The sequence below is a fragment of the Panthera uncia genome, chromosome E1 (genome assembly GCF_023721935.1).
Source record: "Panthera uncia isolate 11264 chromosome E1, Puncia_PCG_1.0, whole genome shotgun sequence".
NCBI classification, from domain to species: Eukaryota; Metazoa; Chordata; class Mammalia; order Carnivora; family Felidae; genus Panthera; species Panthera uncia.
In genome coordinates this window covers 45,568,633-45,640,721 of record NC_064814.1, presented here as the reverse complement: position 1 = coordinate 45,640,721, position 72,089 = coordinate 45,568,633, and the positions used below count along the sequence as shown (strand labels likewise).

Sequence of the window (72,089 nt, the reverse complement as noted above, 5' to 3'; positions counted from 1 at the left end):
GAGTCTCTGCTGAGACTAGGACCTAGGGGTTGGGAGACAAACCAGAGCCCCTGTGATGGAATGTCAGAGGCCTGGCTTAGGGCTTATGTTGCAGAGCACAGGGCAATGGCAGGACCCCCTGGTGATGGCAGGTCAAACTTTCTGCTTAGGAGCCAGAATGTGGTCACACAGCAGTGCAGCTTGGCTTGGTGATCGTGGGTCAAAGCTGTGACTTGGGACCTCGTGTGTGGGGTACTGAGCAGTGGCAGCTCCTATTTTGTAAATGGCAAGGCACTGTGGTCTTCAGAGAACTGGACACAACTGTGATGGAGCTCCTGGAGATGAGCATGCGACCTCCTATCCTGCCTGCCACCTGGCTAATCTCACAGCTTCCTGAAAATTGTTTCTTTATGACCTTTGCTTCTTTTTCTACTGAATTGTCAATTTTTTAATTGATCTGTGGGAACTCTTTACGTATTTGCGTATCTTTGGCCATATATTTTACGGATAATTCTACACAGTATTCCAATTTACCATTTTTCTTTCATTTTTGTTTCTGATGTCTTCCAACAATTGGAAGTTCAATAGTTTTGTGTTTTCAAATATATTTTTTATAAATAAACTCATAGGCAATATCCTTTAAGTATTACTCCTTTCCCATGATCTCTGAACAACTTCTAGAGCTCCAGTTCAATATAGTTTTCATTTATCTTTAGAAAAATGTTACTGAATGATGAAAAGCCTTAACATTCGTATGTTCGATCATTAAGACAACAACGCAAGCCTAACTCTGGAAGGTCAGCTCCTCATAAGACTACTGAGTTAAGGTCATAATTCTTTGCAATGAGAATAAGTAGCAGATATAATTGGAGAGCAAGAGGGCTGTACTGGAGGCAGCAGCTGAAGTCGATCCCAGTTCTGTGCACCAGGCTATTGGGTGGTGCAGAGGCCACTATCACTGAGAGTAGGATGCCTTAGGCTCATCCTGGGGCATAATTCATGGTGAATTAGAAGCTATATTGGTCACAAACAACAGGATAAACAAGTATATCATTTGGAGGAAAGGGGTTAATTGGACAGGGGTGGAGGAGTCAATCACATAGCATAATTGTTGAGATCATGTGCTTTGGAATTAGACAAATTCAAGTTTGAGCCCCAACCCCTCAAAGCCCTGAGTGTGTGGCCTTCGGCAAATTACTGAGTCACCCTGAACCTCAATTATTTGTCTCTAAAATGGGAATAGTAACGATTTCTACCTCATGAAATCGTTGTAAGGGTTGATTGCGATTTAGTGCATATAAATGTTATGGTGTGGGGTCATGTACATATTATCAATTATTATTATGTTAATAGCAACACTGGCAGTCTCCTACTAGGAACTCTATACATGTTATTTCATTTAGTCTTCCCAACAACCTTTTGAGAGGATATTACTCTCATTCTTCAAAAAAGGAAACTGGAGTCCATAGGGTCTCAGTAGTTGCTAATACCTGGAAGAGCAGGTCTATCTGTCTACAAAGTGCGGCAGGATTCCCAGAGAGAGTATGCTATCCCATGGACTTGGGTGAGTTATTGAGGAGGAAGACACAAGAGTCCAAGGGTTACACTATACAACCTCTCCAATTTCCTCTCTCATCATCTCTATCACTAAATTCTCATCTTCTAAAGGCCTAACCCAGGTAATGATGGTGGAAGCACCCTTCCCAGGGGTCCCCTGGTCCCTTCCAGCACAGCACAGCACACTGCTTCAACTACCTCTCTCAGGATCATTTTGGGACTCCCATGACACAGTGTCTGTGGCCCTCGCTAACAAGGCCCCAGGGGCCTTTGCAGGGGCGAGGGGGGGATGTACTTTGTTCCTGAGGACTCATTAAGAATTTGAAGTGGGAAAGGGCACCTCCAGTTTTTGCCTTCTCTCTTGGGCTTCCTCCTCATCTCAGGTTAGGAGTCAGCTTGTATCTGCCCCCAAGTCCTGTTTGGACCAGAAAAGTGGAAGAGGGAAACCCTTGGGCTGGGGACCCAGATTCGGTGCTGGCTCCGTGTCTAGTTCCCTGGATGACCTTGAGAAAGCAAAGACTTCCCCTATGTCCCCTTCGGTTAAATGGAGTTCTTAGGATAACCATCCCATCTACCCCCATAGATCAATATGGGGGATGGAGATGTCTGGAGAGATTCTAAATCACCACAAATGCATGAGGCACCACTGTTTTACCGCTGTCCTATTTATTAAGACTTGTATTTACTTAGTTCGCCCCACCTGCTCCTCCCCACTCTTGGGCAATTTTAAGGACACAAGAGGATTACCCTGTGGTGGAGAAGTCCCATGACAGAGATGGCCTCTACCTCTTTTAATCTCATTTCCATATATATTCCCCCAGAGTTGCTGACTGAGTTTGTGCAGATTCTCACTCCCTTTACATCCCTTCCCTTGCAACCTCACTGGTCTCTGTGCGGTAACAGGTGAGTTTTCCCATGATCCTCCCTCCACTCTTATGTAAAATGGAAGGAAATTTATTTGTTACTCAGTAAGTCAAACCTCCTGGTTTTACAGGCACAGCAACCAAAGTCTCAAAAGCACAACTAAGAGAGACATGCTCAGGATGACAATCAGGTGAGTGAAAGAGCCGGGACTATGAACCAGAGATTGAGGTTCCTCTTCTAGGCATCTTTACCAATTCCCTCTTTCCTAGATGAAGCTTTTTGTTTTTTCCTGACTGTTAAGGATGAGTGGGATGAGATTCAGTGTTCAACTTCCCTGCCTGGAACCAATCCTTGCTGGACAGCCTCACCTAGATTACTGAGACCACCACTAGTACATGGAGGCCCTACTGGGACCTCAGAGCAGGGAGTTCTCACAGCATGACGGAAGTCTAGGACTCATATGAAACCCCAAGAATGGCGATCCGGAAGGGCTTCCTCATCGGTTGTCACTCTTGTGATTTCATTAGCCACAGACACCCCAGATCAATAATCTGGTGAACAACCCAGAATTTAGGAAATCTTGTGTAAGTTTCATCCCTCATCGATTGAGGGCTAGACAGAAGCTACTAGGGGAACATATTATTCTGGCTCATGACTTACTTGTTTTTGAGGAATATTTCTTCCGATTGTGGAAACTTTGTGGGAAGTTTATATAAAAAGCTGTATGCCAGTATGTAGATTGCTACGTGCACTGCATGCCCCATCTCGATGAGTGGAGGAGTCATCCCTACAACAGTCCCTTGTGCCTTTCACTTGACTCTACCTCAACCAAATCAAACCAATCCTTCAAAGTCTAGGAAAATTCCCACTTTTCCAGAAACCCTTTCATCACTACTATAGCCCACAAAGATGCCCTCTTTGTCAGAAAGCCTATTTGTCAATGGATGCAGTTATTCATTCATTTATAAAATGGTGCATACCTAAAATAAGTTTATGCATATAGTTCCTAAATTCAGATATGAATCTCATGCTTAAATTGGACTGAGGGAGCTGCACTAAATCACTAAATGATTATGCTAGAAGGCACAGTGGTAAGTGCCATGTGGAATATAATTAAAGTGTGGTGGGAATGTTGAAGATGTAAATATCACTTTAAAATGGGCACAGATCAGGAAGGTATTTCTGGAAGAGGTAGTATTTGAGCTGAGTCTTGAAGACTTTGAGCACGTGACAATGGAAGAAGGATAGTCTATAGAGAGAAAGTAGCAACAGCAAAGGTGGGGATATAGGAAGTTACAGAATTTGCAATCTGGTGACATGGATTGAAATAAAAAGGGAAATTGGGGGCAACTTCTGACTGTGGCCATGATCCAACCAAGACACTTGTTTGAACCTGAGCTACTTCAGCCTGCAAGTCAAGACTTTGGGATCTGCAAGGGCACAAACCACAGCAAACATGAGAGTGGGTTTTTGAGTCATGAGAATGGATCAGATATAGATTCAGAGAGAATTTCAGGAGAAAGACATGCCTTCATGATCCTTCAGATGCCTTGGGTTACCTTGCTTGAGCGGTGGTATGTGTAAAGGTATGTGTAAAGAGCAGGGGCTCTGGAGTCAGATTACCAGAGTTAAAATCCTGCCTCTGCTATTTGCTTTACGTGACTCATGTTCTTTCTGTAAAATCGGGATTACAAGTGGGATCCATCTCATAGTAGGGGGTGTGAGGAATAAAGGAGTTAATACATTTAAAGCACTTAGAATGGTGCACAGTGCCTCGCTCGGGGTAATTCTCCTAACAGCTTTTAGCTGCAATTGTTTTCAGGGAATCCCCGAAGGAAATTCTGTCCGTATCAAATATGTTGGGACCACCTACATATCATAGGGGAAGGGATTGCTGGTTTCTCTTTTGTGCACTTACTTTATTGTGATATGGGGTTTAGTAGGTATTCCATGATCATGCCCATGAGGTGGTACTTCATCAAATACTATAAAAATAATCTGCAGGGCACCTGGGTGGCTCAGTTAAACATCCGACTCTTGATTTCGGTTCAGGTCATGATCTCCTCTGGGATGGAGTCCCGTGTCAGGCTCTGCACTGACAATGTGGAGCCTGCTTGGGATTCTCTCTCTCCCTCTCTCTGTCCCTCCCCAGCTTGTGCGTGCACTCTCAAAATAAATAAATGAACTTAAAACAAATAATCTGCATTCATTGTAGACAAATCATAAAGTAGAGAAGAGGAGAAGAAAGATAATAAAACCCATTCATATTATTACTCAACCACTGACAAAGTTTGGTATTTCTTCCCAGTCTTGTTTCTGTGTGTGAGTGTGAAAGTGTGTGTTTTTTATCTTTGTTAATATTGAAATAACACCGTGTTGTACAGGTTTGCATCCTGCTTTAGTCTTAACATTATATCATAAGCATTTCATTTTTTAATTTGTTTTTTTTTTTTGCAGTATGTTTTCCACCAGTGTACATTGATGGTATATAAGGAATGTATGGATTTCTGTATATTTGATTTTTATCTCGATACTTTTTTCTAATAATTCCTGATTACCTTTTATGGACAATCAACACACTTGCTTTCTCTTCCTTTCCAATATATAAACTTGATTTTTCTATTTCTTGACATTAATTTTATAATGATTCCAGGACAATAATAAAAATAGATGTAATGGTGGGGATCCCTCTCTTGCTCCTACTTTCATGGGATAATTTGTTACTTTCCATTAGCAATAATCCTGCAGTATCCCTCTATTCTTAGATGACTACAGCTGGGTGTTTTCCTTTTAAATCAACAATGGATTGTAACCTGTAAAAAGTACTTTTTAGGCAACTGATCTAATATATACATACATTTACATATATTAGATCAGCCTCAATTTTTTATAAGAGCTCTCTTAATCATGATAGACTACTTCTTTTAATATTCTGATATTTAAAACTCTCTATAGTTATATTTAGCATTTTGTTTCTATAGTCATAACTAAAGTTGCTCTCTAGTGATATTTCATCTATTTCTTCCTAAAATTTTATATTTGTAGTGTCAGGTGCATGCTAACTTCATAAAAAGCATTGGGATGCTGGACGTAGAGGGCATGATGACATAAGTGAAATAAGTCCGACAAAGAGCAAATACCATATGATTTCACTTATATGTAGAATCTAAAAATCAAAATAAAACAAAGAAGAAACAGGCCCATGAATACAGGGAACAAACTGGTGGCTGCCAGAGGGAAAGGAAGGTAGGGGATGGGCAAAATGGGTGAAGGGGAGTGGGAGGTATGGGCTTTCAGTTGAGGAACAAATAGGGAGATGAACGGCATGGCACAGGGAATAGAGTCAATGGTGTTGTAACAGCGTTGTATGTGACAGATGGCAAGCGTTGTATGCGACACTTGTGGGCACAGCATAACATATAGACTTGTCCAATCACTATGTTGTAAATCTGAAACTAATGTAACATTGTGTGTCAACTGCAAGTTTTTTAAAGATATTAGAAAAGTTAATTCTTTTTCTGGAGTTGCAGGAAAGTTTATATAGAATGAGAATATTCTATTCATCAAAATTAAACCAAACTTCTCTCAACAGTTTTATGAGGCTAGAGATCACTACTGGGGCAATTATTTCTTTGACAATTTTTTTTTAACTTTCTTCCCTGTTTCTGGTTTACTTGTGTATTGAGACTGCCCTTGAATATATTTTAGTTTATATTTTCCTAGAATTGTGCCTATTTTATTGAAATTTTCCACTTAAATAATATAGTTATAGGGTATTCTCTTAAAATTTAATTTTTCCTTTGTATTTCTGGCTGTAGCCCTTTCTAATTCCTAATTGTTTATATTCCACCATTTTTTTCTTATTTATTCCAGATGGAATGTCCCAGATGGCAGTCCATCTGATTATTTAAATAGATGTATGGTTTTTTAAAGTTATTATTAACTTGAGTATAGTTGATACACAATGTTACATTAGTTTCAGGTACAACTTAGCGATTTGACAAGTTTATACATTATGCTACGTTTACCATATGTCCCCTTACATCGTTACTGCAATATCATTGACTGTATTCCTTATACTGTGTCTTTTATTCCCATGACTTATTCATCCCATAACTAGAAGATTTATATCACATACATGTGTGTGTGAGTGGGAGTGTTCCCTTCTTTTTAAAGCGAACCAAAAAATGCTGTATTTATTCTACCAGTTGTGCTTTATATTTAGTAATATGGCTTTGATAGCTTTCAGATCAGCACAGACAGAACTGTTTCTTACGGCTGCACAGTACTCTTTTGTAAGGATATATACCATATTAATTTACTAAGCCCTCTTGCGATGAACACAGGTTGTTTTCAACTATTTGCTCTTACAAACCATGCTGCAACAAAGAGTATCACACAAATGCCATTTCTTACATGTGATCATATATCTGTTGGATAAATTCCCAGAAGTGGAATTTCCAGGTAAAAAGAAAACACGTATGTAATTTTGTCTCACAACTATTCTACAAATTCCCCTTGCAGCCAACCTTAGCCTGCAACCATACAGAGAATGAGATTTAGGGAAATGTGGCTCCAGCTTAGCTAAATGGCTAGAATTTTCAACTTTTAATAGAATCATCCATTTGCATTATGTAAAAAAATTTTTTTTCTATATTTTGAGTCATCTTTACATGATGAAAATTCTTTGATTTTTCCCCAAAACTTCCTGCTTTAATTTTTATACTTAAATCTTTGATCTATTTAGAATTTATTTCTGTAAAATATATGAGGTACGCATACAACTTCAGTTTTTCCCAGCTAGCTGTGCTATTGCCTCTCCAGCATTTATCGAATAGTACATTTTCCCACTCACTTAAGATGCCACTTATATCATGTATGAAATTCTTGTATTACGTCAGCAATGGATATTTCATTTCTCTTTTTCTAAAGCTTGTAAAGTGTTGCTTTACTTTATATTTTCCAGCTTTATTGAGGTGTAACTGACAAATAAAATTATAAAATATTTAAAGTGTTCAACACGATGGTTTGATACGTTTCCGTTGTGAAAGGATTCTCACAATCAAGTTAACTAACACATCCGTCACCTCACATATTTACCTTTTCCTTTGTGTCTGAGATTATGTAAGTCCTACTCTCTTAGAAAATTTCAAGGTCTGAACCCCTTTACCAACCAGCCTCTCCCCATTTCTTAAAGTTCTTTTCCTAATTTCTTGATCCGATTGCTTCACCACCCTCTTTACATTCTGTTTTTCATCTATTCATTTAGGGCTATGGATTTGTTTATGAACACTGGTTTGGTGATAATACACATGTTCTCATGTGTGTTGGTTTCACTCTCCCCTTTTTCAGTCTCCGTGATGTTCTTCAGTTTAAGTTTTGATTCCCTCTGGTCCAACAGTTTCTTACAGATTATTCAAAACACGGGGGGTTGTTTTTAAAATTCATTTTTCCTTAAGTTGGTTTGTGATGAAATATTATTGCGTGTATTCTTTATTCTTTTGGAATTTTCTGGATTTCAGGTTTGTACATTTAATTCTATTAATGTTATACATTTAATTCTATTAAAAGTTTACACATTTATACATGTTCTTTGGTGGGGGGGTGTGAAAGTTTCAGGGGCATTTGGGAAAGGCATACATACCAATTAGTTCTCTTCCATAATTATACTGAGAGCTTTTACAGCTTTGCTTTCTTCTGTCAAATTAATCCTACTACAGAATGAAAGTCACTAAAATGCTCCCTGGCTACCACACTTATCTCATGTTATACTGTTGGTATCTATGGTGATAGCTGCCTTCCTGGAGCAAGTCTTCTATCTAAACTCTTTTAGGCATATGAGGGGAGAGCAAAGGTTTCTCCTGAGAGTTCTGCTTTTTGAAAGTAATCAGCCTAAAATAGTCCACGTGCCAAAGACACACATTTTGGGGTGGCAAATTTTACCGCCCTACAGTCTATTTGTTCTTTTAGAATAAATGTATTGAGAAGAAAGATTATATCCTTGGATGTTTCCTTGCAGGAAAAATGAAGTCAAAATGTGAGTACAATAGAACAGCCATTACTGAGTTCATCCTGCTGGGCTTGGTGGAGACACCAGACCTGCGGCCAGTTGTCTTTGTAGTCTTCCTCCTTTCCTACCTGCTCACAGTTGGGGGCAACCTCAGCATCCTGGCCGCCATCTTGGTGGAGACCAAACTCCACACCCCCATGTACTTCTTCCTGGGGAACCTATCGGTGCTGGACGTTGGGTGCACCACAGTCACTATTCCCTCAATGTTGGCTCGTCTCCTGTCCCACAAGCGTACTGTTCCCTATGGAGCCTGCCTCACACAGCTTTTCTTCTTTCACCTTCTCGTTGGGGTGGACTGCTTCCTTTTGACAGCCATGGCCTATGACCGATTCCTGGCCATCTGCCAGCCCCTCACCTACAGCACCCGAATGAGCCAGACAGTCCAGAGGATATTGGTGGCTGTGTCCTGGGCTTTAGCCTTCACTAATGCACTGACCCACACAGTAGCCATATCCACCCTGAACTTCTGTGGTCCCAATGTGATCAATCACTTCTACTGTGACCTCCCACAGCTCTTCCAGCTCTCCTGCTCCAGCACCCAACTCAATGAGTTGCTGCTCTTTGCTGTGGGTTTCATAATGGCAGGTACTCCCCTGGCTCTCATCGTCACCTCTTACGCCCATGTGACAGCTGCAGTCCTACGAATCCGTTCTGCTGAGGGCAGGAAGAAAGCCTTCTCCACATGTGGCTCTCATCTCACTGTGGTTGCCATATTCTACGGTTCAGGTATATTTAATTACATGCGACTGGGTTCAGCCAAGCTTTCAGACAAGGATAAAGCTTTTGGAATTTTTAACACCGTCATCAACCCCATGCTGAATCCAATCATCTACAGCCTCAGGAACCCTGATGTGCAGGGTGCCCTCTGGAGAGTGCTCATGGGGAGGCGACCACTGGCTTGACAAGGTCCTGAGGTCTGGAGTGTCACTCCCTCCTTTTCCCTTTCTGGACTAAAGAAGAAATCCTCTAGAGCCAGTAACTAAGACTAACGGTCCAGAGTTGCTTCTGTCTCCCTGCACAGGAGGTTTTGTTTGTTTGTTTGTGTGGTTGGTTGGTTGGTTTTTTTGTTTGTTTGTTTTAATTAGGGATAAGAGTTATTGTTTCCCAAAGAAACCATGTGCAATTTATAGTCAGTATGAGTGTGGGCCCTGTCAAGGCCAACCCTTTTGACAAATTACAACTTCAGACACTGTGTGCTCCTTTCTCTGAGTAGAAGCAAAATCTCAGAACCTCGACTAGTACGGGTTCATGTCTCACAGGGAATGACTCTTTGGTTGGTTATAGCCTGGCTTCCCCAAAATATCCAAAGCCTTCCCCACTGGGGCGCCTGAGTGGCTCAGTTGGTTGGGTGTCCAACTTGGCTCAGGTCATGATCTCTCAGTTTGTGGGTTCAAGCCCCACATCGGGCTCTGTGCTGACAACTCAGAGCCTGGAGCCTGCTTCGGATTCTGTGTCTCATTCTCTCTCTGCCCCTCCCCCACTTGGGCTCTGTCTCTCAAAAATAAATACATGTAAAAAAAATTTTTTTTAAAAAGAAGCCTTCCCACCACGCCTTGCATCCATTAGTAGGTCATGTGATCCCCGCAAGTTCAGCTATGGATGGTCTGGTTTTAAAACATGGACCTAGAGATTAGATTCATTTTATTTCACCTATCAGATTTCTACAAACCAAAACAGGAACTTTCTTTTCCTATCACATGAAGATATCATGGGATATAGAGGGGACAGAGAGGAAGCTGTATGGGTATATGTTCTCTAGTACCTCTGGAGAGCATGATTCATGTGTGCAAATTTTTAAAACTCCACTAATAAATATGGTAAACCTTATAATACAAATTTAATGTTCCTCATCTGTTTTTCCTGATATATTTCAAATCATTTGAAAAGATAATCTTTTGTAATGAAAATATTATTTACGCATGAAAAACCCCAAAATACTCCATATGAACTTCCTCTCTAAATCCTCTCAGTCCCAAAATCTTCCAGCTGAGATCATCCATATCTGTAAATAAAGCCATATAGTGATGCTCCCCTAAACGTCCCTTCTCGGTAGGAGAACAGTCTCTAACCTAGAATGTTCTCTCATCTTGCATGCTACATCCTAAGCTTTCATCCAATCAGTATTTGGCTTTATTTTCCTTCTAGCCTCCCTTTGAGATGAATCACCTATTGTGGGCATCTCTACTCTGTCACTGATGTTTCCTGATTCCTTGCCCCAAAACATCCCTTTGACCTGAACTGTGTCCTAGCTTCTCTGTGAGTTTTCAGGGAAGTGAAAGGATTGAAAGGACTGGGTAAGACAGAGATGAAGAGAAAGGACATGAGGGAGGGAAACAAAACAAGACTGGAGGTGAAGCGTTTGCAGGAAAATGAAGAAGAAAGAGGGACACGGGGAGAAATAGGACAGAACTGCAAACAAATGGGCTGAGAGTGAAGGCTCGGGGCACTGGAGCGGACTGAATGGGGTACACAAAGAGTGGAGACAAGAAAGATAGAGAAATAGGATAAGATACCTTGAGATGGCTAAAAGGTCAGAGAAAAGAAGGGGGGAAACAAAATTAGTGGGTCAGAGACGAAAGAGTTGGGCTTCTGTACAGGGCTGCTTCTGTTCTATACTGTCCAGCAATAACCAGTTTATGCGACCCTCACACCATCATTGTGGTGTATCTTTTCTACCGTGAATAAAGCAATGTTCAAATTTCACTGAAAGTGCTAAAAAGTGTCCAAGGGACACATTTTCAGTTTCTCTTACAAGAAAGTGTTCTGAGAATGTTAGGGAGGTTTATCAGATGACAAAAGAGATGAGAAGAAGTTCTGGGTATTTTGTCCACCTCAAATATCACCAGAGTCTATGACTAACCAACCACCTTATCAACTTACTCTCTGCCTTTTGGGTCACGCTAGCCAAGACCGTCAAAAGACACGGGGGGGGGGGGGGGGGGGGTTGGGGGGGGGGGGGGGGAGGAAGGGGAGGGGAGGAAGATAGCTCTTTCCTGATCCTTTCTTAGCCATCAGATAAACTTCAAGAATGCAAATGGAGCTTCCTCCAAGGGTCGAGGAAACTGTCCAGGAAGACCTACAACATGGTCTTCACTTCATCACTTCCTCTCATCCGCAATGTTCTCGACCTTGAATAAGTTCTCAACCTTGTCTGGGCCTGTACTTGACAGGCACAAGGTAACCATCAAGGTTCTTCCACTTGTAATCCCTTCTGATTCTACTAGTTTTGATGAACAAATAGACTGTGTCACTCTGTTTACCCTGAAGAGTTACCACATCTTCCTACTACCATTTTTCCTACCCACCAGCATGTAACCCTGCTGCACGATGGAGCTTATTCACTTCCAAAACTCCTTGTGCCTCTAGCCTTTCTTATATATGAACACTCATCTCAAGGCTCACGGGATGATTTCATGTGTAATCACTGGAGTAAAATGGATCAACTTGTTCAGCATTTGATAATAAGTGATGACTCAGGCACTGATTCCGGGCATGCTGTCTACTCTCCAGAATCATAGGGTTTTATTACCGATTTGGGAGATTCCCTTTTCTTTGGAATTTGCCTGTTTTTTTTTTTTAATTCCAGGTTATTATTCCAATGTATGTTTATCATACATGTAATACATCATATCATAAAGGTTCAAACAATACAGAATATCATTGTCGCTCTTTTATGCCATTCCTTCAGTAATCCAATTTTTAAAAAAGAACTAAGTGGCGGTAGCTGGTATTTGGCTTTCCACACAAATGAACACACGCTCCCACTTGCATGCACGTCAACATATGCAAGCACAACACCGTACTGCTTTGTAATATGCTTTCCCTCCTCTCTGTATTATTACAATTTTTTTTTACATATCAACCTACAAATCAACGTTATCCATTTTGAAGGCTTCATGATATTCCATTTTATGTATAAACTACAATCTATTTAACAAATCCCTATTGATTTCATTTATTTCCTATTTTGGGCAGTTGTTAATAATACTGGAGTTAACATTCTCATTTGTATATGTGTTCATATAACTGAAATTATTTCACTGGTTATATTCATAAAAGGTGTGTGTGTGTGTGTGTGTGTGTGTGTATGTTGGACCAAGGTTGTAGGGCAACCAGCTTTAGTTAGTTGATTGGCAGTTTATGAGAATGTTTCTTACCTCACTTGCTTTTACTGAGTGTTATAAATAGAATTTTTTTATCTTTGATAATTAGATTAAATATTGCATTATTTTTAAATTAGAATTTCTTTATGAGTGTGACTCAATTGATTTTTATATATTTATTTCTAATTTATTTAGATTTATGCTTTCAAAATTGCCAGTTCATATTTTTTGCCCCATGGGGTAGTTTATCTTTATTTTAATCATTGGTGGCAACATTTCACATTTTAGGGTAGTATCTCTTTACTGTCTGTGTTGCAAAGATATTCCCTAATTTCCCACTTGTCTTTTACTTTGTTTAGGCTTCTTTTGCTCAAATGAAGTCTGATATTTTTGTGAAGTTTATCATGCTTTTTTTGTCATGCTTAGAAAATAATGACTTTTCCATCTAAATGTTGGTTAAATACTTATCAGTGATGTTTTTCTAGTACATTTACATTTGCTTTAATTTTTTAAACATTTATCATTTCTTTTTGAGAGAGAGAGAGAGTGTGTGAGTGGGAGAGAGACACAGAGAGAGAGACACGGAATCCTAAAGGCCTCCAGGCTCCAAGCTGTTAGCACAGAGCCCGACATGGGGCTCGAACCGACAAACTGCAGGGTCGTGACCTGAGCCAAAGTTCAAATGATTGCTTATTTACAATTATTTGTAAGTCAAATATTTAAAGTACACACAATTTATTTTTGTGTATGTTCTAACTTTTCCCCTAGTGGATCAAAGTTGTCCAGATCCCATAAAATGTAAGCTTGCTTGTATATGGTGTACGTGATAATGTATATGGTTTATGTATAATATGTGTAATGTAATACAAATATAAACACAAATATATAACAGCAGCCAGCGAAATGACAGAAGAGGAGATCCCCACTCGATTCCCCCCTCAGCAACAATATTTTGGACAGAAAAGTTGTGGGGGCTCTGGGCTTTAGGTAGGAGACTGTGAGACCCTGGTGGAACCCAAGACTAAGAAGGTATATTTGGAGAAGGACATGTGCCCAGGTGGCTGTCATGCTGACAGTAGGTCCTGGCTACAACCTAGAAGCAGCTCTGTCCCCCTGTGAACTCAGCTTGGCCCCGTTTGGCATTGGTCCCGTCACTGGCAACATCTGCCGGGAGACCCAGCAGAAGTCATACCCACCTGTGCCCTGGTTAACAGCCCCGCCAACCTTGACCCTGGCTGTGGATGCTGAAGCAGCTCCAGCCCTCTCAGCTGCCAGTCCCGCTCAGCCGGGGACAATGCAGGAGACACGCTCATATATGCCTCTCAGACCCTCAAGCCCCGGTCCAACTGCAGACGCTGAAAAGGCCCTAGAACTTGGCTTCTGCACCTCACAGTCATGGGCCAGGAATACTCCCGCTCGTCCAACGACCCACCAGGGGACACATGCTACTGTGCCTCCAGAGGTTGCCCCACAGACCTCAGTCCAACTGCAGATTAAAGTGGCCTGGGAACACTTGTGCCCACAAGGACCTGGAGGAAGACACACTCGCAGAGACAGGCATGCCAACCTATCTTTGAAGAGTCCCTATAACCAACATCTAGCTTCAAAGAGACATCTTGGCACTTTACTAGGATCAGCTTCAGGCATCCTGCCAGGATTTTAAATCTTGAATCCTGAAAAGTGCTCCCTCGTCAATGAACTCTCGCTATTCAGCCTCACATTCCACCCACCCCTTTGGTCCTCATGATCCACTCCCACATCTCTCCTTTGTCAACAAGAGGAGCTTCCAGTTCCTGCTGGGTTGCACTGGCGAGTGTATTCGTTTCTTATGGCTGCTGCCACAAAATACCACACACTTGGTGACTCAGAACAACAGGAGTTTATTCTCTCATGGCTCCAGAGGCCAAAGGTACACAATGAGTCCTACAGGGCTAACTTCAAATGGCAGCAGAGAAAGTTTGCTCCACAGGCTCCGGGGAGAACGCATTCTGAGTCTCTCCCAGATGCCAGTGGCTGCTGGCCTTCCTTGCCCTGTGGTTCCCTCATTCCCTCTCCACTTCCAGCCTCGCATTGCCTTCTCTTCTGTAGTCATCCCTCTGCCTCTGTCTCCTAAGTACTCCTGTGATAACATTTAGGGCCCACTTGGATGGTCCAGGATCATCTTCCCAGATGAAGACGCTTAGCAATCACATCATATCTCCAAAGGGTTGATTTCAGGGCTTAGGACCTGAATATCCAGGGGGCCCTGTTTCAGCCTAGTGTCAGATTCTTTTCAGTGAGTGAATTATTTCTCTGACATCATGAGTGGGATTGGCCTTTCTCAGAATATGCTGAGACGTAATCCCAATTGTTCTGGAGGCATGGAGGAGACCTGGGAAAAGTTCTTGAGGAAGACAAGAATCATCTTGTAGACATCTGCTTCCTATGAGGTGTTTGTGTGGCCGTCACACACAAGGAAGTTGATCTCCACCAGCAAAGGGGAAGGGATACTCTGGCCAAGTGACTGCGGGAGAGTCTGGGGGTTTGCAATTCTCATGAGCAACCTCTCAAACTTCCCCATCCCCAGACTCAGGGTCTCACTCCTTCCTTAGCCGGGCCCTGGATTTAGCACAGGAGACTCCCCTAAGCTGCACATTCAGCCTCCCGTGTGGATCTGCCACCCTTACAATTAGGTCCGATGCCTGATTTTCAGAGCTCTCTCCTTGTGGCTGCAGAAGATGTGCCAAGGAAGTTTTCAGGCTTTCGTGGCATACCCTGAATTGAATGTTGGTTCCCCTGGGCTTTGCGTTGTTTTTTCAGGCTTCTGGGAAAGTTAACAGAAGCGACCCACCCTTAATTCTTAAAACTCCGCAATTCTTATACTTTCCATGGCTATCATATTAATGTGCTGGTGCTAAAACGTGACCCAGTGTTTCGCCTTTCACCTGTACCTCATCCCAACATACCACAGCTGAGTCTCAGCGATGAAACTACGGTTATCACCAAGCCCACTTTCCCCCCAGCTGTGGCGAATGGTCCAGGTGCAGAATTCCATCAGGAGGATTTGCTTCCTAGGGCCACTCCCAGTACCAGCTGTCTCAGTCAGGCTCCCCCCAGAGCAGAGCCTGAGACAAGACGCCCGTGTGGCTTAACTGGGAAATCATCCCAGGGAGCAGGAATCCCTGGGAGGAAGACAGGGGTTAAGAGGAGAGTGAGATGAATGAAGAAGAGATGTCCCTGACCAAGGGGCCAAAGTCTCTGCAACGGATGTCCAGCAGAGACTTGATTGAGCGTGAGAATATGGAATGCTTCCCACGACTGTCTGAGGAATGGTTGCTGGGGTATCTACCCATTGGCTCCCCTTTCCTATTGTCAAGGCGCTCTCTGCACTCTGGGCACTCATGCTCAGACCTAGCGAGTACCCAGCCCCACTGCCAAAATTCATGGCATCAAAGGATCCCAAGGAAGAGGCTACCCTCTGTCGGCCTGCCACAAGCAAAAGCCTGAGGGGAACTGTCCGACCAGCTGCAGATGAAACGAGAAGAAAGGCTGAGGGAGAGGTGAGGCAGACATCTGATGTGTCTGCCACAAGGTGCTTCCTAGAGGTGTTGTGAGGAACGACAGGGACCCAGGCGCAAAAAGTACGTAACATATTACCATGTGCCTAACAAATACCCACAGATGTTATCAGTTGATATGCTGACGTGTTGCCAAACTTCTATCATCAGCTTAGCGAATCTTATGTGATTTAATCTGCAAGCAATGCTCTATGGTAGAGGATATGCCCATTTCACAGATAAGGACACTGAGGATCAAAAGGGTACAGCAGCTTGTCCAAAGTCAACCACCGAACGCCAGAAAACAGGTCTGTCCACAGTGCATTTCCTACTGCAGAAGGCTCCTCTGGTGGGAGAAGACAGAGACCCTCTCTTGGGAAAGGAGTGTTGCGTAAGTAGAGGTGGCTATAGGTGTCAGAGGAACACCCTCCTTAACCCTCCTGCATCTTCTGTTTACTAGTCTGCCGCCTTCACCAGGGCTCTCAATCTCTCAGAGCCCGGCCTAGATGGTCATATTGGCAGACAGCTCCCCAGAAGGCCTCCTAGCCCAATATAGCTCTTCGATCCCCACTTCCAGAGACACTGCTGGGTGCCTAAGACACAGTCCCAGGGGCTCCCTCTAACAAGGCCCTGAGGGGGAAAAACACCACATTTCTGAGGACTCATTAGGAAACTGGGTGTGAAGAAAGCTTCTCCTTCCTGCCTCTCTTTTGGGGCTCCTTTCTCATCCCAGGCCCAAGACAAGTCTGGAAATTAGTTTATCTCTGCTCAGTGGCTCCGCTCGGGGTTGACATCTGAGAAATATACCCCTCCCTTAGCAAACCTATATCTAGTCCCGTTTACACCTCTAGTTTCCAGGGTGGCTTGAGAATGTGAACAAGTCCTGGGACCTCAGTGACCCTACCATTAAATGGAATTTATATCACCGTCTCTAACTACTTGCTATAAAGCTATGGCTAGAGATAAAGCCCTTGTTCATCTTTTTAAAAGAAAATTTGAATACCAGAAGATGTGAGGCACGGTTGCTATATTTAGGAAGGGCTTGTGTTGTTTACAAAACAACTTGTCTTTCTCCCCATCTGTCTACTCCCTCTTTGGAGGGATAACACTGTAAGGATAATGCTAGGGTACAGAAAATATCAGCTTGTTTCCTTGATTTATTATATCTAGTTCCTTACCTCCTTTCTGGCGGATACGTGGGTCTACATAACTCCTCATCTCCTTTCCTGAAGAGCCTCCCTTGTGTCTACGCCCATGCCTAGGTGAGTGTACTCAGGGGTTCTTTCCCTGCTCTTCCAAAACAGTGATGGGGCCTCTGTTGCTGCCATCAGCTCAAATCTGACTTTTCATGAGGTACAGTTGCTGCCTCTGAAAAAGAAACTGTTTTATGGGAAGATCTGAGGCTACGACCCAAAGATCCTGGCTCCTTTTCTGGACCCCTTCGCCCATACCCCCATTTCTTGGAAGCCTGTTCTCTGTTACTCTTAGGAGAGCGTAGGAGAGTGGGATTCACTGAGTCTGATCCACTGCCTATGACCCATTGCATCGGGCAGCCTTAAACCTTCACTCCAGTCCCAGGTCCTGCTGAGCCTTTCCATCAAAAGGAACAGGGAGGTATTCTTTGGAGTTCCAGAGCAGGGAGCGGTAATAGCTCAGGAGGGAGAACCTGGGACTCGGGACAATGCTTTGAGAATGCTAAATGCCTCTACACCTCCCGTAATTCATCCTAATTCACAAAAGTCTAGCCTCAGTTCCAATATGTCCCGAAAATCTTCCATGACAACTCTAGGTCACGCCGATGCTCTCTTTCTCTGCAATCCTATGAATGCTTGAGCCATCTATTTATCTATTTAATAAACACTGAGTACCTACTATATATAAAGCAGTATGATAAGTATTAATGTTGTAAAACTGAATGAAACCTGCTTGTGGTCCTCATGTCATTTACAGAGAAATAGGGGAGATACACTTTATAGAGAAATGACTTAGCTAGAAGATACATGGTAATAAATTCCATGAGATCATGTATAGTGAGAGCTTAGGAGAGAAAGAGAGACAGTGGTGCTTTTGACAGTGGGAACTCCCAGGCAGCCAGCCTTCAGTCTTGAAATACTTGGGATGTAGAGTTGGAAAGGGATCCATTGCAGCCAGAGAAAACTGCATGAGCACAGAGGTAGAAAGTGACACAGTCACAATCTAATGCTTACGTGAAAAAAGGAAAATAGAGAGTAGTTCATTGCTCTTATGTAGTATATGTACAGAGCTGTGGTCCATCCATTGATTTGTCCTTTGCAAAACACTGATTAATCATCAATTTCAGAAATTATAAGTTGCCTGTGACTGGTCCTCCTTCTCGCCTATCTGGTGATCCTAGAATTTTAAGCATATTTTAGAGATCACTGCATCTAAGTTTTCATTCATGTGAACCCATCACCCTTTCCCCTTCTGCTAGAGTCACTAGACTCCAACCGCTTCCCTCTGATTCCGGTGTATTCTATGCAAGGGAATAACATTGCTCTTAGGAAGTTCGAGCTCTGCTTATCCCATCAGCAATAGAGAAACATTGATTTTTTTTTTTTTAACCAGGATCTTTTATAATATCTGAAAAACATGGCTCAATCTGCTTCTCTAAGTATGTGCCTACTTCCTGAGGATCTCTCCTTAGAGCGAGTGGTCAAACCGCTGTGTCTGAGTCAAGAATAAGTGGAAGGTTGGTGGCCGTGTGATGTAGAACACTAACGGTACCCAGCTGCAGCTGCCCCAGAGGTCATGCTTGCAATTTTGGTTTCAGAGGTGAGTAGCAGATACTATAAAAACAATAAATAATTTTAAATTAAGCTCTTATAAAGTCTTAGTTGGCATCAAGAACATCAGCAACTTATTGACCTAGGGATTTTGAATTTATACTTCAGCACTACGTTCCTCACCTTGGATAAATATACTCGGTTCAACTATCTGATGTCTGCAATCACGGGTCTGAGTCTTGCTCTCTTTGTTTGAGCTTTATTTCTAGAAGCTCTGAAGCCAAGATTTTCAAATGCTTTCTGGTTTCTCTGGAAATAGCATTAATTTTTCTATTGTAAAATCTGCTTATTGGTTTTGACTGATGCCCCAGAGTAAAATGGAGAAATCCATCTTAATCTCACTGTCTGTTTTTATCTTAATTCATTTTCCCAATGCCCCAAGTATTTCAACCTTTTCAACCAGGAGAGGATAGAAGGGACAAAGTGATGATGGTTTGGGGCATCTCAGCTAAGAGCAGAGGCACTGAGTTGATGGAGGAGGTGAGTGATGAGGTTTAACCTGGGGAGTGGGAATATCATCACCCAGACAGCTGAGAACTTACCTGGGGTTTTTAACATGGGTAGTTTAAAGCATTAATGTTGAATAAACAAATTGGAGTGGACTGATATCTCCCCTCCTGGGACATTTCCTTACAGAAACTCATGGAACCAGAAGTTGGGGTTAACAGGACATCTGTTACTGAGTTCATTCTACTCGGCCTAGTGGAAACAGAACAGCTGCAGTCTGTGGTCTTTGTAGTCTTCCTCTTTGCCTATCTGCTCACAGTTGGGGGCAACCTCAGCATCCTGGCCGCCATCTTGGTGGAGCCCAAACTCCACACCCCCATGTACTTCTTCCTGGGGAACCTATCGGTGCTGGACGTTGGGTGCATCACCGTCACTGTTCCCTCAATGTTGGCCCGTCTCCTGTCCCACAAGCGTACCGTTCCCTATAGAGCCTGCCTCACACAGCTTTTCTTCTTTCACCTCCTGGCTGGTATGGACTGCTTCCTATTGACAGTGATGGCCTATGACCGATTCTTGGCCATCTGCCGGCCCCTCACCTACAGCACCCAAATGAGCAAGACAGTCCAGAGGATGTTGGTGGTTGTGTCCTGGGCTTTGGGTTTCACCAATGCATTAAATCACACTCTTACCCTAACCACCCTGAACTTCTGTGGTCCCCATGTGATCAATCACTTCTACTGTGACCTCCCACAGCTCTTCCAGCTCTCCTGCTCCAGCACCCAACTCAATGAGCTGCTGCTCTTCGTAGCAGCAGCCTTCATGGCTGTAACCCCCTTGGTCCTCATCACTGTGTCCTATGCACACGTGGCAGCTGCAGTCCTACAAATCCGTTCGGTGGAAGGCAGAAAGAAGGCCTTTTCCACATGTGGCTCCCACCTCACAGTGGTTTGCCTCTTCTATGGTACTGGTATCTTCAACTACATGCGTCTTGGTTCCGAGGAGTCTTCAGACAAGGATAAAGGGGTTGGGGTCTTTAATACTGTTATCAACCCCATGCTGAACCCTCTCATTTACAGTCTTAGAAATCCTGATGTTCAGGGTGCCCTGTGGCGGGTACTCATGGGGAAGCAGTCACTGACTTAAGGTTTGACAATGTCCTTTCTCTCCTGCCTTTTCTGGGTTAAGGAAAACTTCCCATGAAGGCATTAACCTAGAAAATGGCCCATAATCATATCTCTAACTGCCTGAAGACTTGTGTGATGTATGTGTCCCGCAAAGAAATGCTATGTAATTCATTCATTAATTCATACAACAAATATTTATTAAGTTGCTTCTCGGATCCAGATGCTTTCCTAGGGAACTGGTGAACAAAATAAACAAGAGTCTCTGCACTTATGCAACTCATGTTTTCATGAAGACAGACAAAATACATAAAATAAATAAGCTTCATATATGGAATATCACACAGCGATAAGGGCTCTAAAGAAAAATAAAGAAGATAGGCAGATATGAAGCTAGGTTCTGCTGAGGAAGTGCCCCAGCTCAACTGCCACCTTGTGTATGGCTGTGCTCACTTTCTGAGTAAGCCTGAGGCTTTGAAAGCCCAGTAGTTCTGGAGAGCAATGGCTTATAAGGAAGGGCTATCTGGATAATAGGTAACCAATTAACCCAAGTAACCAGTAATGTCGCTGTGAAGGTTTTTTTCCTGGTGGGGACATAAGATTCCATCTAGGTCAGAGTACAGAAAGACCTTTTAAGCCATGGGCCCAGTGCCAAGATTATCCTATTCTACACTTCACCTTTCACCTCCAAAAAAATCCATTCCTTCTCTTGACTATCACACAAGAACCCAATATAATGTTTAGTGGACAGGTAGGGTCTAGAGAGAGAAATAGCTCACTAAATTAAAACCACTTTAATACACACATGATATATCTCCAGGTCAAAAAAGCAATGTCCCATCTCCACCCCTTGCCATGTCTTTCTTATTGGACGAATCCCCTTGTTCACAGATATGATAAAGATGATAAAGCCTTTGTAAGAATAAGCATTTATACGCCAACCAGGTCCTTTGAGTTTTCAGCAAGGAATGTACAATATAACCCTCTCCTCCAACATCTTATCTTCCCCTCCCAAACCCCCTAGCTCAGAAAATGCCCATAAATGAAGCTTCTGGGAGTGATTCCTCTCTCTAGCTTTATTAGTACATCAGTACAGCTCCAATCCAGAGAATTTCCTCATCTTGATATTTATCCAGCCTTCAGCTCATCCATTTCCGATTTGCACCTCTTCTCCAGCCTTCCTTGGAAGGCTACTTACCCTGTCCTAGCAATTCTACCATCCCTCCAATGTATCCTTCCTAAATCTGCCCCATGGCTACACCTGGAGCCTGGCTTCCCTGTGATCTCTTCTTGGAGCCATGAAGCTGAGGATGGGCTGAGATGAGGATGGAAGAAAACACAAGAGTGTGGGAGGTAGGACAGGAGTGGGAGTGGATTAATGAAGATATAGTGGGAGGATGCAGGGAGGGATGGGATAAGATGGTGAGCAGAAGGGGTGAGAAGGAAGGACAGAAATTAGGGGAAGGACACAAGAGAATAGGAGATGAGAAAGGATGGGATGATTGGAATGATCAAGCAAGATGCCTCAGGGATGCTGATGAGCTCAGAGATAAGTATGGAAAAAGTGAAGAATGAATGGGATGGGAGAAGAGAGTAACATTCCTAGTATGGAAACACTTCCCATCAGCATGTGGCCATGTAATAACTAGCACCTTTGATGTTATTGTTGGGTTTCCCCTGCCCCTCGTTCTAATTGGGCGGGGGGAGGGGGGAAGTTGAAGTTTTGCTGAAGGTATAATGATGCAGAATAGTCTTGGTACTCCTCTTCTGCTTCCTCTGACTAGGAGCCAATCCTAGGAGAACAGAGAGTAGGGCTGGCAGGGGAGAAGGAGGATGGAGGTGTGTGCTCAGGGTTCATTCCCCACAACCCCACTGGCCCACTCAAGTTATCAGCCTTCCTGCCTTTGGGGACAGTGCCTGCCGGTACAGTCTAAGGAGTACAGCTGAAGTATGTCTGTTTTCTGATACTCTTGGGTGTCCCAACACTTCAGGGTTAAAGAGAACAAGCAAAATTCTTGTGAGTAAAAATCAGGAATGTGGGTTGTAACCACTGCTCTGAGACCTTAGAAATTTCCTTTCTCTGGCTGGACTTGTTCCAACCTATACCTTAAAGAACTGGGACAAGATCATGTCCTCCACAGTTCTTCACATTAAATGACCCTTGATTACAATAGGCTGGGTGAATTTTTTCCTAGGGCTGAACCCAGAAAATATTTTGAGGACGTTATCACTATTTCCACCACTCCATCTAACCTGTGAGCATTTGACACAACCAGTCTTATCTATTACCCATCAAAGGTCCCCAGACCTTGGTAAGACAGCAGAGACAGGACTCTGGTCTTCTCAGCCCTAACTGCAAAATCCAGCGTTCCTTGATGGCTGACACTCTATGCCCCTTGAGTAGCAGCATATCTTGCAGGAATGTGGAAACAGGATGCCTACCAAAGGAATGACTCAACTATGAAGACTGGCAAAGACAGGACCAAACCAGGCTGTGCCAAGATGGACCCTAGAGCTGACCTTTCACTCACTTTCTCCTTCATTATCGTACATTAAAAGTCATGCCCAGGGGTGGAGATTTAAAAGTCATGCCCAGGCTAATTACACATATGACGCATTAAGAAGCATGACCTTTAAATGCACAGGTGCCAATAAATCCCCACCTCTACATGCTTAAAAGACATCCTTTTCCCACCCGATAGAAACCTTTTTTTCTTCAACTCATGTAATTGCCCCTTCCTTTTCCTCATAAAAGCCCCTTGCTTTCATCCTACAAGCAGGGCTGTTTGGATTTCTACCAGAATCTGTACTCTCTGAATTGCGATTCTTTAATCCCAAATAAGTGCTCATTTGCCTCTCACTGTGGCTCTTTATTTTCAGATTCATAGTCTTTCCCTGTAACACTTTATGATTTTGCGTCTCGCTTTGAGCAAAAAAAAGACTTTTTCCATCTATAGCAGGCAAGCTAGGCTAGTTTACATTGTGCTGACAAACAGCCCCTAAAATCTCGGGGGTTCTCAACAGCAAAGGTTCATTTTTTATTTATGCGACCTCAGTTATTTGATAGATCTAAAAAGAGTTGTTTTTTGATTGCTCATCTTTTTTCTTATCTTGAGGATGACTAACGACTTCCAAGTCTGAGTGGAAACCGCAAGTCTACATTTTATTTGATTGGGTAATTGCTTGTAGTGAACATTCATGGTCTTTCTGATTTCTGGTTCTGCCTTTCTATCAGCTCCCAGTTTCCCTCTGGCATCCGGGTGGTTCTTGGGAATGGGTTCCACCCTGTGGCTCCAGAGTGGAGATACTAGCATTTATCACTGGCCTGGCCATAGTGATGATTCTCCGTGGGCATGTGGCCTAAGCTAGTTTAATAAGATTCATTTCACAACTGTGTTTCCATGACAGAATTAAGCCCTGTGCTTAATTCTGACAATTTTGTCAATTTTCTCAAAATGGACAATTTTTTCAATTCTCCCAAGGCTCCATAGCTAGCAACATCCTAGATGCACAGGACAGAAGTTAACTTACTACATAGAATGCATACCTTAGGTTACTAGAACTCAATTCCTTAGGAACTCTGGTTGAGAAGGACTGCTCTACATGTGCTCCTGATAAAATTTGTAACTTTTAATGTTTGTGGGCCCTGCTCCTGGGCTCCCAGGGAAGCTATACTTTTACCAAGATCACAATGACTTCATTCAACTTCAAAGCATGGGCAATCTTTCTGCCTTGAGCACACATTGTACATCTGCTTCATTAGCAAATAACCTAAAAGAAACATTCCAAACTAAAGATAAGAGGAAAAATCTCCCTAAGTTCTGTGTCTGTTCCTGTACCTCTGAAGCCTGTGAACTTGCACATACTAAAAGCATAAGATAAAGGTTTTAATTTTCTGAAACATCTTTGGCCATGATGACTATAACTCTCAATGTAACAAAAAACATATATAACCCTGGATTAAACATTCCTTTTCCAAAGCACACTCTTCTTTGTGAAGATTGTGTATCCCGGGCGGCAGCAGGCTTCACTTGGGCTCCAATAAAACTCTTTTCCTTTTTTTTTTTTTTTTTTTTTTTAAGAAATTCTAAAAGATTTGTTGATTTTGTGTCAAAACTCTTAGTCAAGCAAAGAAATAAACATCCTTGCCCTTGGAAGTCTGAGAGGCATCAAAGATCTACCAAGTAACCTGAGGGGCCAAAACACAGGAAAGCAAGGAATCCCAGAGAGACGTTGCTGACAATTGCACTGCTTTCCCGACAAACCATTTGCTGATTCCAAGACAGGGGCTGAGAGGCCACAAGCAGAGCTTCCATGGGGCGTCTGGAGCCGGAGAGGCGGAAGGAAAGTGGGGGTAAGACCCGACAAAGGGCAAAGGATGGTACACACTCCAGCTTTTCAATGGGGCTTCCAACATGGTACCTTCTGGAAGTAATACATAATAGGAAATAGGCCAATGAGGAACACAAAGACAAGAGAAATGTAGCTTAAATTCAATCTCCTTACAGCTTGCAGCCCACTGATAGAAACCGGAAACATGCAGAGTGTGACCTTCCCAGGGAACTCATGGCTGCCTTACTTCCTTAACGTTTTTGTTTTATTAAAGACTAAAAGTAGGAGTGCCTCGGTAGCTCAGTCAGTTGAGTGCCCAACTTTGGCTCAGGTCATGATCTCATGGTCCGTGGAGCTCAGAGCCTGGAGCCTGCTTCAGATTCTGTGTCTCCCTCTCTCTCTGCCCCTCCCTCTTTCTCTTTCTCTCTCTCTCAAAATTAATAAAAATTAAAAAAATAATAAAATAAAGGCTAAAAGTAACCTTATCATAACAGCAGCTAGCCCCTCAAGGCCCTAAAAGCCTTGCTTTAAAATTCCTTAGAAACTTACTTTATCTCTATCTCCCTGCCACCACAACATTAAAAATATATTATCAGTCCCTCCTCACAATCTCGGTGCAGCTCTTTCTTCCCATTGGTCCTGTCCCCTGCTATAATTAAATCACCCTTTTGCACCAAAAACGTCTCAAGAATTCTTTCTTACATTTACTCACAAAGCCCACTTCATAATTTCATCAGTACTGAACCTTCTGTATACCGTTTTTTCCCTACACATACATATCTATGATAACGTGTAATTCATAAATTAAGTACAGTAAGAGATTAACAACAATAATAAATAGGACAATTATAATAAATAATAATAAAATAGGACAATTATAATGATAAACCGTGACAAAAATTATGTGAATGTGGTCTTTCACTCAAAGTATCTTATTGAACTGTACTCTGCCCCCCCCCCATGATGTAAGATGATAAAAGGCCTACGCGAGGAAATGAAGTGAGGTGAACGACATAGACATTGTGATCTAGCATTAGGAGACTATTGACCTTTTGAGGTCAGGAGGAGTATCATCTGCTTCGACTGTGGGTACCAGGAACCACAGAAAGCGAAACCACACTTAAGGGGAACTTCTGTATAATCAGAGTTTACGTCCCAGGCCTTTTAACTAGACTGTGGGGAAAATGCCTACAGGTCCTGTGGCACTAATAGCTTCTCACAATCGGCCACAGCTCAAAAGACCAAAGTAAGCACTATTAACGCTCAGGATTTTAAATAAAAGATATTTTTATTGGGGTGAAGAGGCAAAGAAGAAAACAGAAGCACCAGCTGCCCCTCCTCCTCCTGCTAAATGTGTCCAAGGCAGATGCTCCTATGGTCTGGATGTCATCCCTTCCGGATGATCAAGAAAAAAGTGATTTGTTGTGGACCAGAAGTTTGGCTCCTAAGGGACACCATCCTACCAGGCAGGGAGTGATGCACCCACTGCAGCAGCCTGCTTGTGGCCAGTGCCTGCCTTCCAGTGCCTTCCCCTGGATTGTCAGATGGTCAAAAGGCAGAGAGGCTTGTTTTCTCGTGGGCACAGCTTGGCTGACAGTGGCAGGTCAGAAGCTGAACTCACCAGGAACCTTGTCTGCTTTTGTAGAACAATGTTGCTAAAGGAGCACAATGTTGCTTTTGCTTTTGCAGGTTGTACTTAAAAGTTCAGGTGCTTCCTCTCCTTCCCAGATCCCACAAGGCCCATAAATACAAACAAAATAGAAACAAGATCTTGTGACCCCTCTTTGTGAAAGTCCAGGTCATTATGACTTTTGTGGAAGGTGATTCAGGAAATAGATCAAAGACTCTGAACAATAAAGCATGTGGCCCTGGCAATTCCATTTCACCAATTTCCCCTAAGGAAACAATCAGAGAAGGGAACAAAGAGGTACATACGAGACACTTACTGCCATGTTGCAAACAAGAGGAGAAATGAAAGCAACTAAATATTGAACAACAGTGTTAAATGAATTCTGCTGTCTTCATTAAATCACCCACTGAAAGGCTGCGTAGGCAGTAAGTGGTAATGCAGCTGAATATTTACTGACATAGAAATGTATTATTAAGTGAAAAAGCAAGTTTCAAGACAATTTGAATTTATTCGGAAAAAAATATGATTACATATAATTACCAGAGATCAAAGTTTAGAATTTATACCAAATTGAATTTATACCAAATAGCTGTTTTGGGGCAGTAGAAATACAGGTTATTATTTGGGGTTTATTTTGATTTTAATATTTCTGCCAGAAGTGTATATTGTTGGTTTAATAAAAACAATAAAAGTTAAAACTAACAAACATCCCATGGTACCTCATTGTCTGCAGACTCATTTCAAGCTCCTCTACAAGGCATTTGAGGCCATTTGAAGTCCCTTCCACTGGCGGCTGCTTGTTCACCCAGGACACTCGGCTAGGACGTTCCCCTCACCTGTCGGGCTGTTTCCTGCCTCTCTGTCTTTGTCCACCTGTTCTTGCTTAATAACAACTGCCCTGGCTATGGGCCAGGCATTCCTCTAAGGGCTTTTGCACATTATCTCATTTTCCTCACGGCTACCCTCTGAGTGACATGATGCTGTCGTACTCAACGAAAAGATGAGAACACAAGGCTTAGCCAGGTGAGGTGACTTCCATGACCACACAGGTATAGGTAAGGCTGGGACGAGAGTGCTGGCTGGCTGCGCAGATAGCAAGACTCCCGTCCACACCATTCCCCTCCTCTGTCACAGTGATCTTACTTTGTCCCGCTTTCCCTGGGTAGCGCTTAACATGGCATTACTTAAGTCTCAGGCCAGCTGTCAACCCCCTAAGGAAGCCTTCCCTGAATCCTCCCTCACTAACAAGCCAAGCTAGGCTTTCCTCCTCCGTGCCCCTCAACCCTCCTACACAGAGCATGACCACTGCCATCAGCCATCGCATTAAAATATTCTTCTTCCCATCTATTGTGAACTCCTGGTTCATGTTTGTAACCCAGTTTGAGCCCCCTAAGAGGCACTCGATCATTATCAGTTAAATGAATTGAACCTCAAATCAATTCACTTCCCCATCTGTCAAAATCTGGCTCCACTGATGCATCTGCAAAGGACTGCTCCTTCTTTGGAACTGCCACAGTTCAGTGACTTACCAGTTGCTACTCAGTTTCCATTCGTTGCATTTTACATGGCTGGAGCCTAAGTAGAGATTGCGTCTTACAGTTCCCTCCTGCCTTCTACTGCCTCCACCGCCATTCCTGTTCATGCATGTGTTGATAAGCTGGGGAGCTTTATTCCGAGTGAAGGATAGAGTGGTAGCAAGCAGGAGAGATGGGACAGGCAATGGAGTGAGGAGTCACAATAACAAAGGACAGGATGGACTGCCCAAGGTTAAGGTCTTCCTACAGGGAAAAGGAAAGCAGGAGAAACACAGTCAACTATTGCTTTGAAGCCCAAGAGATGAAAACCAACCTAGAGCGGAGGAGAAGCACTTGTCTGCAAGCTTTGCCTGAACAGTAGGGTCTGTGTCCAGAGAGAATATGGGTTAGCGCTAAAGCAGTAAGAGCTGTGGCCAGCAGAGCTGGGAATGGACAACCTACCCAGTGCATCTGCCACAGAGTGGTACAAGTCTTCTTCTCCAAGTGGCTTATAGGCATCAGGCCCCTTAGAGAGGGCCAGAGCTCAGAACCATGAGTGGATGTGTGCTAGAGAAAACCAGAGACCCACCCCTCCCCAGGCATATTTTGAAAGGCTGGGAGGGTGGCACTGTGATCCTATGGTCAGGATCCTGCAAAATTCTAGTATTCATGTTAGCATAACCTTATTTATTGCCAAGGCTGGTGAGGTCTGGGGAACTCTAGGTTACATGTAGGTGTCTTTTCTTCATCACAGATATATGAGCTTATTCTGAGCTGGAGCTTTGTCCCACTCACTTCTGTGTCTCCCATAGGATAATGCTTTGCACATGGTAGAGGAAATTCCCAGTCTCCACTTCAATGCCCCAAATTACCTCATGTCAACCTCTGGAAGGCTTTCCCTAGGAGCAGTCTTCCCAGAGCCCCATGCATGTCCTTGTTCCTCAGGCTGTAGATGAAAGGGTTCATCATGGGGGTCACCACAGCATACATCACTGTGGCTACTGAGTCCTTCACGGAGTAAGTTTGGAGGGGCTGCAGATATACCATACCAAGTGTCCCATAGAAGAGGGAGACCATAGCCAAATGTGAGGCACAGGTGGAGAAGGCTTTGTACTTCCCAGTCACTGAGGGTATTTGGAGAATAGTTCTGACAATCCGGACATAGGACATGATCATGAATCCTAAGGGGGTAAGGAAGATAAAGCAGCCTGTGGCAATCAGCACCGTGTGATTGACTTGGGTGTTAGAACACGCGAGCCTCAGCAGGACATACATCTCACAGAAGATGTAGTGGATCTTCCGGGAACCACAGAAGGTCACCCTGGTCATGAGGAGGGTGTGGGTGAGGCCATAGAGGACAGAAAGTGCCCAACACAAGGTGAGGAGCAAAACGCAGAGTCCAGGGCTCATGGCCGTGCTGTAATGGAGGGGGCGGCAGATGGCCACATAGCGGTCATAGGCCATCGTCGCCAGGATGAGGTTGTCCAGTGTCACCAAGGAGACCAAGAAGTAGAGCTGTGTCATACACCCCGCATAGGAGATGGCTTTGTTCTGAGACTGAAGGCTCACCAGCATCTTGGGGATTGTGTTGGTGACGAAGAAGAGGTCGGTGAGGGAGAGGTTGGCCAGGAAGAAGTACATGGGAGTGTGCAAGCGGGGGTCAAAGCTGATGGCCAGGATGATGAGCACATTTCCCACCACTGTGACCAGGTACGTGGACAGGAACATCCAGAATAGGATCCGCTGCTGCTCAGGACTCTCCGAGATCCCCAGGAGCAGGAACTCGGAGACTCCACTCTGGTTGCTTCCATGCATTTTCCCAACTGTCCGCAACATAGGCACCAATGAATATGAACATTCATATAAGCAAAATTAACTGTTTTATTAGAATTAAAATGTCTTAGATTAAATTTTATAATTTTAAAAATTTATTATCAAAGTATAATTGATATGCAATTTATATTAGTTTCAGGTGTACAACGGGATTTGAAAATTCTATACATTATACAACACTCACCTCAGTAAGTGTAGTCATCTGTCACTGTATGATATTATTACAATTTTATCGACTATATTACCAATCCTATACTTTTCATTTCTGCGGCTTATTTTTTAACTGGAAATTGGTACCTCTTAATCTCCTTCACCTGTTTCACCCATCCACACACCCACCTCCCTTCTGGCAGCCACCAGTCTGTTCTCTGCATTTAAGAGTCTATTTGGTGAGGTTTTTTTGTTTGTTTCTTTTGCTTTTTATACTCTACGTATAAGTGAAATCTCAGGCAAGGGAAACAAAAGCAAAAATAACCTACTGGAACTACACCAAAATAAAAAGATTTGCACAGCAAATGAAACCATCAACAAAACAAAAAGTCAGCCTAGTGAATGAGAGAAGATATTTGTAAGTGGTACATGTAATAAAGGGTTAATATTCAAAATATATAAAGAATTTACACAACTCAACACCAAAACCCCCAAACAATCCCATTTAAAAAAAAAAATTTTTTAACGTTTATTTATTTTTGAGACAGAGAGAGACAGAGCATGAACGGGGGAGGGGCAGAGAGAGAGGGAGACACAGAATCTGAAGCAGGCTCCAGGCTCTGAACCATCAGCCCAGAGCCCGACGCGGGGCTCGAACTCACGGGCCGCGAGATCGTGACCTGAGCTGAAGTCGGACGCTTAACCGACTGAGCCACCCAGGCGCCCCCAAACAATCCCATTTTAAAAAATGGGCAGAGGACCTGAATAGATGTTTTTCCAGAGAAGACATCTAGATGGCCAACAGACACGTGAAAATATGCTCGACATCACTCATCATCAGGGAAATGCAAATCAAAATCACAATATCACCTCATACCATTCAGAACGGCTAATATTAAAAAGACAAGAAACAAGAAGTGTTGGCAAGAATGTGGAGAAAGGAACCCTAGGGCACTGTTGGTGGGGATGCAAACTGATGCAGTCTTTGTAAAAAACAATATGGAGGGGCCTGGGTGGTTCAGTAGGTTAAGCATCCGACTTCGGCTCAGGTCATGATCTCGCAGTTTGTGGGTTCAAGCCCCATGTCGGGCTCTGTGCTGACAGCTCGGAGCCTGGATCCTGCTTCCAATTCTGTGTCTCCTTCTCTCTCTGCCCCTCCCCCTCTTGTACTCTGTCTTACTCTATCAAAAATAAATAAACATAAAAAAATTTTTTTTTAAATCCAGTATGGAGGTTCCTCCAAAAATTAAAAATATAATATTTTAAGTTAACAACAAACTAATAACAGGCACAAACATATAATGGGGAAAACCTTTACGCAATTCAGTCATTCCATCAACTTCCATTCTGGCATACCTAATATTACAGGAATAATGTCTATGTCTTATTTAAAATTCTATCATCTTACAATACTCTAGAAATGTTTAAAGATCTGGGGTGCCTGGTGGCTCAGTCATTTAAGCATCTGACTCTTAGTTTTGGCTCAGGTCATGCACCCCTAGGGTAGTACTTTAAATTGCGTTATTCAATAAATGGTATTGGGATAGCTGTCTATTTAAGGGAAAACATTAGACCAACATTTCATATTGTACCAAAAACAGTTTAAAAGTATTTAAGATTAGGGGCACCTTGCTGGCTCGGTTGGTTAAGTGACCGACTCTTGACTTTGGCTCAGGTCATGATCTCATGGTTCCTGGGATGGAGCCACACCACACGTAGGGCTCTGTGCTGACAGTGTGGAGGCTGCTTGGGATTCTCTCTCTCTCTCTCTCTCTCTCTCTCTGCACCCCCTCATGACTCATGCTTTCTCCAAATAAATAAATAAGCTTTAAAAAAAAGTATTTAAGATTAAAACAGTTTATTGTGTCTTTTTCTTTTGAAAATCTACTGTAAGTGGAATAAAAGCTTTCAAAAAAATGAGAGAATATAACTAGACTGGATTTAATTTACCAAGTGGAGATAAATAACCACTTCCCATATTTTAATGTCTTTTTTGTTGAGACAAAGAAGGACAAAAAAGCAGTCAGTCTTATGAAGTCCTGAGCAAAGAGCCTTGTAGATAGAGATGTGTGTGCAAAGTCCCTGAGGAAGGGTTTGCTGTGTCTACAGAATAAGTAAGGGCCAGTGTGGCAGAGTGAGGAGGGTATCGGTGAGATATGAAGTCATGCAGGCCAGCAGAGTCCAGAACAGGCAGTCTTGTTAAGGTTTTAAAATTTTATTGTAAGTGCAGTTAGGAGCCGTAAAGGATTTTAAGCAAAAGAGAGTATATATATTCAGCAATTATCTTTCTATTTGTAATTTATGATAGTATTGTAATAATCAGATATGGATGTGGCATTTTTGATCAGATGCTTTTTCACTGTTTATCACTGATAATAACTTTCCTGATATTAAACCATACTGTTTTTTCTTATTTATAAGTAGGATTGGTCCATAGCTTTTTTTTTGTATGTGCCAGTCTTTTTACTCTTTATTATGACATCTGTGTTAACTTCCATTTTAAACTTGTATTCACTTTATTGTTAACTTCTAATTTGAAATGTACCCATCCCCTTAAATATACGTTTTTAAAGATATTCATGGATTTTTTCCAAATAAAATTAGCTTTTTACTGTATTGCAATCTATTAATTATAAACAAAAAAAAATTCATTATGGAAATTCAAGCAACACAGAAAAATGTAAAAAAAAAAAAGAAAGAAAAAGTAAAAATCACCCCAGATTCCATTGGCATTTTGGTGAAATTCTTTCAGTTTTGTTTTTTCATTAAATCGTTTTTATTCACTCAACAATGCACTGGAGGGGGCGCCTGGGTGGCGCAGTCGGTTAAGCGTCCGACTTCAGCCAGGTCACAATCTCGCGGTCCGTGAGTTCAAGCCCCGCGTCAGGCTCTGGGCTGACGGCTCGGAGCCTGGAGCCTGTTTCCGATTCTGTGTCTCCCTCTCTCTCTGCCCCTCCCCCGTTCATGCTCTGTCTCTCTCTGTCCCAAAAATAAATAAAAAACGTTGAAAAAAAAATTTAAAAAAAAAAAAAAAAAACAAAACAATGCACTGGAGAACGTTGTCTAAATCAATATTTTCATCATTGTTAATGGTTGTATACTATTTCATTTTATGATAATACCACACATACTTCTATCAATATTCTGATGATGGATATGTAGATTTTTTCCCCCATTTTCTCTGTTACAGAAATATGGTGAATATTTTTGTCCATACATGTTTAGATATATTTTTATAGTCAAAGGGATGCATGCTTTCCATTTGCATACATATTGCCAGAGTGTCCTCCAAAAAGATAGTTTCAGCTCCCACTCCCCAAAGTAATGTCATGGAAACTGTCAGGCTCCTTCATCATTGCCAATCTCACTTGTGAAACACGTTTTAATTTTTACAGCTTTCATTACAAGTAAATCAAGATGAAGAGAAAGAAGTTTTTTTAATTAACTCAATACCTCAAGGAAATAGCAAAATGGACTTTTTAAGGCTAAGTCACAAGTATTGAGAAAGGTATCTCTTGAAGAAGCAAGCACAATAGTCTTAAATTAGACTGGCAGCTATTGAAGATACTTGAGATCCAGGAACTTCATGCTTTTATGCTAGAAATCACTGTGGTCATGCTAAACATGGAAGCAAATACCAGACTGCTTATACCTGGTCTTCCAGTGTTCTGTAAATTGAATTTTGTATTTCCTGAAGGTCATAGAAATCTGCTATAAAGTACATTTTCACACACACACACACACACACACACACGCACACACGGAGTTACTCTTGAAAAATATTTTCTCCACATTACTGGGTATTTTCCACACATACCAAAAAGGAGAAAAATGTACACTTCAGCAGTGTCATTTTGTGATTCTGGAAACAAACAAACAAAAGATCATGCTTTTGATTAAGTACTTTTTAGTTCTAGAAATTTATCTTAAGACTATAGCCAGAAAAAATGCAAAAAAAATGTATGTATGTGTATCAGAGCCTTGTTAGTAACAGGAAAAATGTAGAAACAACATAAACACTCAACAGTAGATATTTTGCTTAGAAAATTACAGAATAGGGGCGCCTGGGTGGCTCAATCAGGTTAAATGTCCGACTTCAGCTCAGGTCACGATCTTGTGATCCCTGTGTTTGAGCCCCGCATCAGTCTCTGTGCTGACAGCTCAGAGCCTGGAACCTGCTTCAGATTCTGTGTCTTCCTCTCTCTCTGCCCCTCCCCCGCTCATGCTCTGTCTCTCTCACTCTCAAAAATGAACAAATATTAAAAAAAAAATACAGAATAGGCAAATCCGCCTACAGAATAGGCAAATAGACAGAAAGTAGACTAGTGGTTGCCAGGGGTGGTGGGAAGGGTGAAATGGGAGTGACTGTTAATGGGTACTGGGCTTCTTTGGGGAGTCATGAAAATGTTCTAAAATTAGATTGTGGTGATAGTTGCACAATTCTGTGACTGTATTAAAACCATTGAGCTGTATACTTTAAATGGGTTAATTTTAATAGTATTGACTTACATCTCAATAAAGCTGTTCTAAAAAATTATGTAATCCATTAAATACATCCATGATTATGGACATCAAAAGTGATAAAAAAAAAACTTTCCCATTTATATATGCAAAGATTTTTGCAATAACAGCTAAATTAAAATTTCAGCTTCCTCTTACACAATAAAATAGAAAACGTGCAGGTTAATCTGTCTCGAGCTAGTGATGTGTACCTCATGTTGTGACGATGAGAAGGAGGAACAGGGAAATACACCCTCCATAACCAGCTGGGTGCCTGGATTCAGGGCTCTCTCAGGCTCCTGATAGGAGTGAGGTCAGAGGCAGGTAACAGGGCTGGACACTCAAGGGACATTGGCCCATCTGCTTTCTAGTCCTCAAGGCAAGTGTCCCCCACACCTTCGTGTGCATCAGAATCACCTGTGATACAGATTTTTAAAAGAGGTTCAGGTCCTTGAGATGAGTCAGTGTCTCTGTGCTGAGAACCAAGTCCTTTTTAGCCATCACCTGGTGGTTCTGATTGTACAGAAATGCTGTTCTGAATCTGTACGACTCAGCAGGTTGAACACTTGTGTGGTCAGGTGGCCTTAGAGGCACAAACCCCTCTGCAGGTCTGCTCAGCAGGAGGGCAGAAGCTGTAGGCACAGTTCAGAAAAGGGCTCCAAACACGATGTTGGAAAACAGGCCTGTCTCACCTCTTCTGTTTCTCCCTAGCTGCAGCGGCTTGAGGAGGCCATGCAACCTCCCCGAACCTCTCCGTCCCACCCGTGAAGCCTTCCTTGCAGGCTTGGGAACTACATGCAACAGAGCACTGAAAAGATTGGAGGGATTGCTAATTACCTTTAAATACTAAAAGTTAGATTATATGAAGAATTTTCAAAGTATGTGAGTGTGTTTGTATGACTGAGAAAGTGGAGAGGAGAAAAGATAATGAAAGGAAGAGAGAGAGAGAGAGAGAGAGAGAGAGGCTATGATGTCCAAACCTTACCCACAGCTCTGTGCTGGTCTTAGAGCTCACTGGTTCTGTTGCCTCCACTTTTCTCCTCCATTCAATGAAAATTCACAGTCAAAACACAAAACATCTTAAGTAAGACTGTGGGATTCAGGGCTGGAGGGTACAGGTGAAAAGCAGAGGAGCTGGTACCTGGATCTTTGGTCCCCTAATAGAGGAGACCAACTGTAAGTCTGTGGGCACCCCAGCAAGGCTGGGGGACCCAAGAGCTGGTGCCTGAGTCTCAAGTTCAGGAAGGAAGTGACTGAGCCAGGACTGTGTCAGGCCTATTTGTTAGTTTTGGGGCGGCCTCAGGGAAGCAATCCCAAGGCAGCTCCTTCTGACAAACATGGGTAATCACTCCAATGAACAAGGGTATTGGGAAATGGGTCTTATTTACAAGAAGTAAACCAGATTCCCCTTCTCTCTTCTTTCACTTTGCTGCCTCCCCCACCAGCCCACTCCCCCTCTTTCCTATTTTTGGTGGATAGGATGATTTTAGAACTCCCAAACCATAGATCCTTTCAGCCCATTCTCTCTCTCTCTCTGTTTAATTTTTTAACATTTACTTATTTTTGAGAGAGAGAGAGCACAAGTGAGAGAGGGGCAGAGAGAGACGGAGACAACAGAATCTGAAGCAGGCTCCAGGCTCCGAACTATCGGCATAGAGCTGAATGGGGCACTCGAGCTCACGAACCATATCATGACCTGAGCCAAAGTCAGATGCTTCACCGACTGAGCCACCCAGGTGCCCCAGCCCGTTCTCTCTCTTACCAAACTCCTAGCACCACTGATTCAGTGATGAAAGGATTCTAGATTCAAACAAGCCCATCTACCCCCCTCCACACCATCTAAATAGAGGAACTGGATTTTTAGCATCTAAAGAACATTTTGTCTTGTCTTCGTATCTCCCTTTGATGGGGAGCTCATTACCTTAAAACCAATTTCAAGGAAAATGCTTCCAGCTTCATGGTTGGAAGTCTCATAGACTTCCATGCGCAGTCCCCATCTAGGACAGAGTAATGCCACAGACACACTGTTAGGGGAGAATGATCTCGGGTTGTTCCTGGCTCCACTACTAGTTGGGCTGTGATTCATTTATTGACTTGTTCTAGGCCTCAGTGTCCCCCCCCTTGAAATCTAACAATAACAAGCCCTCCACTGGTCAAATGATGAGGTGGTCAGAGCTGCGCTGGTGCCACCACCCAGCGACCCCATGGAGGCAGTTTGGAGAGTTGGGTTCTTGCTGCTGCTGAAGTCCTTGCACTCAGTCTTCACAAGCCAAATCCCCTTTTAGGAGCAGCCCAGACAACCAACACCCCTCATCAAAAAAAAAACCCCTCAGTTATGGGGGTCTCCCCTCCCTCTTTATTGTATTCATGTATATTTACTGATGGCAGGCATTGGGCTAGGTGCTGGGGAAACCAAGAATGAGATGGACATGATTGCCTCCCTTCATGGAGCTTACAGACCAGTACAGAAGAGATCTTCTAAAAGCAAACAGACAAGGAAAAAACTAATCACAACAATGAGTGTCCCCAGGAAACCATAATCTGAGACAGAGAATAAATGGAGGAGGAGTGGGCACTTTCGTAGATTGGTTGGTCAGGGAAAGTGTGTCTGAGAGACGTTCAAGCTGCCACCAGAGGGCCAAGAGGATGCCAGCTCCTCTGAGAGTCGGGGAAGGAGCCTTCCAGAGAGAGGGAACAGGATCTTCAAAACCACAGACGTGTGTTTGAGGGCTGAAAGAATGCCAGTGCTAGTGGTTTGTCAGCAAGGCTGCGAGAGGAACAGGTTGAGATGCAGAGGTGTGTAAGGGCAGATCAAGCCAGAAAGTCATCCTGGTTTTCATGCCATAACTGCAACGAGAAGCCACTGAAGCATTTTCAGCTGGGGGAGCGGGATGGTTTGGTTTAGGTTGAATGGACCACTCTGGTTGCTGCAAGGAGACTGGGCTGGAGGCAGACAGGAACAGAAGCAGAGAGAGCAGTGGCCCAGCAAGTAGGGAAGGTGGCCTGAGCTAGGATGGGAGCAGGAGAGATAGGAAAAGAGATGATCTAGCTATGTTTGGAGATGAAATCGTGAAGCATCAAGAGGGGACTGGATCTTAGAGATACAAGAAAGGTTAAAATCAAGGATGATCCTTTATTTTTGACTTGGGGGACCTGGGGAGGGAGCATAATGAATTAATATAGAGAAGAGTTAGAGTTTCTGAGAGGTGAGCAGGGTAGATGGCAAGAAGGTATTTAGGTATAAAACCTCTTAGGTGGTGGCACACATTTGGAAGACATTAGCATATAAAAGATACCTAGAAGGGCACCTAGGTGGCTCAGTCCGTTGAAGGTCTGACCCTTGATTTCAGCCCAGGTCATGATCCCAGGGTCATGGGATCAAGCCCCACATCAGGCTCTGTGCTGAGTGTGGCGCCTGCTTCAGATTCTCTCTCTCCCTCTGCCCCTCTCCCCAGTTCTTATGTGCTCTCTCTCTCTCTCTCTCTCAAATGAAAAGAAAAGATGATTAGAGCCATGGAGACATATAATTTGACCCTATAATTCCACGGCTAGGGATACATGTCCTGATAAATCATTCAAAATGGAATCAGCTTATAAACAGATATCCATCACAATACTGTTTATAACTTTAAAAATAAAAGAGCTTAAATGCCCATCAACTAGGAAATGCTTAAGCATATATGATGGTACCTATGACAGGTGAAATATTAAGCAACACATTTATGAGCATGGGAAATTTCTTATGTGATAAGACAACAAGAAGGAACACTTTCTATATGTACACAAAAATATTAAAAGTAAATATACCAATATGTGGCATGCAGTTGTCTCTGGGTGATGGGATTAGAGGTGATATTTACTTATGCTTGTTTCCCAATGGACCAAGACCTCGGGTATCTCTGGGTGAGAATCACTCATTCCTCTCAAGGTCTACAGGCCCCAGCCCAAGATTTGGGACCTAGAAGACATTGCTAGTGTTTGCCTATTGGGAGGTTATTTGGTTAAGGTTCCATTCAGCAAGATTTGGCTTCCTCCATACTCCTCAGCTCAGATGCTAATCACTGAGAACCTACTACAGTCCATGGATGCTTTTGCCCAATACATTTGGAATTGGGAGTTTCTTGAACAGTATCCGGAGAAGGAGGCTCTGAAGTCCCTCAGAGCAGCATGACATTGGATAAAACTGACACACAGTCCTCCAGAAACATGATTGCTGGTCACCAGGACTTTAAGTCTCTCAAAGCTACACAGAGACACAAAGAAGCAACCTTAACTAATTCTTTGAACATGAGTCGACAAATACATCTGGACAGTATGCCATATGCTTTCATGAGCACTTAAAGGAAAATATCAAGGCCCTTGTCCTCAGTCAAGCATTCAGGCACTCACTTTTTCTCTGCAGACATTTGCTGATACCTAATGGGTGTCGATCCCTGCCCTGGGTGATGAGGTCACAGAGGTACATCACATATGGGAGAAGTTGATTTCCAGGTCTCCTGGGACCAGGATATAAACTTGTGCAAAGACAAGATATCTCAGCCTGGATTCTCTTGGAACCCAGAGACAGGGCTGGCTCCATGGAACCCCCCAGGGAACTGAGGAATTAGGCTGCGAAGTTGCATCAGGGGAATCGCACCAGAACCAGTCAGCAGACTGCCTCAAGGCTCCATCTGTTTCCTCACTAATGAGGCTCCAGAGAATTTCTGCTTCTTTTGGCTTTCAGGTTCTGACTAAGATGCTGAATCGATCACTAGGGAAAGTCTCTGCAACCCAGTGAAGCCACATAGTAAGTAAAAGGTTAGATTATTTTTAACGTCTCTCTGAGAACCTGGTCCTGGAGGCCCTCAGAACAACAAGTTATTACTCTCTGAAGCAAAGTGGGGCACAATCTTTGACCTTTCCCCATTCCAAACAGGGATCTCCAAGGGAGGGAAAATAGTGGTGGGGAAAGTGGTGGTTTGCTGCTGTCTCGATTTTTGTTTTCTTTGGGTGTAGAATTGAGTAAATTATAGACCCCGATTCAAGGCACATTATCACCTCCATTCCTTGCAAAGCATGTCTCTGGCTTCATTGTCTTTTATAAGCTCCAATCTCCACTCACTTCTTTTTCCCCTACATAGGCAGCCACTTCGATATACACATGTATCCCCGAAGAATACATCTGTTTGTATGTCGTGTGTTTTATATACACAAAGAATATTATGTTGTAGATCCCATCATGTTTCTTACTTTTTGCACTAACACTATTTTTTATGATCCATTCTCCTTGCTCTATGGACACCAACTCCCTGCTTCTCTTACCTCTTTCCAATCCATTCTCTATATACACCAGAGTAATTTTCTTAAAGCTTAAGCTGGTCCCTATCACTTTCCTGCTTAACTCATCTCAAGAACTTCCTATTACTATTAGAAAAAATGTAAAACAGCCTATAAGTCCTGCCTGGCCTCACTCCTACACGTATCTACAAGCCCAACCACTATCCTTCTCTTTCTATTGTTCCCAAAACTTCAGCGGTACTGACTTTCTCTCAGTTCTTTGAATTTACAGAGCTATTTCATCTCAGAGCTTTTGTCTTTGTTTTCCCTCTGCCTGGAACTCTTTCCTCAACTCCTTGAATGGCTTTCTCTTTCTCAGCCTTTGAGCTTCAGCTCAACTGCATAAATTGATACAACCATTTTGGAGAGTCTTTGACAAAACATTATTATTACCTTGGGTCAGGTTCCCTGGCTTATGGGAATTGTGAGAGTGGTCTATCGAAGGAGTGCCCTCAGAAGAAGATGGGGGTAAGTAGGGACTCAGTATATTAGTTTCAGCCTGGTCTTCAGAGGAACTCAAGAACATAAATTGCATCCAATGAATCAAATCCATCCAGAGGTAAGGAGCTAGCTTTGTCCACCCAGTGTCAGCCAGTCCTTGGCCACTGGATCCCCCTCTACTTCCCAGGGCAGTAAAAGGGGGAGGGGGGTGCTTAACTTCTACCACCAGAGAAAGGGCAGTCATAAGTCATTAGCAGCCAACATTCACAGCAGCTGGTAGGCAGGGATGAACCAACCAGTGAAAAGCACCAACAGCATGCACTAGTAGGATTTAAGGTGCACCTCGCCCTCCTTCCAGCAATTCATACTTATCAATATACTCTAGAGAACTTTCATTCACGTACCCAAAGAGAAATGTACAAGAAAGTTCATTTCAGCATAGTTTACAATGGTGAAAGCTAGAAATAACCGAAATATCCTTCAACAGGAGGATAGGTAGACAAATAGTAGCATAAACCTATTACGGCAGGAAAAATAATGAACTTGAGTATGTGGATCAACATGGACAAATCTCAAGGGCATAATCTGAGTGAAAATAGCAAGTTTCAGAATACATACTGGATGATACCATTGAAATAAAATTTTGAAATATGAAAAACAATGCTAACTCCTTTTGTGGGTGCGCAACTTTCAAGTAAAATTATAAAAACATGCATAAGAATGACAAATACAAAGTTAAAGATAGTGATTACCCCTGGAGAAGGAAAAACTAACATGGGATTAGGAGTTCAAAAGTTCTCTCAACTGTAATTCTAATGTTTTAATTTAAACACACACACACACACACACACACGCACACAAGGGCACCTGGGTGGCTCAGTCAGTTCAGCCTCCAACTCTTTTTTTTAATATAGTTTATTGTCAAATTGGCTAACATACAGTGTGCCAAGTGTGCTCTTGGTTTTTGGGGGTAGATTCCCATGGTTCATCGCAACAACCTCTTTGACCTCAATCACAGCAATTTCTTGCTTAACACATCTTCAAAGGCAAGGGAATTAAAAGCAAAAAATGAACTATTGGGACTTCATCATGATAAAAAGCTTATGCACTGCAAAGAAACAATCAACAAAACTAAAAGGCAACCAATGGAATGGGAAAAGATATTTGCAAATGACATATCAGATAAAGGGCTAGAAGCATCCAACCAACTCTTGATTTCAGTTCTGGTCATGATCTCATAGTTTGTGAGTTTGGGGTCTGCATTGGGCTCTGCACTGACAGTGCAGATTGGGATTCTCTCCTCCACCCTCTGACAATAAATAAATGAACCTTAAAACTAACTAACTAAATAAATACACACACACACACACACACACACACACATACACACAAAATGACATTTTAAGATTGCTAAGCTGAATAGTAGATACACAATTATTTTTATTCTATATACCAGCCCATGTATTTGTAATCACACTTCAAAAAATTATAGAGAACATCTATTCATGTGGCTCTATGTATACCTAGAGTGATACTTCTTTTACCTAGTAGTCCACTGTATGTATCCACCAGATTTTATTTATCCATTTGCCGAAGTGGTGAACACCTAACTCCACACTGCTATAAATAACACTGTGATGAATAGCCTTGTGTATGTTTCTCTATAGACTCTAAGACATATTCTCTTAAGCATATACCCGGGAATGAGGCTACTAGGTAATAGGAGATAGACAGATGATAATGATAGATAGATAGATAGATAGATTCATTGATGGATGGATATGTGTATGTATACACTATATATACCTATAATGTATATCCTAGTAGAGATAATCAGGAGAGAAATCTATAGGTACTTAGCAGAATTTTATATATATCTCATATATATACATTTAATTTTAATTTTGCTCTATATAGTTAATTTTAGTTTTGAAAAAGTATGTTTATATCAAAATATATAAAAATATATCTATAAATATATATAATTTTAATTTTGCTAGACATATTTAATTTTAATTTTGTCAAGGACTGATAGATTGCTCTTTTGATTGTCTCTACTAGTTTACCTTCCCATCATAGTACATGCTGTTTCTACTTTTCTCATATTCTCACCAACTTAGTATCATCAGACTCTAGTTTGACAGTCCAATTGGTGTAAAGATCATCCCATTACTTTCTGATTTACCAGTGAGGTTTAACATTTCTTCATATTTTGTTAACAATTTGAGTTTCTCTTTATGAAATTTCCTTCTTATATACTTTACCCATCTTTGTTCTAGATTTTATTTCTATCTTCCTTTGGCAGAAGCTTCTTATAAATTCTAGGTATTACTCCTTTGTTGGTTTTCTTTTTTTTTCAAGTTTATTTATTTATTTTGAGGGAGACAGAGACAGTGCAAGGGAGGGAGGGACAGAAAGAGAGGAGACAGAGAATCCCAAGCAGGTTCCATGCCATTAGCATGGAGCCCTACATGGGGCTCAAACTCCTGAAACCATGAGATCATGACCTGAACTGAAAGCAAGAGTCAGATACTTAACCAACTGAGCCACCCAGATGCCTCTCCTTTGCTGGTTTTAAAATAAAGCTTCAGGACGCCTGGGTGGCTCAGTCGGTGGAGCATCTGATTCCACTCAGGTCATAATCTTGCGGGTTTGTGAGTTCGAGTCCCGCAAGGGGCTCTGTGCTGACAGCTCAGAGCCTGGAGCCTGCTTTGGAATCTGTGTCTCCCTCTTTCTCTGCCCCTCCTCCGCTCACATTCTGTCTTTCAAAAATAAACGTTAAAATAAGATAAAGTTAAGCTTCTGTGAACATTTGTGTCCAGGTTTTTTAATAAACATAAGTTTTTCTCTCTCTGGGATAAATTCCAGGGAATGCAATTGTTGGGTTGTATAGTACCTGCATGTTAGTTTCATAAGAAACTGCCAAACTACTGTGTAGACTGGTGGTAATATTTTACATTCCCACCAGCAAAGTATGACTGGTGCAGTTTCTCTAGATCTTCACCAGCATTTGATGTTGCCACTGTTTATTTTAGCTATTCTGACAAATGTGGTTCAATCAGCCTTTCCCTAATGGTGCCGAACATCTTTCCATGTGCTTATTTGCCATCTGTGTATCCCCCGTGAAATGTTTGTTCATATCTTTTGCTTATTTCCTGATGGTATTTTTTTAACTGTTGTATTTTGAAACATCTTTATACATTCTAGACACTAGTCCTTTGTCCCTTTTACCGTTTTGAACAAAGTGTAAATACCTCACTCCCTTGAAGGAATCCACTAAATAAAAGCTGTGATTGCCTTCTGACATTTTGTGCTCCTTATACAGTAGGCCCACAGGAAAAGATGGGTGTCACTTTCCTAACTAGGACTATTGACAATGATTAGCAGGAAGATAGGGTTGCTACTACTTGGGGACAGGAAATAATATGCCTTAAACCTAGGGTATTCACTTGGGTATTTCTTAGTGCTTCCATGTACAGTAATAAATGTTAATGAACAATTTCAGTCACCTGCTACAAAAAGACAAGAGTAAGAACTCACACCCTTCAGGCATGAAGGTCTTATATATTCTACCAGTGGAGAGTAGAGATAACAAACTTTATTTATAACCTTGGGATAACCTACAGTAATGGGGACTGTGTCTTGTCTCACTACCCTTTTGCTTAAAACTTTCCAGCTCATAACTGGCCATCACCTTGAAGGCTATTCTGAATTATGGGTTGTATACCTACCCTAGTTGGGAATGAGTGAAACTCAATGGATTTTAACAAGAGAAAATGGAGTCCCTTTATTTTAGAATATATATATTTATTTATTTAGAGTCATAAACTCTTTGCCATCCAATATTGACCTTACTTGCTAATATTCTGATCATTGGCCCACTTTCCATGACCTTGCTAATTGAATTTTAGTGAACTAGAATACAAGTCTGCACGGACTTTTAGAATTAGAAACATTGCAAAAGACATTTCTCCTTGTGAAAAGTGATAAGTAAAATAAATGAATAAATAAGCAACTCTTAACATATTAACTTTAAAGCACGAAGCAAAATCTTGATTTTCCTTAACAATATCAAAGTCATGAAGGGACTCAGGGAGGGGAGTTGTCATAGACATATGTGGGTGTCAGAAGTGAAAAGCCTGAGGTAGAGACTTCTGAGGTGAGGATCTAGAGAAAAGCCTGAGGTAGAGACTTCCCTGGAGGGCATGGAGGACACCTGCAGTATCAGCTCAGAGGTCACTGGCCCAAGGAAAAAAAGACTTTGCCCCTGAGACATCTCGCCAGGGCACACTTCATGTCCTTGTTCCGCAGGCTGTAAATGAAGGGGTTCAGCAGGGGAGTTACCACTGTGTACATGACAGCAGCAGCCGTATCCTCTTCTATGGAGTTGGAGGAAGAGGATGAGGGGCACAGATAAGCCCTGATCACTGTCCCAAAGAAGAGGGCAACAACAGCAAGGTGGGACCCACATGTAGAAAAGGCTTTGTGCCTTCCCTGGGCAGAGGGGACTCTGAGGATGGCTGAAACAATGTGGATATACGAGACCAGGATGAGAATAAAGGGGATTAAAATGACTGCTCCTCCCAAGAAGAGCAGCACAAGCTCATTGACCTGAGTGTCAGAGCAAGACACTTTCATCAGAGGTCCCAGATCACAGAAGAAGTCAGGAATGATCTTCTTAGAGCAAAAGGAAAGTCGAAAGATGAGGAAAGTGTGGGTCATGGCAACAAGACTCGTAAGGACCCAGCAGGCAGTAACCAGGAGGGTGCAGCGCTGGCGGCTCATGACTATCTTATAGTGGAGAGGGTGGCAGATGGCCACGTAGCGGTCATAGGCCATTGTGGCCAGGAGAAAGATGTCCATGTCCCCAAAAGTCAAGAAGAAGTACAGCTGGACCAAGCATCCCGCATAGGAAATGGACCTGCTCTGGGTCTGGATATTCACCAGGGCCTTGGGCACGGTGGTGGAGGTGAAAAGGATGTCAGCACAGGACAGGCTGGCGAGGAAGAAGTACATGGGTGTGTGAAGACGTGCGTCAGTGCCAATGGCCAGAACAATGAGCAGGTTCCCAGTCACGGTGACCACATACATGCACAGGAACAGCAGGAAGAGGATGCGCTGCTGCTCTGGCCGCCCTGAGAGTCCCCAGAGGAGGAACTCCAAGATGCTGGTCTGGTTCCCTCCTGCCATGAGCCCAGAAGCTAGGGAAAGAGACCTCCACTGAGACCCATTAAAACTCTCTAAACATACTTTACTCTAGATGATTGAATGGTATGCCATTCTCTGAGACCGAGAGAAGAATGAATGACCGTATTGTATCTGTACTGATCACATATTGTGTGCACTGTATATTTTTTTTTAATTTTTTTTAACGTTTATTTATTTTTGAGACAGAGAGAGACAGAGCATGAATGGGGGAGGGTCAGAGAGAGAGGGGGACACAGAATCTGAAACAGGCTCCAGGCTCTGAGCTGTCAACACAGAGCCCAACGCGGGGCTCGAACTCACGGACCGCAAGATCATGACCTAAGCCGAAGTCGGCCACTTAACCGACTAAGCCACCCAGGCGCCCCTGAACTGTATATTTTTATTAAAACCTACTAAATACAATGTGCTAGGAAGTGTGAGAGACACAGTTTAAGAGAACTAAAGTAGATTTCTTTCCTGGTTTATTTCTCCACACTCTGTTCTGTCCCAGATTTCTTTAGTTGTAATTTCTGTTTTTTCAGCTATACTCTCAAGGGCGTCAAGAAGTTTTCATTCATTCACTCATTCATTTATTCATTCATTCCACAGAGACTAAGCACCAGCTCTGGACCTGGTAGAGTGCCAGGCAAATAAGACACTGATAATCCTTACCTGTGGAGAATTTTCAATCTAATGGGATAGACATAACTGGCTATGTTGAAATCCTATAAAAAAATTTTTAATGTTTTCATTTATTTTTGATAGAGAGAGAGAGAGAGACAGAGACAGAGAGAGAGACAGAGCACAAGCAGGAAGGGGCAGAGAGAGAGGGAGACACAGAATCAGAAGCAGGTTCCAGACTCTGAGCTGTCAGCACGGAGCCCAATGCGGGGCTTAAACTCATAAACTGTGAAATCATGACCTGAGCTGAAGTTGGACACTTAACCAACTGAGCTACCCAGGTACCCCTAAGTCCTATAATATTTTGATTCAGGGTTCTCTACCCATTCAACTGCCCACAAATCACTCTCAGACCACAGGCAACCTGTTCTGATCCTTCATGCCCAAAATTTCATATCATCCATTCTGTCAGAAATCAATTTAACAATCAGCTTTTTAATAAAGATATGTACAGGTAACTCTTCTTCAGTTATCCGTGATAACAAAAAAGAAACCATAATCTCCAATCTCCAAAATCTCCAAAACTTGTTGTGTACATGCACACACACACACACACACACACACACATTTCTGAGACAAAGCAGACTGAGGCAGAAAAGGAAGGCTTTCTGGGCCATAAATGTAGTTCAGGATCTTAGCAGATGGATGAGGGCAGCCTATCGAGGCAAACTCTTGAACAAAGGCCAGGCAGTAGGAAGCCCTAGACAGGGTCAGAGATGGGGTGGATAGGTTTCGAGCGTGAGGTAGAGGAGGGATTGTAATGTAAGAGAATGTTAGAAAGGGAACTAAGAGTCAAATATGGGAGTGTTTGGAATGGAAAGTAAAGAATCTGGAACTTTATTCTGTATGTTAGAAGGACCACAAAAGCTATTTTGAGCAGGAAGTGCTCTCAGTGCTTGAGAGGGCTCAATACATGAAAATCGCACTTTCCCATGTGTGGAACCAACTGAGGGTTAGTCATGGAGTCGGTCAGTCAGATGGAGAAAAAGAATCATCTTTGTTACTGAAAAAGACTAGGTTGGAGAATCCATCTCAGCTGTGTTCACTGAGTTTTGTAATACTCCTCCAAAATTAAATCTATTTTCCCTTTCACAGGCTTAGCTGGACTATCATGGGCTACCACACAGGGGAAGAGCCTGCATTAGTAAAACATGAAATGTGGAAGAACAAAACAAAGTGAGTTTTTCCTGAAAGTGATCAGATTCCTAATGAGAATAGAGAAGCTAAGGCCCAAAATTCAGCAGAGAAGTCACTCCAGGTATAAGGAGAGCAGAGAGCCAGGGCTATTAGTCTAGAAAGATACATCCGTCCTCCAACGTAGATCAAGTGAGACCATGGGGGAAGGGAAGGGGGGGGAAGTTAGGGAGCCAAACCATAAGAGACTCTTAAAAACTGAGAATAAACTGAGGGTTGATGGGGGGGTGGGAGGGAGGGGAAATTGGGTGATGGGCATTGGGGAGAGCACCTGTTGAGATGAGCACTGGGTGTTGTATGGAAACCAATTTGACAATAAATTTCATATTAAAAAAAATAAATACATAAAATAAAAAGTTAAAAAAATAATAAAAATAAAAAGTAAATAAGAAGAGGGGCATCTGGCTGGCTCAGTTGGTAGAGCATATGACTTTTCATCTTGGGGTCATGAGTTCAAACCCCAATTGGGGGTAGAGTTTACTCAAAAAAAATTTTATCCTTAAAAACACTTTAAAAAAAGAACAGAGAATACTAAACAAATTAATAAGATATGTGTGTGAATGTATGTATATGAATTTTAAGTATAAATATATATGTATGTATATGTAAATGTGTATATATAACATATATCACTGTGTTCCAGTAATAGTAATAAATACACTTTACTTTCAAGTTCCTAAAGAGCATCTAAAAAATAGACAATACACAAGGCCACAGAGAAAACTTCAAAAAATTCCACAAAGCAGTAATAACTCAATTCTTTGCCAAAATTGCAACAAAAGTAGACATTATTAACAAAGTCAAAAAACAAAAATAGCCATTCAACCTGGAAAAAAGTTTCAAATACCTCTATTAACTCTCAAGCCCAAAAGAGAAATAAAAACCTGAATTTCAGAGTTTTAGAAAACAATAATAGCAATGCTGTATACCAGAGTCTATGCAATATAATCAAAGTAATCAAAGGAAAATTCATTGCCTTACACACTTATGTAAGAGTAAATAATACATGAATTAGACATCTGACACAAAATGAACAACAAAAATAAACTGTATGTGGACAACATTAAAGCAAACGTGGAGTTTAAAATCAGAAAACAAATAAAGTAAAAACAACAGAGAACAACAACAAAACAGTTTTTTGGTCTTTTTCAACAAGTGGTGCTGGGACAACTGGGTATCCATCTGCAAAAGAATGAATTGGGACCCCCTACCTTAGATCAGACAGAAGTAACTCAAAATGGATCAAAGACCTAGCTGTAAGAGTTAAAAATATAACAATCTTAGAAAATATAGACATAAATCTTCATGACTTTGGATTAGGCAATAGTGTCTTAGATATGACACCAAAGCACACTCAAAAAAAAAAAAAACCCAAAACTGCATCTCATCAGAACTTAAAACATTTGTACTTCAAAGGACACCATCAAGAATGTGAAAAGAGATGTGGGAAAGAAGATGGCAGCGTAGGAGGACGCTGGTCTCACCGCGTCCTGCTGACCACTTAGATTCCACCCACATCTGCCTAAATAACCCAGAAAGCCGCCAGAAGACTAGCAGAATGGACTCTCTGGAGCCAGGCATAGACAACAGGCCCACGGAAGAGGGGCCCCTCCCAAAGCGGACCCCCCCCCCCCACCAAGGCAAAGCGAGCTGAGTCTGCCCCTCCCACCCCTGTGCACCATGCAGATCCACCCCGGCTCATACGCCAGATCCCAATGAAGCAGCACCACAAGCCTGGCAGTGTGCAAGTAGCCCAGACAGGGGCCACACCACTCCACAGTGAGTCCTGCCCCTGGGAGAGGGGAAGATAAGGTACACACCAGTCTGACTGTGGCCCCAGCGGTGGTCTGGGGACAGATATCAGGTCTGACTATGGCCCCACCCATCAATGCAAGTTACTCCAGACAGCACAGGGGAAGAGACCTGCAGTTCCACGCCACTCCAGGGACGATCCAAAATGACGAAACGGAAGAATTCTCCTCAAAAGAAACTCCAGGAAGTAGTGACAGCTAATGAACTGATCAAAAACGATTTAAGCAATGTAACAGAAAATGAATTTAAAATAATAGTCATAAAATTAATCGCTGGGCTTGAAAAAAGTATAGAGGACAGCAGAGAATCTATTAGTACAGAGATCAAGGGACTAAGAAACAGTCAGGAGGACATAAAAAATGCTATAAATGAGCTGCAAAATAAAATGGAGGCGACCACAGCTCGGATTGAAGAGGCAGAGGAGAGAATAGGTGAATTAGAAGATAAAAGTATGGAAAAAGAGGAAGCTGAGAAAAAGAGAGTTAAAAAAATCCAGGAGTATGAGGGGAGAATTAGAGAACTAAGTGACACAATTAAACGTAATGATATACGCATAATTGGGATTCCAGAGGAGGAAGAGAGAGGGAAAGGTGCTGAAGGTGTACTTGAAGAAATCATCGCTGAGAACTTCTCTAATCTGGGGAAGGAAAAAAGCATTGAAATCCAAGAGGCACAGAGAACTCCCTTCAGACGTAATGTGAATTGATCTTCTGCACAACATATCATAGTGAAACTGGCAAAATACAAGGATAAAGAGAAAATTCTGAAAGCAGCTAGGGACAAACATGCTCTAACATATAAAGGAGACCGATAAGACTAGTGACGGATCTATCTACTGAAACTTGGCAGACCAGAAAGGAATGGCAGGAAATCTTCAATGTGATGCACAGAAAAAATATGCAGCCGAGAATCCTTTATCCAGCAAGTCTGTCATTTAGAATAGAAGGAGAGATAAAGGTCTTCCCAAACAAACAAAAACTGAAGGAATTCATCACCACTAAATCAGCCCTACAAGAGATCCTAAGGGGGATCCTGTGAGACAAAGTACCAGAGACATCACTACAAGCATGAAACCTACAAACATCACAATGACTCTAAACCCATATCTTTCTATAATAACACTGAATGTAAATGCACTAAATGCTCCAACCAAAAGACATAGGGTATCAGAATGGATAAAAAAAAAAAAACCAAGACCCATCTATTTTCTGTCTACAAGAGACTCATTTTAGACCTGAGGACACCTTCAGATTGAAAGTGAGGGGATGGAGAACTGTCTATCATGCTACTGGAAGTCAAAAGAATGTGAAAAGACAACCCATAAAGTGGGAGAAAATTTTGCGAATCATATATAGGATAAGAGATTTTCATCTGGAATATAAAAAGAAAAATCACAGCTCAGAAAGACAACTACTATGATTTTAAAGTGAGCAAAGGATCTGTGTAGACATTTCCCCAAAGAAGACAGTCAATAAGAACATAAGAAATGTTCCATGTCATTAGCCATCAGGGAAACACACATCAAAACCACAATGAGACACCACTTCACTACCTCTAGAATGGCTAGAATCAATAAATCAGATAAGAAGTGTTGTGGAGGGTCGGAAAAACTTGGAACCCTTATACACGGCTAGTGTGGATGTAAAATGTTTCAGTGTCTTTGGGAAACAGTCTACAAAAGGCTTCTCAAAAGGCTAACCATAGAATTACTCATATGACCCAGCAACTCCACTCCTAAGTATACCCAAGAGAAATGAAAATGTACATCCACACGAAAACTTGTACACAGATGTTCGTAGCAGCATTATTCATAACAGAAAAACTGAGAATGACCCAGATGTCCATCAACTGGTGAATGGATAAATAAAATATAGCATATCCATAAAATGAAATAGTATTTTGTATTAAAAAGAAATGAAGTACTTCTGCATGCTACAACATGGGTGTACCTTGAAAACATTACACTAAGTGAAAGAAGCCAGACACAGGACAACATATTGTATAATTCAGTTTCGATAGAATTTCCCAAACAGGCAAATGTAGAGAGACAGCAAGTAGATTAGTGACTGCCTAAGGCTTGGAGGGATGGACACATGGGGGTGATAGCTAAGAAGTGAAGGGTTTTTTCTGGGGGTGATGAAAATGTTGTAAACTTATTATGGCGATTTTTGTACAATTCAGTGAATACAGAATATGATAAAAGCCATTGAACTGCACACTTTGCATGTATTGGATGGTATGTGAATTGTATATACTGGAAAAAATCAATCTAAGAGACAAGTCACTTGTTGACCCAATCAAGCAAAAATAAAAGGGGAGGAGTAGGGAGAGAAACACACAAATAAACTAAATAAGAAATGACAAGGGGGACATAAACTGAAAAAGAAATTATTTAAAACCACAAGACTATTTAGCTAGAGTCCATGCAAATCAATTTGTAATTCTAGATGAAATGAAAAATCCTTGGAGACTACGATGTACCAAAATTAACCCTGGTAGAGGTGAAAAGTATAAGCCAACCACCTTCCACAAAAAAAAAAAAAAAAAAAAAAAATACATGTTAGGGCACTTGGGTGGCTCAGTTGGTTAAGTATCTACTCTTGATTTCAGCTCAGGTCTTGATCTCATGGTTCATGAGATCAAGCCCCACATGGGGCTCTGCACTAACAAAGAGATTTTTTATAGCACAGCACTATAAATGTGTTTTCCTTATGATCTTCTTAATAACATTTTCTTTTCTCGAGCTTATCTTACTGTAAGAATTCAGCACATAATACATATAACATACAAAATATGTATTAATTGAATGTTTATGTTATGAGTAAGGCTTCTGGTCAACAGTAGGCTGTTAATAGTTAAGTTTGGGGGGAGTCTAAAGTTAGGGACAGATTTTCATATTGGGCGGTTCAGCACCCCATCCCTGACATTGTTCAAGGATCAAATGTAATCCTCCTTCAGGGACGGTGGAAAACAACCAACAAAAATACAATATAGCCTACCTGTCAAAGAGCTGCTCCCTAAAGAAGTGTCAGGATCACCGAGTTGAACAGGAGATCCCACAAACTTTAAAAGATAGACGATCTCTTTTCCTTTCCTTTTTTTTTTTTTTTAAATTTATGTATTAGTTTGAGAGAGGGAGAGGGAGACAGAACAGAACAGAGAGAGAAAGAGAGAGAATCCCAAGCAGGCTCTGCGCTGACAGCATAGAGCTCAATCTTAGAACCTTGAGATCATGATCTGAGGCAAAATCAAGAATCAGATGCTTAACTGACTGAGCCACCCAGGTGCCCTGGCAATCTCCTTTTCTAGTCGGAATATAGAAAGAGAAGACAAACTTCCAAAATCTTATCATAAAGCAGGGATAATGCTGATTTTAAAATCTGATAAGTATTGTACAAAAAAAGATTTCTGGAGGACATGAGAAAGTCAACTGAAAAACATTAAGACTAGTGAGAATAGTAACATGTAGAATCAACATAAATGAATCAGTCTATCCACATATAAAAACAATATCCAGTTAGGAGATGTTTTGAAAGAGAATAACCCATTTATAAACGAAAAAGGCGAAGTACCTAGGAGGAAAAAAAAACACTTAAAAACAAGTGTTTAAGACCAATATGAGGAACACTTTACACCCCTAAGTAAAGCATTGATTCAGGTAAGAATAAAGAGGATATCAAACGGGGGTAAAGCCATTCAGTGAATGGTTGATGGGGAACTGGGTATTTGTATATGTCAAATTAACAACACGCAGATTCTTTCCTGGTCACAAGAGGGGAAAATGTGACTTTACAATGGAGGAATCAGGTTATCATTTCACAAATCCAGTGGTGAATCTTAGTATCGGCCAATCATGACACACAATATAACATGATGTGTTTTAGCCAAAAACATTTAACTTAAATGTTATCAAACTGCTAGAATAACTTCCAGTTACAGAAATACAGGATGTGAGAGGAAGCTGGCTTCAAAAGGAAACACTCACAGAAGTCCTAACGGTAGGACACCACAGGAATGTCTCTTAAGCTTTTATGTGCATATGAGTCACCAGGGGCACACAAGTCAATGCAGATTTGCGTTTCAGTGGGTCTGGGGGCGGGGAGGGGGTCTGATAATCTGCATTTCTAACAAGCTCCCAGGGATGCCGCTGCCCCTGTCAGTGAACCTGACTTTGAGAAAGAGGAGACTGGAATAATCACTTCAGTCAGTCACTGTTGGGAAAAAATGAATTACTAGAGAGGAAGAATCTATAACAAGATTTATAACAACCAGATGCAATGCAAGGTCCAGGATAAAATTCCTATTTTGACAAACCAACTGAAAAGGACACCTCTGGGGATAAGTGGAGAAATTTAAATATAAACTAGGAGTGGATAATAATAAAAAAATGATTATTAATTGGGTTGGTGTGAAAATGCTATGTAAGGCACATGGAAAAGGTTTTTTTAAAGAGATATACGCTGAATATTTAGGGATGTAATATGATATCTATAATTTACTTTAAAACATTTCAGGGGCGCCTGGGTGGCTCAGTCGGTTGAGCGTCCGACTTCGGCTCAGGTCATGATCTCACGGTCCGTGAGTTCAAGTCCCATGTCGGGCTCTGTGCTGGGCTCTGTGCTGACAGCATGGAGCCTGGAGCCTGCTTCGAGTCTGTGTCTCCCTCTCTCTGACCCTCCCCTGTTCATGCTCTGTCTCTCTCTGTCTCAAAAATAAATAAAAACATTAAAAAAAAAATTTAAAACATTTCAGCAGAAAAATGTGAACTTATAAAATCTACATAAGGTACAAATAATATTAACATGGAGACTCCAGCAAAGATCATCCGGTTTGAAAATACAAACTTGAAATTTTCTCCAAAATTTAAAATGAAAGGGACAGAGATAAAAATAATGGGCAAGGAAATACAGTTAGAAAACCAAATTCCAATGTAAGAATTTAAGAAACCTCCTAAAAAATAAAGCAAAATATGTGAGTCTGATGCAAATCGTATTAAATCGGGAAGAGTCCTGCATTTGAAAATCTAAATGGTTCTCTAAATTCCGCACATAATTATTGAAGGATAAAAGACCCGCAAATTGTCATATCCTGGAATGTTTAAATGTCAAAGATAAACACTTCTGAAACAATTTTAAGTAGTGATCAACATTTAGTGACAGCTTACTCTCCAGAGCACTTTCCTGAGTGTACTTGTTATTGTCTTGTTTAACCTTTACATCACACTACAAAGTAGAAACTATCAGCACCATTTATAGAGAAGGAGACTGGTGTTTAGAAAAATTAAGTAAAAATAAGTTGTTTAGTTCACACAGTTTGCAAGTGGTAGAGTCAAGACTCAAACCCAATGCCCTGAAAATCTAAAACTTCAGTTCTTACCTTCGATTACATCAGGTTGCGCCCCCTCATCTCCTAGGTAAGCGCAAAGCTTCTTCCTCCCCCTTCAAAGGGGAGGTCTGCCTTCAGGCATTGCCAGTTCCAATGGACAGCAGTCATTCAATGGACAGATACTACTGAGTGTGAAGCAAATGCCAGGGTGGTGGGAAAATCTGAGGATACAGAAAGATGATATAAAGGAGGCTGCATGAAAGAAGATCTATATGACAGATTTTCTCCATTCTAGCAAAAACAAGCTAGAAGTAGAAACGGGAAATTTTCACAGGGGCAATAACAAAACTCCTAAGTGCAACAAGAAAGTGTAAGACCTACAGGAAGAAACCTAGAAACTTGGATGGAAGAAGATCAGTCAAGATACAAAAAAATGGAAAGAAGTACCATGTTCTTAGCTGGGAAGAATTTAATAACATAAAAATTCTAATCCTCCCCAAGTTGAAATCTAAATATAATAGAACTCCAATTTAATTACTGAGTCTCAACATTTACACCTCAGCTCAAAATCTTTTCCTCAGAGTCCTTTCTTGACAACTTCCTTTTAAAAAGCCACTCTCGGGGCGCCTGGGTGGCTCAGTCGGTTAAGCGGCCGACTTCAGCTCGGGTCATGATCTCGCGGTCCGTGAGTTCGAGCCGCGCGTCGGGCTCTGTGCTGACAGCTCAGAGCCTGGAGCCTGTTTCAGATTCTGTGTCTCCCTCTCTCTCTGACCCTCCCCCATTCATGCTCTGTCTCTCTCTGTCGCAAAAATAAATAAACTTTAAAAAAATAAAAAAAATAAAAATAAATAAAAAATAAAATAAAAAGCCACTCTCACACCCCATTGAGTGCTCTCTCCATCCTGTGGCAGTGCTTATTAATTTCATGGCACTCACTACATGCTGACATTATATTGTTCACATGTTTCCTTTTCCTTGGTCTTTTTTTCTTTCTATGAAATTTCCTTGTTTGGCTTGCTCACAACTGTGTTGCCTCAGAGTGGTGGTCGTAGGCTAGAAACTCAATATGCACTTGTAACTTGTAACTTGTAATTTGTGTGTGTGTGTGTGTGTGTGTGTGTGTGTCAGAGAGAGACAGAGTATGAGCGAGGGAGGGGCAGAGAGAGAGGGAGACACAGAATCTGAAGCAGGCTCCAGGCTCAGCTGTCAGCACACAGCCCGATGCGGGGCTCGAACTCATGGACTGTGAGATCATGACCTGAGCCGAAGTCCGACGCTCAACCGACTGAGCCACCCAGGTGCCCCTGCACTTGTAACCTGTAACAGGGGGTCACATAGGATACCACATGACACATGGAAGGGATATTCAACCTTCCATTAACAAAAGGAGAGAGGGAGGAAAGCAGAGTTACCTTTGAGAAGTTACAGGTCATTGTCATGAAGGACGGATCCTATCGCTGGGGAGGATCCAGAAAAGCTCAGAGTCTCCGGGGAGGATAGTGTGCAGAGACTGAGCAGGGGAGAGAGCTGTGGGGAAGGGGCTGCACTGTCCCTGCTGCCACATGTCCCAGCAAGCAGCAGACAGGAGCAGAGAGGAGGGGAGGGTCACCCTGAGGAGCGAAGGAGAGCAGGGCCTGGATCCCGGACAGGGCAGGGACAGCAGGATGCAGCCATCTCTGAGAGCCGTGTCCCCTTACCTGGAGAGGGCAGGACCCAGCCCGCTGAGCCTCAGAGCACTTCCGGTACATGAGGTACGCCTGGGTGGCTCCGTTGGTTAAGCCTCTGACTCTTAGTTTCCACTCAGGTCATGATCTCACAATTTGTGAATTCCAGCCTCGAGCTCTTGGCTTGGGATTCTTTCTCCCTCCCTCTCTCTCTGCTCCTCCCCCATGTGCACTTTCTCGTGCTTGCTTGCTCTCTCTTTCTCGAAATAAATACACTTTTTTTTTAAGAGCATTTCCTGTACATGCAAACTGAGCAGAGCAAGTTCCTGCCACTGCCTCCCTGCTGACAAGGGGACAAGGGTGGGGGGAGGACCGTGTTAAAGGCAAGGAACTTAAATTCAGTGAGTTCTTCTAGGGGTCCTGACTCAACTTCCTGAATCCCCTCCAGAGACTGGAGATGATGCTAACATCCTATGCTGAGGAGGAAGCTGAGGCTCAAAGAGGCTGAGTGAGAGGTCCCAAGGTTGCACACTAAGTGGCAGAGTCTGGATGTGCTCTGTATCTTGTGACTCTGAATGCCAGGCACTGGTACCCTGTGCTGTGGAGGAGAGAAAGACTGGGCAGAGCTGACACTTGGCCTCAAATAACTTCCTACTGGCCACTGGTTGCCCATTCTGATTCAGGGCTCTCCCACTGACAGTCGGACAGATGCTACCCAGGGATTCCTGAATTCCTCGCATCAGTGCTTGCCTGACCCCAAGCGTCAACCTGTGACCTGTCCATTCAATGCCACTATTGTTAACCTGACACTGTGCCTACTGTGTCAGCACCAAATATGATTACACAGGCTCCCCTCAACCCCATCCCTAGTCCTCATCTCTGGATATCTTCGATTGTTCTTCCTTCTGCCTGGAACACTGTCTCCACCACCACCTCCCGCCCTTGTTCCTTCTCTCAAGTCCTGTGCATCCCTGAGGTCTCAGTGCAAACATCCCTAAGATGATTTTTCAAGCTTTCTTCAGCTTGCTGGGTGTTCCGATATTAACCTCCACTCCCCATATTTTAACACTGCTAAAACTTACAACACTTACTTCATTAAATCCAGCCTCTCCACCAAAATGAAAGCTTCAAGAAGTCAGGGTCACTGTGTGCTGTCTTCATCATGTGCTCCCTTCATTGTGTGATTCCCTGGTGCCTAAGACAACGCCCTGCACCAAAGAGATGCTCAATAAACACAGGATGCCTGGGTGAACGCAGACATGAACACTGGAAGATGGATCATTCAGTTCTTCCATTTTACCTCCAGAAAACTGAGGCCCACAACAGTGAGAGAAACAAAAAGCTAGTTTCCCTGAATTCATGTGTGAGTGGAGGGAAGGGTTCTATCTGCTGACCTTATATTCAAGAAGTCCAGAACCTTGTATTGTCTGCAACTGGGAGCAATGACTAGCTGTAGGCTTGCCTTGACACAAAGGAAGTGATGAGTAGTAATTCTCCATTTACACCTAAACCTGAGACCAAGTCGGTAGTAAGCAAGGATCAGTCCCGTAGGAAGGAATTCTCAGACAAAACACAGACTCCCTTTTTGATGGTACCCAACTTTCTGAGTCTCCCCATGGGGGCTGGAGTATGAAATCCACAGCCATCCTGAAAGATTCACCCTGGCGTTTTCTGTGTGTGAAAGGAAACAGTTGTCCCACCAGTCCCTCCACCTAGCCTGGGGCTCTAACCCCTCCTGCTGTCCTTGTTTGTGAAGCCTTCCAGGACCCACCAGCCTACAGCCTTCATAGTCTGCTTTCCCCCAACACTGATTTTCTGTGCCCCTCATTTGGCTACTTTCACAAATTTCCTTGTGAATCTCTTGTCTTCTGGTGGAAAAGACTTAACACCATGCTTCCTCCCAAATAGTGCAAATGTCAGGATTTCATTATACTTTCATTATCAAACACTTAGGTCTTTGTTTTCCTACTTGACTTTGACCCTTTAGAAATGGTGAGGATGCCTTATTTATCCTCATAGTCCTCACTGCACCTAGGACATGCTTGGTCTGTGTTTGCTGTTGCTCATAGGAGCTGTATTGGGGCTTCTCCCACCCCAGCTGTGAATCTTACCTTCCTGCCTGTGTCTGTCTCAGCCTCCATCAGCAATGGCCCACTGCCTCTTCTTCCATCCTCTACATCATTGGAAATTAACATGAAAACTCAGAGGCTGATGCTATTTGGAGCAGAGAATGTAAGAACATGCTTGTATCCAGATTGCCTGCCTGTGCCACAGCCAGCCTTTCCTACACCCCAGCTGCAGTAAGGCTGCAGGCAGGAGGGTGTTTGATCATGAAACGGGACCTCTGGTGTAACCCTAGGTTCTCAGATCTGGGCCAGAAGGGGACTTGTGTTATTTATTTACTTCCCAGGTAGCCTCAGTATGAGTGCATCAGGGGCCTTGAGGGAGTTTGGAGCTTAGTAATTGTCCCACACCCTTTACATCCCCTCAGGAGCAGTTTCTGGGAAGGGAGAAGGATGTGGTCCAACAGTATGGGGATTTCCTTTTAAAAAAGTTATTACCTGCTTGTCTCTTGGACTGAACTAGAGAGCCACCCTGTCTATCCAAAACATCTCCTGATATATGAAATGACAGTCTTTAACTGATTCACAAAAGGTCTCTGCTAAAATTGGGATATGTTGTATAGAAGGAATCGCCCTTTGAGACAGAAGAAAATGTATGAAGCCATGGTCATTATCAGATTTTTTTTTTCTCAGTTTCTATGAGGTCACTGTAAACTTGGTGGAGGGATGAGAGAAGAATGAATATCAGAACACGATGTGTTCCTCATGACTGTGAGGACTAAGGGGCACCAGGAACAGTGGGTTCCAGAAAACTCCAGACTCTGGACATGCTTGCTGCCTCACCACAGATCCCTGATGACACCGGCTCCTGGACTCCCGCAGTTGCCCTACCCCAGAGAGGCTCCACTCTGGTCCTCTGAGAATGGCTCCTGGTGGTATGATCAGAGCCTAGAGCTGGCACAGCCACACCCCACCAGCATCCATCCCTGTGGCCAGTGCTTTCCTTGCCCTTCCTCCAGGAAAACACTGGAAAGAAAAGCTCAGTCTTAGAATATGCATAAAGTTGTCTTAGAACTGTTAACCCATAGCACTGGGAAAAACAAAGAAATAACTAGAGTATGTGTTTACAGTCCCTTTTTGAATATAGAATGAGGATATATCGTCAAAATACTGTGTCCAAGAATTGCTTAGTCTACTTCTCCTGCTCCTTTTCAGTGTGGTTATGTTATGATGTTATGTTGTGTTATGTTATGTTATGTTATGTTATGTTATAGTATGTTATAGTTCATAGTATTTTGACTATATACCCTCAGGTTCATAACACATTTAACTATAAAAATTATATTTTATTCCTGTTAATGATTTGTTTTCCACGGTGGAATGGGCTAGCAATTCTGAAGCTACTTTATGCCTTTTCTACAATAGTGGAAAACAAAAGCCAGGTTTCTTACTGTTGCAGGAGGAAATTTCAAATGTGGAAAGGGGAAGGGCTAGAATGAACCCCATGTGCTGGACTCGAACTGGAGGTATACATGTAAACTCATGGCTCTGAGATGCTGGGTACATAGTCAGATAGAAAGATAATAAGTATATCAGTAGATGATAGATAGATAGATAGATAGATAGATATTAGATAGATGATGATGAGAGACATAGATAGATGATAGATTAGATACATGATGATGATGATGATGATGATGATAGATAGATAGATACACTACAGATAGGTAGAGAGAGAGAGAAATGTGTGTATATGTACTATGTGTATGTATACATACATGTATTTCTTAGCTCTGTCCACTGAGTGGACCTAGAAGCAATGCACCTCAATGGCAATGAGGACACTCATCATTCAGAAATCAGTTTTTTTTTTAATATATGAAATTTATTGTCAAATTGGTTTCCATACAACACCCAGTGCTCATCCCAAAAGGTGCCCTCCTCAATACCCATCACCCACCCTCCCCTCCCTCCCACCCCCCATCAACCCTCAGTTTGTTCTCAGTTTTTAAGAGTCTCTTATGCTTTGGCTCTCTCCCACTCTAACCTCTTTTTTTTTTCCTTCCCCTCCCCCATGGGTTTCTGTTAAGTTTCTCAGGATCCACATAAGAGTGAAACCATATGGTATCTGTCTTTCTCTGTATGGCTTATTTCACTTAGCATCACACTCTCCAGTTCCATCCACGTTGCTACAAAACGCCATATTTCATTCTTTCTCATTGCCACGTAGTATTCCATTGTGTATATAAACCACAATTTCTTTATCCATTCATCAGTTGATGGACATACAAATTGTTTCTTGATGAAGCTCAGTAATATTTTAAAGAAAAGATTTCTGATTGCATTTTTATAGAATAAAGTTTACATGACTATGGCCAGTTCACATAGCAGGGTTGAGATATGTGACCCCTCCTTATGGGTGGTCCAAATGACCATCCTTACACCAAATATCTTAGCCTTTCCAGTTTTCAAAGACTGATAAACTCAAAATTTAGGCTCTTTCCATAATGTGGCTATTGTTGAGAGTGCTGCTATAAACATTGGGGTACAAGTGCCCCTATGCATCAGTACTCCTGTATCCCTTGGATAAATTCCTAGCAGTGCTATTGCTGGGTCATAGGGTAGGTCTATTTTTAATTTTCTGAGGAACCTCCACACTGCTTTCCAGAGCAGCTGCACCGATTTGCATTCCCACCAACAGTGCAAGAGGGTTCCCGTTTCTCCACATCCTCTCCAGCATCTATAGTCTCCTGATTTGTTCATTTTGGCCACTCTGACTGGCGTGAGGTGATATCTGAGTGTGGTTTTGATTTGTATTTCCCTGATAAAGAGCGACGTTGAACATCTTTTCATGTGCCTGTTGGCCATCCGGATGTCTTCTTTAGAGAAGTGTCTATTCATGTTTTCTGCCCATTTCTTCACTGGGTTATTTGTTTTTCGGGTATGGAGTTTGGTGAGCTCTTTATAGATTTTGGATACTAGCCCTTTGTCCAATATGTCATTTGCAAATATCTTTTCCCACAGAAATCAGTTTTGAAATAACAGGAGGGACTTTATACCCCAGGTCTGAAGTGGGAAGGGAGGAAGCAGTTTTCAAAGCACAGAGAGAGAGACAGAGATGTGCAAAGATGGCTGCTTGGCAGGAGCTGTGACATTTACATAAGGATGCAGTAGCCACAGTTCAATATATTTAGGAAAAAATTCTCCAACCTCACTCTCTTTCATCCCTCCAACTCTGCTGCAGCTCTCCGATTGGCTAAATCCCACCAGAAGGCAGAGGATAAGCAGCCCATTGGTGAATTCATACTGATCAACTTTCCAGAGCACAGAGCAGGATGGAGAGAAGGAAAGGATCTGGAGAAGCAAATGGAAGCTGTCCACCCAGCATACCATCTGGTCTCATCTAATGGACCCCCGTGTTTATCATTAAAGTGTAGGCCCTCTCTGTTAACAAAAGTGATATAGGAAAAAAAACAAAGGATAGTTGCTTTTTGTAGCTGCAGAAGGCAGATGGAATTCTGGGCTGTACGTCTAGCTAAAGGTGTGGTTCACTTGATCTACCGTGATAAGATGTTAAGCTGAGAAAATGTACAAAATATCCTTCTTATTCTCTTTTCTAATATGAAAGCTTGTGTGAAAAATTTCAGCTGTGTCTTTTCCATTGTCAGTTAAATATGAAAATGTTCTTGAAATTTTTTCAAGATACTTGATTTCAAGGATTATTTTTGTATTCTACAGAATGAAATCTTAAACCCATAAGGGTCTGTCACGCATGTTAAACCAATGGCCTCAATTATTAATTACTGAATTACCTAAATTATGTTTTCAAATTTGTACCTTTGATATCTGGGACTGTATGTAGTGCCAGCTTCCTCTGATAGTTCTAAGAACTTGGAATAAAACTCATTTTCCCTTTCTATTTAAAGTTAAAATAGATATCTGACTCTGGGAGATTTCTTCTTTTAAACTGAAAATATGAGAATCAGAATCTCTTTCTATAATGTCATAGAGACCACACCTTATTTGACTTGATACAGTGACTTCTGCTTTTTTTTTTTTTTAATTCTGCTAGGAGATACCTATTTAAATAGTGGAATTAGATACTTAAACCTTCATTTTTTCATTTATAAAGTCAAGAACAAAACAATAACTTAGCACAAAAATCAGAATGTGTTTTGCTTCCTGCATTTATTCCCAGTCTTCAAATTCATGGTCTTTGCTAAATTATGCAGAGATTTAAAATGTAAGTTATTCACAATAATTAAACTTGTGCTGACAAAATGCTATTTTAAAAAAGTATTTTTTATATTAATTTAATTTTGTAAACACATTTACAATAGGAATAACCTAACTGGATATAGAATTTTGGGTTGTGAAGTATTTCTTCTAAAATTCTGATAATACTTCAGTATTTTATGCCACCACTATGTTGTAGGGAGAAGGCTGAAGCAAGTTTGAATTTCTTCTCTTTTTTTTTTTTAAGAAATCTGTTATTCCCTGGCACTGAAATTTTTATTCTTAAAAAAAAAAATGCTATTCCTATCAATAAAATGTATCACTAGGATACATCTAAGAATATTGTCATTAATACTCTCCAAAGTATGGTAAGGATTTCACTCTGGATTCTCTACAATATTACATTTTACTACAACTTTAAGTGTTGCTTTTGTTCTATTTGTTCTTGGATTTTCTCCCTCTGGAATGACTTTTATTCTAAGTACGCTTCATGCCCGGTATAAAGACCAACATGGGGCCTGAACTCAGAACCCTGAGATTAAGACCTGAGCTGAGATCGAGTCTGACACTTAACTGACTGAGCCACCCAGGTGGCCCTGGAACAACTACTATTCTTAAATTAGGCTTCCACATTCTTTCCAACACCCAAGATTTCTCTTCTGTTTTATTGTTTTCAACTCCATCTATTTTTTATGTATTTATTTTAATTCCAGCTAGCTAATATTGTTTTAAACTCCTTTTACAATCTTCATCTGAAAGGACTTCTGAAGCCTGTCCTACACATTACGAATTTTTTTATGTCAATTCTGCCTAAAAAGTCCATTAAAATCTTATATTTTTGTTCTTAATCATTTCTGTCTGCTGTTTTCAGATCAGTTTCATTTTCATCAAAATTTGTTTCTGATTTATACTATATTTTTCATGTCTTAAGAACATGAAAAAAACAATTTATAAAAAAATTATTTCCTATCTTAAATTGTTTGCAAGTGTAAGTTTTTCTTGCAGTATGTAACTCTTTCTCTTACTCTGCAAATACATGTCACACATACATCATTCCTTTAAAAAAATATTTAAACTAGCACAGATTTACTCCAGTCTGGATTTGCCAACAGACAACCCAATTTAGCCTCTCTCACCATCTAGAGGTTTTTCTCTTTGTGGAGAAGAGATGGTCAAAGATTCTTTCATAAGTTAATGAAAGCTGTAGCCACTGTCCACAGATAATACTTGCAAATATTCTAGTGTTAAATATCATTTTATTCATAGTTCTGTCCAATACCGTTGCATAATTCCTTGCCCCTGTGGCTTCCTAGTAATTAAAATATGTAAGTAGCAAGAGAATCTGGAAAGGAAGTCAACATCAAAATGTGATCACTAGGAAGAAGTAGTATCGTTACATGTCCTATTATCCAAGCCTGGGGATCCCAAGTCTTGGACACTGGAGCATGATCTGAACACAGGGCGGTAACAACAGAGCATTGAATGATGTGGCTTGAAACATGTCTAGAGCAAAGTGCAGTGAAACCATGTTGTTTTAACATCTATGGCAGATGTGCACAGTTTGCTGGAAGATTTTGGAGAGGTGTCCAACAGCTACAGTAGTAGATCAGGAGTTAATAAAATAGCAGTTAACATTAAGTACTAACTATGTGCTACACTCTCCTGAGGACACTTAAGTGATTAACTCATTTGATCCTCATAAAAACTTTATGGGCATATTAGTAGTAGGAGCAAATAGGTAGCATTCCTATTTTGGCGATGAGAAAGTATATTAAATAACTGTCTGAGGTCAGTTATAGCCAGTAAGAGGCAGAGCCCGGATGGGGACCCAGCCAGAGCTCGCAGACTTCACCACAGCCCTCTAAGAAAGGAAGTGACCTCTCTGCCTCAGAAGGGGCTAAGTTATAGGACAATTATCATCAATCAAGCCTGTTATAAATGTGACACATACACGAAGCAGACTAGATAAACATCTAAGTCCCATCCATCTCTGTGAATGTCATCAGCATGCTAGATAAAGTACAGCACCTACAATAACTCTTCTCAAGTCAAATCGTAGAGAAAAGATGAAATCGAATTCTTTATCCTTGCACACTTAACACCACAAAAGCTTTAGAGTAATTTGGAAGAAGGATCGGGAACAATGACTAGCTGTCACACAGTCTTTGTATCCCAAGTGGTGGTTCCAAGTTTGTGTTGAATTGCAGAGGGGGCCACATTCCAACAAAGAGGCTAGAATAAGTCAGCCCAGGGCCGGGGCCATAGAGACACCTGCCTGACACCATCTTGCCTCTCCTTCCTCTGGAAGAGAACTGTGGGAAAGATTACCCCTGAGAGCCACTGTGTCCCCTCAGGAGACAAGTATAGGAGTGTGTCACTATGTCTCAATGATTATTTGTGCTTAGGCCTGAATGAACACCTGGGGGAGTCATTTGTCAAAACACAATAACCTAGTGAATATGCACAATTTTCTCGATGCTATAACATACCTTTCTTCCCCGAAGAAGAAACCAGAGTCCTCATCTTAGGCTCCATCCATGAGAGCTCCTGCTATCTGTTCCACATATGGAAAGCTAGGGCCTCCTCTTTACAAGACATCCCAGCCCTATCTCCTCCACACCTAGAACAAAAGATTCACGATCCAGCAAGCCTGTCCCCCAGAATGAATGCTAACAAACACTAGACACTGGCTGTAAACTTCCCACTCATGGAAAAGGAGTGAAGGCCACAGGACCAGGACACTTGCTGACAGCATCTGATCTGTCTCCCCAGTGAAGTTCCCAGCTCCTGTGGATGTTGAAGATTCTTTATGACAGTGACATCAAAAGATGCAGAGCCAACAACTGCACTACCTGTGTTATCTCCTTTGACGTTCACAAAACCCTCAGAGGTAAAGAAAATTATTTTGTCATTTTATCAGATGAAAAAAATGGTGAATGGAATTGCCTGGAGTCACACAGAGAGGTAGGAGCAAAACTAAGACTCATACCTTGGCTCTAGAATTCGATTCTCAAGATTTGGTGGACAAAAGGGAAAGACAAGGTGGGGGGTAGGAATCCCTTCCCTTCTGACAATGGTTACTTATGGTCTCTTGTCCATGACAACAGGATCAGGAAGGGGTAGTTATGATTAGTTTTGTCAGGTCTAAGCCCTTTCTGACTCCTGAAGTTTTGTGAGTGCGTGCGTGCATGAGTGTGTGTGTGTGTGTGTGTGTGTGTGGACTTGCAAGAGCCCAGTGTCTCATAGGGGAGCTCCAAACCCATCTTGCACTCCCACACTCTGCAGTGCTTGCTAACAGCCCCTTCAGAAAAGTATGTTACTTCATTGTCAAAGTACTGATGGCCTGAACTATCAGGGACACCCAAAGCACACAGAGGACTTTTGTTGGTCTTCTCTGCTACCACTGATGCCAGCAGGAGGCATTTTGCCTCTTGTTTCCCTGAAAGACTGTCCCTCGGCACCGTCACACTCATTTGTGCTCTCAGAGCACAAACACTTCCCAGGAAGAATAATTAGTGGCCAGCATTGCCCGGGAACTGGGTGTCTTTCCAGGGAACTTGAGACTGTCTCTGCCTCTGGCATTCATGTTGGTGCATGTCCTGCTCCTCTTCTGGGGAAGATAAGATTCTGTCACCTCTTTGTCCTGGGCTTCTGCAGGAATCATCTCTCCCCATGATCACCCCAACATCTTGTTCTGTGCTTCTACATCCTCACTCCCTGTGCTCAGCACTCCTCTCCTTGAGGTCCCTGTTTCTTTAGTTCCTGCAGTGATTATAACCTCATGCTTTTCAGGTGCTGCTTTTCTTACTTTCTTTCACTTTATTTTTTTTTCTAATTTTTTTAATGTTTATTTTTGATAGAGAGAGCATGAGCAGGGGAGAGGCAGACACACACACACACACACACACACACACACACACACTGAGCTGTCAGCACGGAAGCCTGATCAGGGCTTGGACTCATGAACCATGAGATCATGACCTGAGCTGAAGTTGGACGTTTAACCAACTGAGCCACCCAGGCGCCCCCATTCTTTCACTTTCTAATTTGATCTCCTTGAGGTGTCTCTGTGTACCACCATATTGTCACTTTGAAATGTTGCCCTATTGATCACTTTATTTATCTATCCAAATATCAATTTTATATTAAACCAAAAGATGCCTATGCCTGTTGCCACAAGCAATTAATGCAGCCCACATCTACTATACTGACCATACTTGCCAATGAATATAGAACAAAGGGATCACATTATTTCAAAATCCTCCATGATGTTAACCCAAACTTCTTTTCCAGACGGATTTTTTTTCCTGATTGCATCCTGTGGTCCTAATAAGGATATAGAACTCATTTTTGTCTAAATGACAAATATATATATATATATATATATATATATATATATAAATACTTTGTCTTTGAAATTTTCTCCATGGTAAGGAAATTAGACTCCATCTGTTAGGTGATGCTAGACACTGAGTTATTTTGAAGAGATGCACGTGATCACCTTTGCTTAGTGTAGATATAATTTAGGGTCCAGTAAGCAGATGTCTCTATAAAGAAGCCTGCCTGAGAAAGGAAGAAAATAGATAAGAAATGGTGCGGTAGCTGGAAAGAGTTACAAGATTGAGGAACATTCACTGAATGACTGAAAGGACTGTAACATTTTTAATGGTGAGTGGGAAACAGTTGGTTTTGAGGGAAATCCTGCAGAGAGCAAATTCTGCAACTGAAAGACTGGTGGGGCAATACAGCTGAGGAAATGGAAGAGAACTAGGATGAGAACATACGGGATAGATGGATGGATACTTTTCTTCTGAGTCTTTGGGGAAAGTGAACAGGATGGAAGTAAGTGTATGGAAATGACGTGCAAGGCGAATATGAGGGAATGCTATCCCTCTCATCCTAGAGATAACTGCTGTTCTACAATGGGTAATATATTCCCATTCAGGATGTATGCACTTTACCTGCATATGCGTGTATTATTTTATGTGTTAAAATCCACATATATTTGAGTTAAGATGGTGGAGTAGTATGGGAACCCTGAGCTAGTCTCATTCCTGAAACGCAGCTAGATCAGCATCAAACCATTTTGAACACCTAGGAAATTGATCCAAGTGTTAATGCAACAATCTGCATAATTTTAGCCAGAGAACTTGTTAGGTATTATGTGCAGAGAAGTAATTGGGGTAGAGAAAAGGCTCAGAACCATGGAGGATAGGAGCATTTTTACAGAGAGAGGACAGGGAGAGAAATAGAATGGGGAAGAGTGCAGAGCATCTTGCAAGACAAGCACTCCTATCTGTTCCCCAAAACCATTGATGAGGGAAAAGGAGAGGGTTTCAATACCACCTGGGTTCTATAAACAGTGGAGCACAGAGTATGAAGGTTCAGAGCTCAGTGCTGGTGGTGCTCTGGTGAGGCAGCAGAGAGACTCCACAAGAGCAGGCAGTGGGGTCTCCCATGTGCCACACTGGGAGAAGCAGTTTCCCTGCTTGGAGTGCATTTTGTAGAGGCCATACAGCCTCCCCATAGGCAAAAGTCCCTGTAGACCAGACAGCGGCCATGTTTACTGATATTGGAACAAAGACATCAGAGGGCAGCAAAACCTGGGGCTGGCTGTGTGTTGTTATTTGCCATAAATTCTGGGCCTCTGCCACTGCAAAATCACAGGAACATTTTCTGGGATAAGCCAGCATCTGGTCATTGCTTGGGGAGACCCTCTCCAGAGAGTCATTGCAGGTTGAGCCATGGGGCTCTCTGAAGTGTGGGGTTTTGAAACACAACCCCATCTGAGATAAAACTCTGGAGGGAGGTACCACCTGGGAGGCTGACAGCTTGGACATGGATAGGGTAAAGGCAGGAAGCAGATGGAGGCCTGAGACAAAGGAGGGGTGCTAGGTCATGAGTCAGTGAAGGCACAGGCTTCCTATGCCAGAAACTAGAGAGCTGGATGAAGCCATTTTCACTTCTAACATGCACTCATATGCGCACATCACACAGATCAACCCCAGTAAGCTAAGCAGCGTCACCGAGTGGAGAATGGAGCTGTTTCACCAAGTCTGCCCACCAATATCTTCCAGGCACCTCTCCCAGAAGACCAGTACAAATCCCTTCCACCTGCTTATTAGTCTTCAGACTATAGTGTGCAGCCAAGTTTCATTTCTAGGGGAAACGGATGTAACTTCATTCAGGTTTTATTCTGTTTGCTGGCTCATTTATGCATTCATTTTCTTTGCTTCTGGTTTTGTTTAGGTTGTTTTCTTTTTTCTTTTCTTTCTTTTTTTCCCTCTTTCTTGGATATAGAAAGAGCAAATTCTTTTTTATTTTTTTATTCTATTTTATTTTATTCTATTTTATTATTTAAAATTTTTTTTAATTTATTTAACTTTTTCCCCCTCTTCTCTTTTTTCTTTAGTCTATCCAGTTTCTACTACCCAACAAACAGACTGCAGCACACCTAGGATCTAGCTTCCTTTATTTGATTTGTTTTGTTTTGTTTTCACTTTTTTGCTTTTTACCTTTTACTTTATTAATTTTCTTCTTCCTCCAAAATGACAAAATGGAAGAATTTACTCCAAAAGAAAGAACAGGAAGAAATGATGGCCAGGGATTTACTCAACACAGATATAAGTAAGATATCTGAACTAGAATTCAAAACCACAATTATAAAAATAATAGCTGGAGTTGAAAAAAGCATAGAAGACACCAGAGAATCCCTTTCTGTAGAGATAAAAGAACAAAAGACTAGTCAGGCTGAAATTAAACATGCTATAAATGAGATGCAATCTTGAATAGATGCTGTGATGGCAAGGATGGATGAAGCAGAGCAGTGAATCAGTGAGATAGAAGATAAAGTTATGGAAAATAATGAAGCTGAAAAAAAGAGAAACAAAGACAAAAGGATCATGATACAATACTTAGAGAACTCAGTGATTTATTAAAGAGGAATAGCAACCATATCATAGGAGTCCCAGAAATGAAGAGAGAGAAAAAGGGGCAGAAGGTTTATGTAAGCAAATTATAGTTGAAAATCTCCCTAGTCTGGGGATGGACACAGTCAACAAAATTGAAGAGGCACACAGAACTCTCATTAGATTCAACAAAAACTGACCATCGCCAAGGCATACCCTAGTCAAATTCATAAAATACACAGACAAAGAAAGAATTATGAAAGCAGCAAGGGGGGAAAAAATCCTTAACCTAAAAGGGAAGACAGATCAGGTTCACAGCAGATCTGTCCACAGAAATTTGGCAGGCTAGAAAGGAATGACAGGATATATTCAATGTCCTGAATCAGAAAAATATGCAGTCAAGCATTCTTTATCCAGCAAGACTGTAATTCAAAATGGAAGGAGAGATAAAGAGTTTCCCAAACAAAAACTAAAGGAGTTTGTGACCTCTAAACCAGCCCTACAAGAAATTTTAAGGGGGACTCTTTGAGTGGAGAAAAAAACCAAACCAAACCAAAACAAAACAAAACAAAAAAGACCAAAAACGACAAAGACTAGAAAGGACCAGAGAACATCACCAGAAACACCAATCCTACAGGCAATACAATGGCACTAAATTCATACCTTTCACTAATCACTCTAAATGTAAATGGACTAAATTGACCTATCTGTATGCTGCTTACAAGAGACTCATTTTAGACCTAAAGACACCTGCTGATTGAAAGTAAGGGGATGGAGAACCATCTATCCTGTTAATGGACATCAAAAGAAAGCCAGAGTAACCATACTTATCTCAGGCAAACTAGATTTTAAAACAAAGACTGGAACAAGAGATGACAAAACTCATTATATCATAAGTAAGGAGTCTGTCCACTAAGAAGATCTAACAACTGTAAATATTTATGCCCCCAACTTGAAAGCACCCAATATATAAATCAATTAATCACAAATATAAAGAAACTTACTGATGGGATGCCTGGTGCCTCAGTCAGTTAAGCGTCCGACTTCAGCTCAGGTCATGATCTCGCAATTCGTGGGTTTGAGTCCCGTGTCGGGCTCTGTGCTGGCAGCTCAGAGACTGAAGCCTGCTTTGGATTCTGTGTCTCTTCTCTCTCTGCCTCTATCCCACTAATACTCTATCTCTCTCTCAAAAATATATGAACATTTAAAAATTTTTTTTAAAAATAAAAAGAAACTCACCGATGATAATACCATAATTGTAGGGGACTTTAATACCCCACTTACAACAGTGGACAGATCATCTAAGCAGAAAATCAAGAAGGAAAGAATGGCTTTGAAAGGACTGAACAGATATATTCAGAACATTTCATCCTAAAGCAGCAGAATACACATTCTTCTCAAGTACAAATGGAACATTCTCCAGAACAGATCACATACTGGGTCACAAATTAGCCTTCAACAAGTACAAAAAGATCAAAATCATGCCATGCATATTTTCAGACCATAACACTATGAAACTTGAAATCAACTACAAGAAAAAATTTGTAAAGACCACAAAAAGTTGGACATTAAAGAACATCCTACTAAAGAATGAATGGGCTAACCAAGAAATTAAATAAGAAATTAAAAAGTACATGGAGGCCAATGAAAATGAAAACACGACAACAAAACCTCTAGGATGCAGCAAGTGTGGTCATAAGAGGAAAATAGCAATAGCAATCCAGGCCTTTGTAAAGAAGGAAGAAATGTCTCAAACACAACCTAACCTTACACTTAAAGGAGCTGGAAAAAGAACAGCAAATAAAGCTCAAAACCAGCAGAACAAGGGAAATAATACAGATTAGAGCATAAATCAATGATACCAAGATAAGAAAAAAGCAGTAGAGCAGATCAGTGAAGACAAGAGCTAGTTCCTTGAAAGAATTAACAAAATTGATAAGCTCCTGCCCAGATTGATCAATAAGAAAAAGGAAAGGTCTCAAATAAATAAAATCATGAATGAAAGAGGAGAGATCACAACCCACACTGCAGAAATACAAATAATAATAAAAGAATATTATGAGCAATTATATGTCAACAAATTGGGCAATCTGGAAGAAATGAATAAATTCCTAGAAACTCCTGAAAGTGAAACAGGAAGAAATAGAAAATTTGAACAGACCCATAACCAGTAAAGAAATTGAATCAATAATAAAAAACCTCCCAACAAACAAGAGTCCAGGGCTGGATGGCCTCCCAAGAGAATTCTACCAAACATTTAAAGAAAAGTTAAAACCTATTCTTTTGAAGCTGTTCCAAAAAACAGAAATGGGCAGAAAACTTCCAAACTCATTCTATGAGGCCAGCATTACCTTGATTCCAAAAGTAGACAAAGACCCACTAAAAAGAATTACAGACCAATATCCCTGATGAATCTGGATGCGAAAATTCTCAACAAGATACTAGCAAGCCAAATCTAACACTATATTAAAAGAATTACTCACCACAATCATGTGGGACTTATTCCTGGGCTACTGGGCTAGTTCAATATTTGCAAATCAATCAGTGTGACATGTTGCATTAATAAAAGAAAGGATAAGAACCATATGATCCTCTCAATAGATGCAGAAAAAGTATTTAACAAGATATAGCATCATTTCTTGGTAAAAACCCTCAAGAAAGTAGGGGTAGAAGGAACATACCTCAAGATCACAAAGACCATTTATGAAAGACCCACAGCTAATGTCATCCTCGATGGGGAAAATCTGAGAGCTTTCTCCTTAAGGTCAGGAACACTACAGAAATGTCCACTCTCACCCTTGTTGTTGAACATAGTGTTGGAA

The 72,089-nt window shown here is 41.8% G+C and overlaps 4 protein-coding genes across 5 annotated transcripts; 2 read left to right on the top strand and 2 right to left on the bottom strand.

Moving 5' to 3' along the window:
* Window positions 1-8,409: 8,409 nt before the first annotated feature.
* On the top strand, window positions 8,410-9,372 carry LOC125926903 (olfactory receptor 3A1). Its single transcript, XM_049636809.1, has one exon. The coding sequence runs from the start codon at window positions 8,425-8,427 to the stop codon at window positions 9,370-9,372; it is 948 nt and encodes a 315-aa protein (XP_049492766.1). The 5' UTR covers window positions 8,410-8,424.
* Window positions 9,373-19,543: 10,171 nt separating this feature from the next.
* Window positions 19,544-20,503, top strand: LOC125926905 (olfactory receptor 3A2). Its single transcript, XM_049636810.1, has one exon. It carries the CDS (start codon window positions 19,556-19,558, stop codon window positions 20,501-20,503), a length of 948 nt encoding a protein of 315 aa, XP_049492767.1. The 5' UTR covers window positions 19,544-19,555.
* Window positions 20,504-28,592: 8,089 nt separating this feature from the next.
* On the bottom strand, window positions 28,593-52,225 carry LOC125926897 (olfactory receptor 1D2). Of its 2 annotated transcripts, XM_049636801.1 has the most exons (3): window positions 52,071-52,225; window positions 46,057-46,109; window positions 28,593-29,780 (listed from the first exon to the last, which is right to left on the bottom strand). In XM_049636801.1, the coding sequence occupies exon 3, from the start codon at window positions 29,770-29,772 to the stop codon at window positions 28,831-28,833; it is 942 nt and encodes a 313-aa protein (XP_049492758.1). In that variant the 5' UTR covers window positions 29,773-29,780; window positions 46,057-46,109; window positions 52,071-52,225; the 3' UTR covers window positions 28,593-28,830. The 2 variants fall into 2 exon arrangements, with proteins under 2 accessions (XP_049492758.1, XP_049492760.1); XM_049636803.1 differs by lacking the exon at window positions 46,057-46,109.
* On the bottom strand, window positions 44,389-45,387 carry LOC125926898 (olfactory receptor 1P1-like). The gene has a single exon (XM_049636804.1). The coding sequence runs from the start codon at window positions 45,385-45,387 to the stop codon at window positions 44,434-44,436; it is 954 nt and encodes a 317-aa protein (XP_049492761.1). The 3' UTR covers window positions 44,389-44,433.
* Window positions 52,226-72,089: the final 19,864 nt, after the last annotated feature.

Bases quoted from the DNA above. Each gene is read 5' to 3' on its own strand.
- LOC125926897 (XM_049636801.1), bottom strand. From the start codon at position 29,772: ATGCATGGAAGCAACCAGAGTGGAGTCTCCGAGTTCCTGCTCCTGGGG.
- LOC125926905 (XM_049636810.1), top strand. From the start codon at position 19,556: ATGGAACCAGAAGTTGGGGTTAACAGGACATCTGTTACTGAGTTCATT.
- LOC125926903 (XM_049636809.1), top strand. From the start codon at position 8,425: ATGAAGTCAAAATGTGAGTACAATAGAACAGCCATTACTGAGTTCATC.
- LOC125926898 (XM_049636804.1), bottom strand. From the start codon at position 45,387: ATGGCAGGAGGGAACCAGACCAGCATCTTGGAGTTCCTCCTCTGGGGA.